At 36.7% G+C, this 61,443-nt stretch overlaps 3 protein-coding genes across 4 annotated transcripts; 1 reads left to right on the top strand and 2 right to left on the bottom strand.

The window, feature by feature from the left end:
* The first annotated feature begins 1,598 nt into the window (after window positions 1-1,598).
* Window positions 1,599-2,243, top strand: LOC137618899 (zinc finger MYM-type protein 1-like). Its single transcript, XM_068349100.1, has one exon. It carries the CDS (start codon window positions 1,599-1,601, stop codon window positions 2,241-2,243), a length of 645 nt encoding a protein of 214 aa, XP_068205201.1.
* Window positions 2,244-16,942: 14,699 nt separating this feature from the next.
* LOC137618643 (uncharacterized) lies at window positions 16,943-25,485 on the bottom strand. Of its 2 annotated transcripts, none has more exons than XR_011039770.1 (2): window positions 17,582-25,485; window positions 16,943-17,422 (listed from the first exon to the last, which is right to left on the bottom strand). XR_011039770.1 is itself a non-coding variant. In XM_068348768.1 (2 exons), the coding sequence occupies exon 2, from the start codon at window positions 23,875-23,877 to the stop codon at window positions 18,307-18,309; it is 5,571 nt and encodes a 1,856-aa protein (XP_068204869.1). In that variant the 5' UTR covers window positions 23,878-24,726; window positions 24,886-25,485; the 3' UTR covers window positions 16,944-18,306. The 2 variants fall into 2 exon arrangements, 1 of the variants encoding a protein (XP_068204869.1); XM_068348768.1 differs by having other exon boundaries at window positions 16,944-24,726; window positions 24,886-25,485.
* A 3,084-nt stretch (window positions 25,486-28,569) lies between these two features.
* Window positions 28,570-51,152, bottom strand: LOC137618898 (uncharacterized). The gene is made up of 2 exons (XM_068349099.1): window positions 50,034-51,152; window positions 28,570-28,611 (listed from the first exon to the last, which is right to left on the bottom strand). Exons 1-2 carry the CDS (start codon window positions 51,150-51,152, stop codon window positions 28,570-28,572), a joined length of 1,161 nt encoding a protein of 386 aa, XP_068205200.1.
* Window positions 51,153-61,443: the final 10,291 nt, after the last annotated feature.

Here is a 61,443-nt window from a genome sequence, read left to right as displayed (position 1 = left end):
AAAGGAAAGAAGATAAAAGTGTGGCTCTTGTAACTCTACCAAAGTCTCGTTATGGTGTGCTACCAGTAGAGGTTAACACTAGAAATTACCACATTTTTGACAGGAAGCCTGTCAATTCCAGACCTGTTGATAGGGTTTACAAGCCATACACTGCTAAGGGGTTTGTTGCTGCTGATGGTGGTTCACTACACCCTGTTTATATCATGCGTAATACTGGTTGTGCCCAATCACTCATTTTGAGGGATCTTGTCCCTGTGATTGAGGATTTGTTTATTGAGAAATATGCTTCCGTTCGTGGGGTTGGTGGTAATCTTAGCATTCAATTGCATCGTATGGATCTTCATTGTGACTGGTTATTAGGGCCTGTTGTTGTTGGTGTGGAATGGAAGTTCTAGATACTCTAATAACTACTGTACTTCAGGGACGTGCTGAGGGTGGGTGGGTGCTAGGGGTGTCCAAGCACATGCCCCTTTTGTTACTGTATTAAAAGTGCCCTTTTGAGAGGGATGTATTACAGGCCCGCCGCCTATGCCGGCTATCTGTATCAATGATAATACATACATGCATATACCAAGGCACTTCCCATGATTCTGGGGGGTAGCCGATATCAAATAAATGAAACAAAAAAGTGGACCTCTCCCCTCTACATTTCTCCCAGCCTGACAAGGGACTCAACCGAGTTCGTCTGATACTGCTAGGGTACCACAGCCCACCCTCCCCCGTTATCCACCACAGATGAAACTTCATAACGCTGAATCCCCTACTGCTACTACCTCCGTGGTCATCCAAGGCACCGGAGGAAGCAGCAGGGCCTACCGGAACTGCGTCACAATCCCTCGCCATTCATTCCTATTTCTAGCACGCTCTCTTGCCTTTCTCACATCTATCCTCCTATCACCCAGAGCTTTCCTCACTCCATCCATCCATCCAAACCTCTTGTACTTCTCCCAGCATCTATTGCATTCATCACCTTCTTTAGCAGATAGCCAGTTTATATTTTCTCAACATGGCCGAACCACCTTAACACATTTATTTCCACTCTAGCTGTTAACTCATGTCTTACACCTTCTCACCCTCACTACTTCGTTCCTAATCCTATCAACTCGAGATACACCAGCCATACTCCTTGGACACTTCATCTCAAACACATTCAATTTCTGTCTCTCCGTCAATTTCATTCCCAACAATTCCGATCCATACATCACAGTTGGTACAATCACTTTCTCATACAGAACTCTCTTTACATTCATGCCCAACCCTCTATTTTTTACTACTCCCTTAACTGCCCCTAACATTTTGCATTCTTCATTCACTCTCTGACGTACATCTGCTTTCACTCCATCATTTGCTGCAACAACAGACCACAAGCACTTAAACTGATCCACCTCCTCAAGTAACTCTCCATTCAACATGACATTCAACCTCTCACCACCTTCCCTTCTCGTACATCTCATAAACTTATTCTTACCCACATTAACTCTCAACTTCTTTCTCTCACACACCCTTCCAAATTCTGTCACTAATCGGCCAAGCTTCTCTTCCGCGGCTGTAACCAGTACAGTATCATCTGCAAACAACAACAGATTTACCTCCCATTCATGGTCGTTCTCGTCTACCATGATGGGGCAGCAAATATGAATGGAATATACGATGGATTACAGTCCAGACTCCAAAGACAGAACCCAAAGGCACTCTATGTACACTTCCATGCACACAGCCTAGATCTAGTGTTAGTCAAAAGTGCCAAATCAAGTACTCAGTTTGTAACTTTTATCAGTTTGGTGGAGAAACTGTATGCTTTTATTGCTAACTCTTCAAAACGGCATATTGCTTTCGTGGAGATCCAGAAAGCATTGTATCCAGAAGACCACCCACTTGAACTTAAGAAGCTATCAGACCTAAGATGGGCTTGCCAAAAGTCAGCTCTTAAAACCACGAGGAAGGTCATTCCACCTCTAAAGCAATTTCTAGAAGAGATAGTGCAAGAACATCCTTCTGATGCATCAGCAGGGGATGCCACAATATCGCTGCAAAGTATTAACTTTGAATTTCTTGTTTGTCTTGAGATTGCCACTCCAGTTTTCAAAGAAACTGCCTATCCCTCTAATGCCGTGCAACACAAAGACTTTGATTTGGCTGCCTCCTACAGAATTGTGGATGAAGTGATACAAAGTTTAAGAAAATTAAGAAATGATGAGAAGTTTCAGGATTCCTGGACAGGGCAGAAGAAGAACAATTCCTGAAAGATACAAGTATAGTGCTACATCTGCTACTGAGGACCAGCAATATCAATCCTTGGATGAGTACTACTGTGTGAGAGTATTTTATGTGTTTTTAGATACAATATCACAAGAGCTGCAAAGAAGATTTAAAGGTGGAGACAACACAACATTGGGTATCCTAAATGTCTTTCATTGTATGACAGTCCAAGATAACTGGAAAGAACCTGTGAATGAAGAGACGTTCAAGTCATTGTAAAAATTATGCCAGTTTTATGAGTTAGCAGAAGTAGAAAAGCTACAGTTGGAATTAAAAATCTTCTATTTGTTATTTCCTTGCCTGCCACAGAATACTGCAGCTACAATGCTCAACCTGATGAAAGAAAACAATGTTCAGGAGATATTGCCACTTATGCTTGAACTCTTAACAATTTATGCCACTCTACCCATCACAACTGCAACAGTGGAAAGGACCTTCTCCAAACTCGAGCTGGTGAAGACAAAGCTACGCAGCCTGTCCAGTGAGGAGAGGTTATCTGATCTTTTGTCGCTAGCCGTTGAAAAGGATATCACAATCAACAACAGCGAAGTTATCAGCATACTCAAAGAAATGGCAAACAGAAGTGCTCTCTTACAAATATAAAATGATAAGGTTTGGTTATCAGCCAAGTGTATTGATCATGCTGATTGATTTTCTTGCAGTCATTTATGTAAAAGTAATATATATATATATATATATATATATATATATATATATATATATATATATATATATATATATATATATATATATATATATATATATATATGATTTTTTTTTTATTGAATTTTCTAGTACTACTTGAAGTCAGTACTCTAGGTTTCATGTTCATGAAAACACATTAGCCCACTGGTACCTATGATATTAGCCATGTTTATATCTTTCTTGAATTATTAATGGCTAGTTTAAATAAATTTGAAAGAATATTGAGCCGGTATATATTTAGCCTCATTCATTTCTATATTTTTGCCCTTTTTTTTCACTTGGGCACCTGCCCTGAAAAAGTTCTCTGCATGTCCCTGCTGTACTTTGGTGCCAGCCGTCTGATGAACGTGAGTTCAACAGGATGATTTAATAGTGGGTTCCTGGCACCTGGCTATTACGAAATGTCAGTCTTAATGCTCCAGTATTCTCTATAGTATTGTTCCGATATAATAGGATATGGGGAAGCAGAAACAAGAGAGACCTGACAAAACAATGCTCGTGTTTGGAGACATTCTTCTGTCACCCCCTCTGTGACTCTGAACTATAGTGACTACACACAATGACAAAGTAGTTTGAAGAGGATAAAGAAGACTGAATCAACATTCATCATTAGAAGTAGAAGCCATACTTTACTTACTTTACTTACTTTGATGGCTGCTTTTCCAGTCCTTTACAGCAGGGGAACCCCACTCTCTACAGGACTTCCACTGTCGTTTTACCTTTTTAGTTCAGAGTATTTAACGTTTCATGTCTCCCATTCTTCATTTACTGTTAAATTGTCACTGTCAAAAGACTCATGATATAAGAAAGTCATCAGTATCCTCTTGAAAGCCTTAATGTCTTCAATCATTCAAATGTTTCATGGGAGATTATTATATAGTCTCGGGGCTGCTTATTTAAAGGCTCTAGAGTCTAGGTTCCAACAGTTTGAATCCATCTGTAACTATTCTCGTGTCGACACAATATGTTGGCTGCACAATATGACGCAATTCTCTCAAGTATTTTGGACGCCTGGTTTTGATAACTTGTTGGGTTATTGTACATATTTGTAATTGTTTACAACACCACGCTCTCCATTTACTCCAACAAAATGCAATCATGCAGTTCTCTTCTTCTTGCACAGCAGTAATTAGGTGGTTATCTAAATTCTGGGAAAGCAATAATTAGCAAGATATGGTGAGGAAAGGGGAAGGGGTTATAAAAAGAGAATAGCTCGGTTTCCTCACTCAACGAAATGGAACTGACATGTCAACATAGTCAACCAAACAGAATTCATGATGCCAGCCTACATAAACAAAGTTCGTGATGCCAGCGTACATTTGATATACTGCACAGTATATTCAAAATATACTTAATTAAAATATGCAATTTACAAATAGTAACACTTTCGAGTAATCACTCAACTTTTGATTAAGTATATTTTGAATATACAGTACATCAAATTTACGCTGGCATCACGAACTTCTGTTTATGTATGCTGGCAACATGGATTCTCTTTGGTTGACGATGTTGACACGTCAGTTCCAAGTTGTTTAGTGAGGATAACAAGCTATTTTCTTTTTATAACTCCTTCCCCCTTCCTCAACATATCTCGCTAATTATTGCTTTCCCAGAATTTAAATAACCACCTAATTACTGTACAAGAAGATGAGAACTGCAGGATTGCATTATGTTGGAGTAAATGGAGAGTGTGGTGTTGTAAACAATTACCTACATATTTTAAATTCAATCCTCGCTTTAATCGGCAGCCAGCGTAAATCAATTAGTATAGGGGTGATCCTTTTATCAGTCTTGCTCCTCTGTTTTTTATGGTTTGTAATTGCTTAAGTTGCACTTTTGGTATATTGTAATAGAGTTTCAATAGTCAATCCCGGTAATAACGCAGTTCATCACAAGTTTCTCATCAGAATTTTCGTCTAGGCACCTTTTTATACACACAATATTTCTTAGATGATAACCAGGAGGTTTTATTACATTATTTATTTGGGCATTTAGAGATAGGTTGCAGTCAAGAAATTCACCTAGATCTCGAACTTTACATAGTAATACCAATTCATTAATATCACAAGAGGGTGCCCTCTCTTTTGTTCTACTCCTGTACTCCTCTTTCTCCCTATTTCCTTAATCTTTTCCATCCCGAGTACCTGCCTTTGAGCTATAAATTGGATTGTATCCAGGGGTACTCTTCCTTTCCCCATATTCCCCGCTTCCCTATAATTGTTACTATTCAACTAAATAACGGCACCAAGTCATTATTTATGTTAATTTGAATATCACGTAAGTTTCTCACGCTGTTTCTCTTGCCCACCACCATGAATTCAGTTTTGTTCTCATTTAATTTTAGTTGTTTAAATGTCATCAATTCTCTAACACTATCAAGCATTCGGTTTAGAGTTTCAGTAGTGTCATCTATATCATTTATGGAGAAGTAAAATTGTGTGTCATCTGCAAATAGTTTAAACTTCACGCCATGTAGTATTTTCGATAGACCAATAGTATAGATGCAGAATAAGACTGGGCCAAGTACACTCCCCTGGGGTACCCCTCTGTTTAAAGGTTCATATGATGAATAAGGGTTTCCAGTTTATACACAGTAATTTCTACCAACTAAGTAGTCTTTTAGGTATTCGAAGGCTTGATCTTCAACGCCGATGGACCGTACATCATTTAGTAGCAGTTCATGTACCACTATGAAAAGCAGAACTGAGATCGAGCAGAATTAAGATACTACATTTTTTTTTCATCCATCTTTTCTAGCATATCATTTACAACAGAGCAGATGGCTGCCTCCATAGAGTATAGTTTTCGGTAAACAGATTGGTTGTCAGGCAAAGCTTCTATTACTTATAAGTGGCTGACATATTTCTTTCTGTCAACATTTTATATCTGAAACTACTCAACGCCATCTGTCCCTTGCTGTAAAATGTCAACTCGTCCCACTTGGTAACAACTTTGTATATTTATCCATTAGTTTTGGTTTGCTGTGAGTATTCGGTGGATTTTTGTGTAATACTGTATATATCTACAATATGATACATCTTAAATATAGTTTTATTTTCTGTTTGCTGACTATTATTTTCATATTGCTGTTAATGTTTTTCTATTGTCGAGTAAAGTTTATTAGTAGATTTTGCATAACCTACATCGTGTACAATAGTTGAATGTAACATTAAACCATCAGTATCATTTCAGCTTTGACTTTTTTGGGCTCGAGCCATATCGTCCTGATAGAAGTTCCTCATTGGCAGCTTCTACTAGGTATAATTCTGCGAGTGATACACCAGAGAAATTTTACCTCTAAGGTATCAATGGAGTTTTAATGGAACAAATATCCCGAGAGATATCTGGTATAAATCAGGAATGTGTTATTAAGTAGCTATGGTTATCCTTCCCCGAATAGAGTTAACCTTGTCTCAAAGGATAAGATAAGGGTAGGATACATGGGCAAGAAAAACGTTACAACTCCCGATCTCAATATGCTACAACTAACACGTTTCCTTTGATATATATTCCCCTTCGCAGTCGCCATCTTTGACGGTCCCTGGGAGAGTTTCTGCCGGTTTTTCTTGGTTTTTTGAATGATTTTTTATCATGGATGCATCAGCTTATTCCTCATCAACTGAGTTGAGTACCCATTTTTTGTCTGTTGGAGAATTTTGTGTCTCCACCCAGTGTTTTATTTGATTTGCATGCCTTTATTGTTCCGAGGCCAGCGGCACTACCAATTGCTCAAAAAAGCTTAGTTATTTAGTCATTTTACGGTAATAGTATGTTTTGCATTATTCATTTAAGATGTGGTATGTTTATGGTAGTCCCTCATCATTCCTTGGTGTTTCTTGGGTGTTTTTATCACCATTGACTTAGGCGAGCCTACTCTAGCGGGCGGGCATGCCAGGTAAATTTTCACTCATGCACCATCCTCTTCTTGTTTTACCAAATCTCACTGGTTGGGTGAGGCTGTCTATCCTCCCATGCGGTCGATTCATCATGGCGGGGAGCTGCAATCTTGAAGGTCCTTCTTGTAGTTGGATAGTGTTCTCAGCTGCCCTAGGGTGACAGTTTTCATTTTCCACTTAACCTATATGTTTGGCGAAGTGGCACGGCTCTTGGGAAGCTGTTCCTAATATCTACTTATTTTTACACATAGGAATGCTTGACCCCTGTTCTGATGCTAACTAGTAGACCCCCTTGTGTCACCTTAACCATTATTAGGCTTCCCTATTAGTCTTTGGTAGGCTATGCCTGGTTGTGAGGACTTGTCCTCAGTGCCCTATCATGGCAGACCCCTTGAAAGAATGTTGCTTCTCTAATATCGCTGTTGGGCCTTCCTGTTATGCTGCCTCACCATTTACTAAGTCTCCAATCACCACCCCTTTCTTCACTTATCCTTGAGCCTGTTAGTGTGCCTACTTATAGGCTATCTTTCCTTGCCCTAAGTAGGTGAGATTTTCACCTCCCCTAATCAAAATCTCTCTGCTGCTTTAGAGATCCCCCTTGGGTGTTTTCTCTGCCCCTTCCCCTTCCTAGTTAGGCCATAACCGGACTGTACTGGGAACTATGTTCCTCTTGTCTAGTCATCTTACCCTAGCTTTTGAGTTTTCCCTCACCCACTAGGTAGGCTAGGTTTGCCTGCACAGTTCTCCCTATGGCCTAACCCTATCTAGGTGTAGAGTTGGTACCCTTTGGGGTCCTCTTCTACCACCTTGGCAGAGCCTGTTCTATGTCTGTAGCCTCACTTCCAGTGCTGTCCCTCTTGCCATTGAGTCTTGACTCCCTTGCCTGGTTAGCCTATCTAGACAGAGGTGCTGCCTTCTGTCTCTGCTTCCTGTCTTGTCAGCTCGAGTTCTTCTAGCACTGCCTGTGTGTTGGCTATGGGTCATTCCCTCTGCTACCTTAAGTGCAGCCTTAGATTAGTCATCTGCTCTTTACTATCACACACCTGAGGAATATTGTCCTCTGAAGTTGGTCGATTGGATCCTGCCTGGTTGTCAGGAAATCCTTTGAATTTCTAAGTCTTAGCGTCCTGGCTGTCTTGTACGGCTCTCATTATCTTACTGGCTACACCCCACTTTTTTAAGTTAATGATAATGTTCACGTCTTGGCAGGTTCAATTATTAGCTGCCTTTTATTCCAGTACTTTCCTGAGTGTCAACCCTTTCCTATGGGATTGTTCACTCTTCCCCTGTTGACTTTATAATGGGTCTGCCACCTTGTGCCGACATGCCTGGGATATTGACTGGTCAGTCTTTTATTGGCTACTAGAAATAGTTGCTGCCTTGACCCAGCTACGGTAGCCTCAGAGGCAGCTGTTGGAGGTCTAGACAGTATGATGTGTGAACTTGCCTTCTTAGCTTGTTCCAATAGACCTACTCTGGATGTTCTGGTGTCCCTTTGATTTGAACCTTTCCTCCATATTCCTACAACACTGTTATTATATTTTGCTTCATAAATCTCTATGGATTTCTGAGCAGTTTTGCATATGTTCTGATTATGTTCAATCTTTAGTCACTTTTTAAGTGGTATGTTTATTCAAGTTAGGATAGGTTCTGTTTAAGAAAATAATTTTTAATGATATGTAATTGCAATGCTTATTCTTTACAGGTCGCCTGTACCAGGTTGGTCAAGTCACCCTGCAGCCACAAGACCTGCCATAAACATGCTGATTTTTGTTTTCAATGGATCCATTGCATTCTAGGAACCTACCAAATGCCAGGTTTGCACGGGTCTCCTTAAAACCGCCATCTATGCCACTGTCGTCTCAATGGACGTTCGAGATCGAAGTCGGAGGATACTCCGACACTGGGTAGGAGTCTTCCAGAAGAACTCTCAACAGGATGCCCCTCATCTTCCTTCTCTGGAACTGAAGGACCTTTTCTTTCCCAAGGCTGAGGTGACCTCTGTGTTTGGTAATCAATTACCGACGGTTCAACTTCCGACGGTTCAACTTCCGACGGTACCAGCAGATCATGCATGTGATGAAGTCTGTGACGCTCTGCAAGTCATGAGCCTGGATGCTGAAAATATATCGACTATTTCTTCTGTGTCATCAGAGAGGGAGAGGATCCTGCTGACCACGGAAGCCTCAGAAGAGTCATTGGATGTACATCATGGGAGAACAGCTCCCAGTGCCTCTTTACTTTCCCCCATCACTGCTGCTCAAGCACCAGCTTCCGCCTCCACTATGATTCCGAATTTAGACAAACCTCCCCTTCCTAGTAACATTGAACTAATGGCATTCAAGAAAGCTTTCATGGAGAACCTAATTGCCAAATATGAATGTTCTCAAGCGGATCTAACAACGAGGATAGAAGCTTTACAAAAGGCAACTTTTTCTAAGGTATCCCAGCTTCGAGCCTATCAAAATGCTCAGTTAAAAACCCTTGACTGAGCAAATGGCTTCAACTGAAGGGTTCCTCCATATCAGGGATGGTTTGGGTTTTAAGCCAGTTTCGGACTTGGAATGATTTACATCGATCAATAGTTATCCTTACTACAAGGCACTCGGAAGCATCCCTTAGTGATGATACGATCCCTAAGGAAACAATCATTCTAGACCATAGTAAGGCTCAATCTCTTTTGGTTAGTTAGTTAAAGACTGCTGAATTCAACAATACCCAACTTTTTGCCTTTGGCAGGAAACAGGCCACCTTTGTGGCACCCAAGGATATTGTCTTCCCTTTTGCCTCTAAAAGCTTAGAGGGCATGATGAAAGCAATAGTGGAGAGCAGGCCATTCCCAGTGCTACAGGAATGTAAACCTGTCTCTCTAGTCCTTCCTTATGATTTTAAAAACTAGAAGGGTGTCCATCTCACCTTCACTGTTGGAAAACTATATAAATTACATCGGAGGCAAACTACTTAATGAGAAACTGCTTAGGAATCTCTAATCCCTATTAAATGGAGAATTGGGAGCCTCTTTAGCCTTCTGGTCTTGTCTAGAGATGCTTCTAGCAAACTATTCCAAATCTGATCTCTTCCCTGTCTTGGTGAAGACTCACATAATCATGTTTTCATAGAGTTCTCCATGCTTTCTTTCTAGCCAGGAGAGAATGTAGAGAACACGTCCTAGCCGCTGTTGCAATCAGACATGAACCTAGAAAACTGATCAACTCTAATATCTGGGAGAAGGATCTCTTCCCTGAAAAATTGGTTGAAGAAGTCATGGACCAAGCAGCTCAGGAGAATAAGAGCCTTATAGACAAGTGGGTTATGTCCTCTAAACGGAAATTTATCCCCAATGAAGGACCTCAACCTGAGGGCAAGAAGCCTAGAAGTCACTTTAAGGGAAGGAAATCCTTTCCTGTCGCTCTGACTCAGTTGCCGCCATCCCTCTGACTGTGTACACAGCTCCCTAGTAGTATGTTTCTTTAAAAAAAGTGCAGGGTCAGAGTTTGATTGCATTTCAGAAATTTCCCATCAATGTTCAGGACTCTAAAGATACTATGCCCAAAGACGAAATCACATCAAATTAGTCATCGACAACAATACAATAGTACGCTGCATCAACAGACAGGGCTCCAGATCTCCTCAGATCAACCATGTAATCCTAGCCATTCTCTCTTTAGCAAAAAGGAGGAAATTTCATCTTTCAGCAGTTGACCTCGAAGGAATTCGCAATGTGACGGTGGACGCCCTATCGAGATCCAATCCTCAGGAAAGAGAATGGTCTCTGGACACAAAACCATTCTGTTTCATTCTAGAAATCGATATCTTTACCACGAGCTTCAACAAGAAGCTTACCCGGTATGTAGCAGCAAACTTAGATTTGGAAGCAACAGGAATGAATGCAATGTCTCACATTGATACCTCTAAGATAAAATTTCTCTGGTATATCACTCGTAGAAATATCCTAAGTAGAAGCTGCCAATGAGGCACTTCCATCAGGACGACATGGCTATCTCACACCAAAAAAATTATTTTTCCTGTGTTCAAATCCATTTTCTATAACTGTCTCTCCCTTAAGTCTGCGCATTATTTACTCTTTAAACTATTTAAGTTGTATTCTTGAAAGAACTGTGAGTTAGAGTATTTCAGATAATTAACTTATAAAACAACAAACCTAATGGTGCCATAAGACCTGATCTTAAATGTTGTTTGCCACTGAGAGACTTAGGAAGTGAAACAATTGACACTTGGTAATTTTCTTCATGAAAGCGAAATTAATATGTGACTCTTTTCTTTTCGCTGTTTTACAATCTGAAGACGAAAGCTTGATCATGTCAAGGTTGTTAAGATATACGGGAGATGTATATTTCTGGGTGGATCTGTGACGGCCGGTGAAAAGGGTCCTTCTTTTCGCTTTTCTAATATAAATCTTCCAAATATACTAGAGAAAGATAAAAGCATGGAAGGCAGAGGTTACAACCCTCGCGCGAACACCTTGTTGGTGTCGTGTATTTAAAAGGGCGTGTGTAAACCCCTATTCACAGGCTGTCTTCCATTTAGATAATCCCTTCATCAAAGGGAGGGCCGTGACAGGCCCTAGAGAATACAGTTGGACTACTCCACCGACACCTACTACTCGCGCTCTCCAGGACATCCTTCTGTTTTGGACTTGCCCGCTAAGTCATTTTTTATTTTGTTAGGTGTTTCGCAAGTGATTGTCGTTAATTCAACATGACTGACGTTGCTACTTCACCTTTACCAATGTTAAGTACCATAGTTTGTTTTGACTGTTTTTTTCAGTACCGGGCATTTGTACTCATTCCAGTAATGTGGATTTTAATTTTGGAAGAGGATTGGCCGTCCTCGGTATCGGCAGCCATTTTGGTTTTGTTCGATTCGGTAGATTTTCAAGTTAATATTGCCCTTCTGGTACTCTGTCATCTAGGTTATATCACTTACGTTTTATGACCTATATTATTATCATTATTTATTTTTGTATTTTACTATGGTATTTATTTGCTAGCAAATCCAATTTGGACGAAGAATATCGATCTAGTCTTTGTTATAGTTATGTTCACGCCTCAGGAAGGTGCTCGATTCAGACTATATCTTTATGTTTAATTGTTACGTTGTCGTTATTCTTCGTTCTTGGTTATTACAATTTTATCATTATTCTTATATTATTGTGTGATTTTGGTTTTTTATTATGTAACCTTGAGAGCGTGAGCATAGAGTGCTCGTATTCTGTTTCTACTGATACGAGTTACCCCTTCTCTCGTTTTCTTTATTAAGCTCGAGTAGAGGAGGTGGATTTCCCGTTTTCCGTTTTATACGATCACGAGTTATTCCGGCCTCCTCTTATTCTCCGAGTTGATGATATTACGTTTAATGATATTCACGTTTTATTGATGTGGTTACTGTTAATAGAGCTAGCACTATTAATACGTTATGTTAGTGTATGAGTCTTTATTTGGGATCGCTTTATGACGACACCCTTAGCTCCGCCTTGAGTTATACTCCTCTATAATGGATACTCATTGGGTGAGAACTAGTCAGATATTTGGAGTGCAATGGTGAAATCCGCCACTCAGACTCCGGCGGAGGCCTTTTGCACACGAACCTTTGTCATGATTGATTTCAATTACATTATAACGGTCCCTCTTTTCATCGAATCTCCGGCTTCACTGGAGATAACACAGACATTCAGTATGGAGGAATGTTATTGTACCGATGAGGGTCACAATTTCACGATGACGGACCTTTGTCACCGCCCGGATCTCCGGTACAAACAGAGATCAATCAGACGATCAGAACCAGGGTACGAACCCCTTTTCATGAATAATCACCATTTCATTATTACGGTCCTTTTTATCGAATCTCCGGCTTAACCGGATATCACACAGATGTTCAGAATTGAGGTTAATATTATCTTACCTCTGATGTTCACGTTTTCACTATGACGGACCTTTGTCACAGGATCTCCGGTGGCAACAGAGACCACTCAGACCACGGGTGGCCAATCTTTTGTTCTAGCTGTAAAGGAAAGGATTTAACATGAATACAAAGTAAACTGTACTTACTTTAATGACACTTTGAATTTGCGTTGATAATATTCATTAGTTATTCTTGAAAGTCCTAATGAAAATATATAAACATATTTAGCAATTTTAAAGAAAAGTAATTCAATTTACTATCTATGGGGTATAGTGCGACACTTGTAATCGTGCAATGCGCCACTGTTGGCGCATGAGCCATAGGTTGGCCACCCCTGACTCAGACGTTCAGAACCGGGGTTAACATTATTTTACCGCTGAGGTTTATAGCTACATGTTACGGGTTACTGGATATTAGTATACTATTGATTCATCTGTTCACTGACCGGAGTCTCAAGGGACAGTAGATAGCCTCTCATGGTATGGTTGGTTTCGATCTGGCTTTTCATTAGAAGGGGCTAGCGTTCAATCCCAAGTACTGAGTAGAAATTTATTTCTATTTGAACACGATGTTGTATGGATATTTATACATATTTCTTCATATTTATAATTAAATATATGCATAAATATAACCGTTATTTTTAGTTTATACAACATATTTATAATTAAATATATGCATAAAAATAGCCATTATTTTTAGTTATACTGATTTGGTTGATCCCAGCCTGTGAATGGGATCACTAACCAGAGTTTCAAGGAACATCCAGACTTATGTCTCCTTTCTATTACAGACGTTCCGCCTACATGGTATGGTTCCCGGAGTCATGCCCGATCTGCTACGAGCTGTCCTCCCTACTCCTGACCCATGAGGTAAGTTGGTTCTAATGTTTCTATTTGGTGTACTTGGGCGATGATTTAATTTGATCCGGATTTATGTATGCATTACTTATTGAGGAGAACGGTCTTCTCCTTCATCACTAATCCCCTCACTTCTTTCAGGACGATGGTGAATCTCTCCGGCCTGCAAGAGAGGCTCCCCGCCCTTGGGTATCAAGGTTTGGAAGGAATTCTCCTTCTAGAGGACCCTATCTCCTCGGAGTGTCCTCTCTAGGGTCGGATATCGACCCCATGGATGGGCAGGTAGGTGGTGATGAGTTTGGAGCCTTCAGCTTTGCAATTACCTGCAACCCCGACCTAGGACCCTCAAAGGATCCTGATGTTCATATTCCTTGCATAAAACCGTGACTGCTAAAAGCCAAGGGTAGGGTTAAAGAGCATATACAACACATTCTAGGGGGCTATGACGGAGCTCAAAGATATGGTGGTAAGTCGGATTCGTTCAGGAACTCGGATGTCTCCCCCTGCAGCCCCAGGCTTATCGAAGAAACCTCCTTCGATAAAAACAATACATAGAAATTTGCCTTACATGTCCCATATATGGATGGTACCATAACTCTGGATGGCATAGACGTCCGCCCTCTGGAGGACCTAGAATTTACTCTCAGGGACTAGAATACCCATTCAACGGATTCGTTCGATTGAAAGAGCATGACTTGGTTAGGTTAGGCAAGGTACCGAAGGTAACGGTATTATTTCCTAAAGGGCAGGCCCGATCTGTCTGGACCAGGATGTTGTTGGTCTGGGGGGTATGATAATTCCAAGCTCACCCCACACAATGGGTAATACGCCATATCTACAACTGCTATCATCGTTGCCTTGCCTATTACGGATAATTGGACAGGTCTTACTATTCAAGCTGACAAGATGGTTCGGCCATGCCGGCTCTTAAAGAGCCGTACCCCACCTCGGGGAGACCCTAGCCTCGGTTTATCCCACTGAGACTTTGTTTCGGATATTCATGAAGAACCAGTCTCTGCCCTTCCAATTCGACCTACACGTTTGGTGGTCTGATCGGGTTAGTTGTAGGAAATACGTTCTGTCTGTGGCCTCTATCAGACAGGAATCGAGCAGGCTGATAGTTTCCCCCTGATGGGGTAAAACCCTCTTCCCTCAGGAGGAGGTGAACAAGGTTCTACAAGATGATACGAGAGCAACCCAAAATTACAGGAAAGGCGGGGCCTCACTACCAGAAAGAAGGTCAAATGCCAAAAGCAAGCTTTCTTCAAGAAGAAGCAGAGAGTTGCCCTCTACAAAACGAACCGGGGTCACTGCCATCAATAGTCAGTTACCCACTCGTCATGACAGTCTTCCTCTGATTCGACCCCTATGCATCCGGATCCCCCCCTCATCAGGTGGGCTACCTCACTGATTCCCCAGGTACACAGCCCAACCCCGATTCGATGCCCTCGCCTGCATACAGCCCTAGGTCCGAACCCTCAGGTTCCTTTCGTGGACACCAGAGAGGAAGATACAGGAGTAGAAGACAGTTCCGCCATCGAGGCGGACCTAGAAAAAAGGGGGCTCGGGGAAGGAAAGGACCTAGGTTCACTCCCTCACAACGAAGTGGTCCCGGTAGGGGAGAGACTTTACAACTTTCAAGACCATTGGACCATCGGTCCGTGGGATCATAGCATAATCTCTAAAGGTTTGAGGTGGAAATGGCCACAAGGTCCTCCTCCTCCACCAGTGACCTTCTCCCAGAAATTCCCTCCCATCCTGAAAGAGTACACCACAGATTTACTAAAGGAGAAAGCAATCAAACGGGACCGATCACCGAAGTTCCAAGGCCACCTGTTCACAATTCCAAAGAAAGGCTTGTCGACATTGAGAGTGGACCGGGACTTGTCAAAGCTAAACTCTTACATTCTCGGCAACAAGTTCCGGATGATGACTATCTCTCAGGTATGGACCTTACTTCCCCTTGGGGCCGTCACCACCTCTGTCGATCTTTCCGACGACTATTATCATGTGCCCATAGATCGAAACTTCTCTTCTTATCTGGGTTTCCGCCTAGGCAGGAAAGCCTTCGCGTTCAAGACATGCCCTTCAGCCTCAACATTGATCCCAGGATATTCACGAAACTGGGAGAGGCAGTGTTAGTACAACTCAGGAACCAAGAGATACAGCTCATGGCTTATCTGGACGGTTGGCACATTTGGGCCCGATCGGCCATAGAAAGCAACAGAGCTACGACGGAAGTACTTCGATTTCTCGACAACCTGTGATTTCGGGTCAATCTCCAAAAGTCTCGACTGCAACCATCAGGCCACTTAGAATGGTTAGACATTCAGTGGGACCTTTCGAAGCACACGTTCTCTCTCCCTTCCAAAAAGGTAAGAGGAATAGCTTCCAAGGTCAAGAATTTTCTCAAACACAAACAGATGTCCAGAAGAACCTTAGAAAGTATCATCGGCCTTCTCCAATTCACTTCAATAACAAAAATGCAAAGACATCAATCAAGTTTGGAGAGAGAGAGCTACAGTACCTTTAAGAAACAAGGTCTCGAAGATCCCCTCTGTCTTGAAAATGAGACTACGCCCATGGTCCGAACTGAGGAACCTCTCCAATTGGTTCCTCTACAATTCCCACCTCCACAAGAGACATTCCATACAGCTGCGCCTCTAAGTGGATGGGGGGATTACTCCGAACTTCAGATGTTTAAGGGGTCTTGGTCACCCGCCATGAAACAGACCCATATCAATGTTCTCGAAGCCATGGCAGTGTTCTTGACCCAGAAGAGACTTTCTCCTCCGAGGTCGGGCAACATCAGAGTAGTATCAGCCAGCACAGACGTAGTACACTGCGTCAACAGGGCAGGATCCAAGTCACCCAACCTGAATCGGATCCTGGTCGCTATCTACACCTGGCCAACAGAAAAGAACTGGATCCTGTCAGTAACTCACCGTGCGGGAGTCCAGAATGTGAGAGAGGACTCACAAGCCAGGACGAAACCACTGGAGTCAGAATGGTCTCTAGACATAATTTCATTCCGGTGGATACTCAGGACCATTAGAAGGTTTACCTATTTCCCCCAGTGAATCTTCTAATGAGACTTTTACACAAACTACGCTCCTTCCGGGGGCAGTGGATTTAGTACCACCTCACTGGCCAAGAACAGTTGGTTTCCTCTCCTCCCCGAGTTGAAACTCCGTCCCTTCCGGATTCCGTTCCCCAAACTGACTCAAGTAATCCAAACTCACTGTGTCAGATTGCTCAAGGATAGCCAAAACTCTGACTTTGTGGGCTACAGGTAAGCTGAAAAACTGTGAAGTCACCTTATGAGGTACTTAAAATACGGAAGGGAAGTCTATTCATACACTTTTGAAATATTTAAATTTATTATTTATTGCAAATGTGTCAAGTGCATGACACAGGGCTCTTCCTCTTCAATAATCAGCTTCTCCTCCATACCTGGATGGGAAATACAGAAATTGCACGTTAGTGGTAAAGCCTAAGAATTAACTTAAATTATATACGTAAGAATAATATGGCAAGAAGCACTTATACATAGGAATATGCAAACCGTTACCTTACTGTAAGTAGGTCAAGACAAGAAAAACCAAGTATGACAACCATATCAAGGCTGGATAATCCTATCCTGAAATAATATAATATCCGTGTAAGTTTGCATTAAAGGAGACTCTTACAATTTTATGTTGATTTATCCAGAAAATAACAAATAGTAGCTTACCACTATGTACACTAAACCCACGAACAACCTTCAGTAGAGTTGCGAAACCACTGTAAGGACAAGATAAATCCTCTATAACTATTAAACATTCGTGAATATCCGTACTCTACCGATGGCAGGTAGGAAGGACTTTAATAGGCAGCAACAAAGGCTCAAAAGATTGCTACGATTACCATTCAGTATTTGCCCCAAAAATACTTGGTACTCACCGTAGTCCATCCGAGCAAGAAGGGATTGAAGTCAATGCTTAGGAGAACGTGACTTTTCTCCACAAATCCTCCACTAGGCGAGTCGAGGTCGAGACGATGACGAACAAATCAGTCGTAGGAAGCAGAGTACATCCAGGTGGCCACCAATTACGCCGTCCAAATTATGGAACCAAGGGAATAATTCACAAATGCCTCTTGAGGGACCCTTGATTCTTAATAAAATCATCAGAGCCTCGTCCAAGACATCCTCCAGGAGGACAGGTTCACACAGACGATGGGAGACGGGCTCAATGGCATACGGGTATGTGGTGGGTCCTACCAAGGACCGTCCGGACTGACCAGACTGGCAGAACTGCCTCGACTGCTGAGACTGCTTGGACTGCTAGTACTGCTGGTACTGACTTCTCACCCATTCACCGGTCTCGAAGTTTCCTCGTAAACAACAAAAAAGGAGGAGTCAACAATTTGCCAATCATAACTATGGCAGCAGGAAGGACTGTAAGCTGTACCAAGTATATTTTTCTTATTTTGGTAATACTGAAATCCCATATTTACGAATCCTTCCTGCCGCTGTAGGCAAGTACATTAAAAATTTATTCATTCTGTATAGTCCTGGGGAGAAGATGGAAACTTTTTCCATAAAAAAAAAAGTTTTCATCCGCTAATAAATGTACAAAATATGCATGGACATACAGTAAAATTTAAAATTAAAAACAAAACATGAATTAGTGAAGCATTTGTCTTGTCCTTGCCTCACTGGCTTCTGCAGCTTTCCTGCGGGGACGTGAGGATTTACCCAAGAAATTATTTTCAGGGGAAAGACTGTCAGGACAAAAATGAGTGTTCTCCAACATGGGGATAAGATTAGTAACATGAATCTTGGTGGTCTGACCGGTTTTTCCCTTCTTGACCAAAGCATGGGTAACCTCACCCAGATCATTAACAAAAATCTTCAAAATTATTCCTAATGGATAATTACTTCTTTTAGTATATTCTTCCTTTATTAGAACGATATCTCCTACTTTTGTCAGTTTGTGCGAGATGGGACGATACCGACTTTTTCTATCAACAGCTTGATGAATAAGAGTACCTAAAAATTCACTATGGTATGTATCTAACAATGCATCTCGGACTTTACATAATTTTATATAATTTTTAGAAATATCTGAAACATGACAATTGGTAGGATGAAAATCTGGATCCTCTGGAAAAGGCTGTAACTCAGGAATCAAATTTAGTGAAGTCAACTCATATCCTCTGATAAGCTGTTCAGGTGTTATAGGCTCTGGTACATAATCAATGTAGTCATCTCTTAAAGCCTCTTTAAAGGCTATCGGTCGTCTGTTAACGAGATGTATGATATTACACACGAGAAATTCGAAATCATATAATGAAAGTACATTGTTTTTTATAGCTCCAAAGATTAATCGTTTTACCATCTTAACGCATACTTCGACCAAAGAACCTAGCTGGCTGCAACCCTTAAAATATTGCTGAAAGGATAAAGGTTTCACATAGTTTTCTTCAAAATACAATCTTGTCTGAGAGTCATTGATGAATGAGCTTATAATATTAGCACCTGCTACCAACTGCGTTCCTAAATCACTGATACACAACTGGGGTATGCCATATTCAAAACAATGTAATTGGAAACCTCTAAGAAAATCCGATACATTCAAAATTCTGCAGACCTTTAGATTAATGGCCCTTGACCAAGTACAAGTTATGCACAATAACCATATTTTCTGTGTCGCCTTTTCATTTTTCACGTTGAAAGGTCCTAAATAGTCAACAAAAACATTTGCAAAGGGAACTCTAGGAGGATCTGATCGGAAGTCTCTATAAGAATTTTGATTTAATTTTATGGTACGATTATTAAATCTTCGACAATGAATGCATTGCTTGAGAGCTTTTTTGACAACTGAAAAATGTTTAGGAATATAGTAATACCTTCTAAGCTCAGTTAACACAGAATAACAACCTGAATGTAATAATTTTACATGTGCGTCCCAAATAATCAACTTGGTTAAATGACTGTCTGGATGTAATAGCACTGGAAATTTGACGTTAAAATTATAATTCCACTTCTTGAACTTACTTTTCACTCTTAAAATACCCTGTTCATCCATAAATAAATTTAACTGTGTTATGATCGGAGGAATCTCTTTCTTAGAATTCATACCAGTTTGAAAATAAGAATATACCTCAGGGAAATACTTACATTGTTCAACGTGTAACAAATGACTCAGAGAGGAGGCAAAATAGTTAGTAACTGGAGAAAAAGAAATTCCTGCCTTTAATTTCCACTTGTGTAAGGCCAAAAATACTCTACGATGAACTAGTAGAAGTCTCCTTAAACAAGAATAACTTTCCAAATCAACAAGGTGGTTTAAATTTTCGGTAGCACCAATTAAAGGAGACGAATGAATCTCCGTGGCAACCTCAAATGCTGGGATAGTAATGGACAATTCAGGGACTTCTGTCAAGCTAAGATCTGGCCCTGTGAAAATACATGACTTATGGAGCTGATTATACGATACACATCTAGTAATTAAATCTGCAGGGTTATTCTTACCAGAAATGAAATTAAACTTGACAGGATAAATTTCACACAATCTCTGTATATTATTAATTCTGTTCAAAACAAAGGGAGAATGTTTATTTAATTTGTCTAGCTTCAAAGACGCAGAATTTAACCAATGTAACGTACAAAGAGAATCTGTATAGGCCATAATATTCTCAATTTCTATGGGTTTTATGTAAGACGGGCCAGATAAATCTTTGTAAATATCCAGAGCACACTCAACACTTAAGTGGACGGCATTTAGTTCAAGAGCAGGTATCGATTTATTCTTTAACTGTTTATTAACCACTCTGTTCTTGGCATGAATAAAACTTAGATGGCCTGTATCAATATACTGCAAATAAATAACACAACCGTAAATATCTCTACTTGCATCTGAAAATACCAAAATGTTATATTTACCATCCCTAGGACCTACAGATCGTTGAACTCTTATAGGAGGAGCTCTATTTAACTGTTTGCAAATGTTGCTCCATTCTCGCTGCAAATCTGTAGCCAAGACTGTATCCCAGCTTAAAGTTTTCTGGCACTGTAGCTTATGCATAAATAATCTGCAGCGATTAAACAAGGGCATATTAAAGCCAAAAATATCAAACTGAGAGGCAATAGTTTGTAAAATAGACCTCTTAGTTTTGGCATTTGAATCAAGGCATATAGGGTTAGTAAAAATTTCATCAGAAATCCTGTCCCATGTTAGTCCAAACAATTTACTGGTGCTAGGGGTAACTACTTCGGTCTCTCCGTCTATTTCCGTCTGTAAGGCTATATCATTAGTAACAACCTGCTGAATATAAAACCTATAAGGGTTAAAAATACGAGGAAGCTGTTGGTACGACCATTTTAACTCCTCTTTAGTATTAACAGTAATAGCCCCATTATCCATGTAGATAAGCGAATAAATGGACCTTTTCAAGTCCGATATGCGAGGATCCTCAGAGTGCTGCAAAATCAAAATGTAATAAAGAGCCATCATTAGTAAAAAAGGACTGCATCGAAGACCAAAAGGTAATCTCAAATTCTTGAAAGCTACTAATGAAAAATCACCTTTGCCGACATTCTTGAACCAAAAAAATAAAAGTTTAGCCTGGTCATTTTCGGTCAAAGCCAACATATTGAAAGCTTTCTTAAGATCAAAAATAAGTAATTTCCTGTCAAATCTCAGATTCAAAAATGACGAAGATAGCTTTTGGTTTAATGCAGGTCCAGAATACATACACTGATTATGAGACAAAGAACTACCATCTACCGAGTCTTTAAGATTCGATAAAAAGACCACCCTACACTTTGAGGTGTCTTTGTCGGGTTTAAATATTGGCATATGAGGCAGAAAGGAATATTGAGGATTCTCAGCTTTAAAAACATCAAGATCAGGGATGGGTTCAATAATTCCTGCATTAATCTGTTCCCTTATGGTCTGATCAACGAGTTGTAGGAGACCATCTCGCTGTTTAAGTTTTCTAAAATTAGACTTTAGTATTAATTTAGACAGTCTTTCATCTTTAGACAACAAATGGGAGACTTTGCCATTCCATAATAAAGGAACCATAATTCGTCCATCAGACTCCCTCTGATTTATGGTTTTAATTGAAAAATCGACCAACTGATTATTAAGCTCGACACTTTCATCATTATACACATTTTGATCATAATTCAAAAAATGACCGCATTCAGACTCCAAAATTTGTTCAGTGGCCTGCTGCAATTGTCTTTCCATTAGTTTACCTTTGTCATTGATAACTGAAAATGAACAGTTTACTTCAAAACCGTTGTCCTGGTCCCCATCAGACAGAAAATCTATTCTCGTGTTTAATAACAACGAGCTACTACAAACATGCACCGTAGAAACCGAACGAACATTACCGTCAGGTACAGAATTCAAAACACCTGGGTTTACATTTAGGCAGGTTATGTTTTTCAACATCAAATCGACATTACCCTGCAATAAAATGCCAGCATGAGAATCTATGTATACCGAAGGATCAACGTCACCAAAAATTACGTCGGTACCTGCTAAACAATGTAAAAAGTCTGTACCTAACAAGAGGTTAACATTATCAATAGTACGAGTGTGTTTATTTAACAACTTATCAGCAAACGTCATACCCTGGTTTTGAAATTTTTCAATTACTTTACCAAGCAAAGGCAATTTTAAAGCAATACTAATATCAGGTACAACTAAGGCAAAAATTATAAAGGACGAACTACCTATTTTCACAGGTACTTCTACAATTTTAGTAAAATATTCTTTATTCCCATTAAATCCACTCACCGTAAGTTTAACATTCGAATTTATAGTTTTAAGGTTTTTCTCTTCAGCTAACCTATTAGTGATGAAGGTGCTTTGTGAGCCACTGTCCCTTAGACCTCTGTAAATGTCGCTGCCAATACTGAAAGAAAATGTTGGTAACACCGAGTTTCCATATGAGTGCAATAAAACGGCAACACCGCTGTTAACTTTTTGTGGAGTTTCAAAATTTACTTTATCAGATTGTTTAGATCTGCTGCCTTTGGAGGGCTCTGACTCGCAAAGATAACTCATATGCCAACCACGGCAATTAAAACAACGTTTTCTAAATCTGAAATGACAGTTGCTAGATTCATGACTAAACTGACCACACTTAACACAACCATGTTTAGATTTTAAAATTTGCACCTTATCGGTAGGGGAAGGGAACTTTAAACATTCATAAATAAAATGAGAATTATTAGCGTTACCAACTTTAAGACACAAAGAACAGCTGGGTGAAGACCTGGAATCTGAATCACTCGTTAATGCCTCTACAGCTAAATTTACCTTTTTCTCTTTTAGAGAAAAGTCCTGTACATTCTGCGAGATTTTACTCTTTGTACCTTTGGCGACCTTTTTGTCATGCTCGTATCTTTCACATGCTGTAAAAAAGTTTGTCTTAATATCATTCAGGGAAGGGTGAGTCTTGCCTGTAATCTGAATTAAATGGCGCTGGAAACTATCATTCAGCCCATACCAAGCAAAATACCTAATAAACTCATCAACACTAATATTCAATGTCTCCACTGATTCACATACCGATCTGAGTTCGGAAATAAAGAGAAAGGGGTCTTCCCAATCTTTCAAATGTAAAGTAGTAATTTTCTTAATGGCTGAATTCTTCCGAATATCGGTTGATGCAAATGCTGAAATGAGCAATTCTTTGGCATCAGCGTAATGCTGCTTATCCGCTTCCAAGGAACCTAACAAAACCTTTCCTCTACCCTCAACTTGTTGTTTAAGCAATAAAAGCAAATCCCTATCGGGATAGTTAAAAGGTTTAGTAGTTCCCTCAAATTCTGTGATGAACTTCAAAAAATCTTCACCTTCTACACTACGAAACTTGGGAAGAGGTGCTACAGGTTGTTTAAGTAAACTTCTGGCTACATCGGTAACATTACTAGAGCCAAGGATACTCGTAGAAATATCTAGGAGAGGTAAACAGGTTTCAATCTTATCTATGTAATCCTGACATAATAATAATTCAATCTCTAAATCTTGACTATCAGAATCCCCAGGAAATTTCTTATCCAAAATCTCAGTGTCCAAGTCAGTTAACTTATTCTTATAATTTACCAGAATACCTTTGATAGATAATTTTTCTTCCTGGCTAAGAGTATTGAATGTGGAGGACCTGTTAAAATATTCAGTCACCTTTTTACGGATGACTTTCCTTTGCCCAATAAGCACAGATAAACCAGACATTGTTAAATTATACAAGAAATAATGATCCTAGAAAGGAAAAAATATCAATGTAATAATCCTAGAAGGGAAAAAATATCAATGTAATAATCCTAGAAGGGAAAAAATATCAATGTAATAATCCTAGAAGGGAAAAAATATCAATGTAATAATCCTAGAAGGGAAAAAATATTAATGTAATAATCCTAGAAGGGAAAAAATATTAATGTAATAATCCTAGAAGGGAAAAAATATTAATGTAATAAATCTGAAAGGAAATAAATTTCAGTTCACCCAATGGATCCCGACAACTTTCACCAACTAATGGGATTCTGCATAACAAAAATCCAACTTCCTTCGTTGTTGCCCCACGTTGGGCGCCATAAGCTGAAAAACTGTGAAGTCACCTTATGAGGTACTTAAAATACGGAAGGGAAGTCTATTCATACACTTTTGAAATATTTAAATTTATTATTTATTGCAAATGTGTCAAGTGCATGACACAGGGCTCTTCCTCTTCAATAATCAGCTTCTCCTCCATACCTGGATGGGAAATACAGAAATTGCACGTTAGTGGTAAAGCCTAAGAATTAACTTAAATTATATACGTAAGAATAATATGGCAAGAAGCACTTATACATAGGAATATGCAAACCGTTACCTTACTGTAAGTAGGTCAAGACAAGAAAAACCAAGTATGACAACCATATCAAGGCTGGATAATCCTATCCTGAAATAATATAATATCCGTGTAAGTTTGCATTAAAGGAGACTCTTACAATTTTATGTTGATTTATCCAGAAAATAACAAATAGTAGCTTACCACTATGTACACTAAACCCACGAACAACCTTCAGTAGAGTTGCGAAACCACTGTAAGGACAAGATAAATCCTCTATAACTATTAAACATTCGTGAATATCCGTACTCTACCGATGGCAGGTAGGAAGGACTTTAATAGGCAGCAACAAAGGCTCAAAAGATTGCTACGATTACCATTCAGTATTTGCCCCAAAAATACTTGGTACTCACCGTAGTCCATCCGAGCAAGAAGGGATTGAAGTCAATGCTTAGGAGAACGTGACTTTTCTCCACAAATCCTCCACTAGGCGAGTCGAGGTCGAGACGATGACGAACAAATCAGTCGTAGGAAGCAGAGTACATCCAGGTGGCCACCAATTACGCCGTCCAAATTATGGAACCAAGGGAATAATTCACAAATGCCTCTTGAGGGACCCTTGATTCTTAATAAAATCATCAGAGCCTCGTCCAAGACATCCTCCAGGAGGACAGGTTCACACAGACGATGGGAGACGGGCTCAATGGCATACGGGTATGTGGTGGGTCCTACCAAGGACCGTCCGGACTGACCAGACTGGCAGAACTGCCTCGACTGCTGAGACTGCTTGGACTGCTAGTACTGCTGGTACTGACTTCTCACCCATTCACCGGTCTCGAAGTTTCCTCGTAAACAACAAAAAAGGAGGAGTCAACAATTTGCCAATCATAACTATGGCAGCAGGAAGGACTGTAAGCTGTACCAAGTATATTTTTCTTATTTTGGTAATACTGAAATCCCATATTTACGAATCCTTCCTGCCGCTGTAGGCAAGTACATTAAAAATTTATTCATTCTGTATAACAGGAAGTTTGCAGCTCGTAGAGACGCGAACATTGAACCGGAAATCGATCTCTTCATCGAATCACACAAAAGGGACTCGACAATTCGCCAATATGATTCGGCCGTTAACAACTAGCAGATTCCCTAAGAGTTCAGACCATACTCGTATGTCTCCAAATATAGACATCTCTTTCTTGAGGTTCTTATTTGGCAAACGCCTAACAGTTAGAACTTTAACCACCATCAAGTCAGTTTTGGAGAAGATCTTCCTTGTTGGGTTTAACATTAACCTAGCTGATTCCTATTTCTCATCTATTCCAAAAATATGTGCTAGGCTTTGACCTTCGGTTCAGCCACAAAAGGACTCTGGTCTATGAACAGTGTCCTCAAAACTTGCGCCGGACACGGACAGTGAATTCTGCTCTTATCACTCTTTTTAGGAAGACTTTATTTCTAACGGCTTTGGCCTCAGGTGATGGAATATCAGAACTAGCAGCTCTCTCACGAACCCGGAAAACATAGTTTTCCTCCCTTCAGCCGAAGTACTCCTTTCTCCAGACAATGCTTTCCTAGCTAAAAAATGAGGATCCGCAAAATAGGTGCTCCCCTCGGAAGATTATTCTTCTTCCCCAGGATCTTTTCTCTGTGTCCAGTCACTACTCTCAAGGCCTTTTTAGCTATAACTGCCACCCGCTCGTCTGGCCCCTTGGTTATCAGGGAACAAGGAGGTACTATTCCCATTCACGGTATCAGGCAACAAATCCTCTACTTCTTTAAACATACTAATCCGGAATCATTTCCCCAGGCTCATGATATACGGACAGTAGATACCTCCATCAATTACTTCCAGAACAGGGACTTTGATGATTTCTAAAAAAATATACGGGTTGGAAATCCCCTATGGTTGTCAAACGCCACTATCTAAAGATCTTACAGGCCCTTAAATACCCGACGATGACAGCGGGGAGCCTTTTCCCTCCCCATTAATCTCTATTTCTTCCTTTCTTCCATCTCTTCTCTTCTCCCTCCTACCCGCCACTCACACCACGTCGCCACTCTCCTGGGTAGTTCGTTAGCCCTATGATATTTGCCATGTTTAATTCCTACGGTTTAACTGTTATTGTAGTTACGGTTCCTTTAAGGTTTAGATATGCTTAGACATGTAAGGTTTGATGCCTTTTGCGATTCGAAACTCAGTTGATTCCTTGTCGTCTTAGATATTTAGCCTTACGCTCCCTATGTCATTTGGCTAGTTGGTAATTGGACGTTTCTTACATTATTATATTATATTATTGTCGTACATGGTGATTGTATTCTCCGCATTATGTTATTACTTATTGGACTTGGAAGGCATTCTCTAGTACTTTTTCACCGGCCATCACAGATCGACCCAGAAAAGGGATTTTGATGAAGGAAAAATCTATTTCTGGGGAGAGACCTGTGACGCCCGGTGAAACCATTCCCGGTTATTTTTGTACGGACCCACCCTTTCCTTGCCAAGCCATATGTTCTTGCAGAAGGATGACCTGGAGAGCGCGAGTAGTAGGTGTCGGTGGAGTAGTCCAACTGTATTCTCTAGGGCCTGTCAAAGCCCTCCCCTTTGATGAAGGGATTATCTAAATGGAAGACAGCCTGTGAATAGTGGTTTACACACGCCCTTGTTAAATACACGACACCAACAAGATGTTCGCGCGAGGGTTGTAACCTCTGCCTTCCATGCTTTTATCTTTCTCTAGTATATTTGGAAGATTTATATTAGAAAAGCGAAAAGAAGGACCCTTTTCACCGGGCGTCACAGGTCTCTTCCCAGAAATAGATTTTTCCTTCGTCAAAATCCCTTTTATCGAGACTTTTAATGGGATTCAACTATAAAAACAAAAGTTGAATGTAATATTCTTTATGAGTAAATGGATACATAGGCCAGATTCTCTCTCTCTCTCTCTCTCTCTCTCTCTCTCTCTCTCTCTCTCTCTGGCATAAGCACCCCAAACTACGAGAAGTGTAACTTAAACTTCTTACTCCCCTGGGCTGGGACATCTACTGTATGTTCAATGCAGCGTTGACAGCCTCCTTGGACGAGATCTACCAACTACCCTTTGCTATTGGTATGTTCTTCTTCATATTTTGTTCCGGGACTTTATTGATCTTAGTTTATTTGCTGTAACGTGGATTTGATTATTCATTGGATTTTCTATGACTAGGCTTTGATATATTCCTTCTCTCATTCTCATTGTTTTTCCACTTGGAACCTATTATATTAATTTCAGAACATTCCATTCTATTACTTGTAGAACTACCTATTATGTTACTTTGCCTATTTGAGGTTTCTAAAGCTCTGCCTATTATCAATACCTTTTCTAATGTTAAATCTTTGTCTTGCAATAATTTCTTTTTTAACTCTTGTGATGTGCAATGTGCAATATCTTTATCTATGATAACATTTTCTAATTCTAGAAATTCATATGAAACAGCTAAATTCTTTAGTCTAGTCACAAATGCATCAAAACTTTCATTTTTTTCTGATATGTCTGTGCTGTAAATTGATACCTTTCAAAAAATTTGTTGACCTGAGGAGCAAAATATATGGTAAGAGCCTTGTTTGCAGCTTCACTTGTGTCATCTGTAGGCTGCAATGTCTTAAACACTTCCCAAACTTCTCTACCTGCTGTGTGAAGTAATAATGCCTTCTTTGAGGCATCCTTCATATTCCCAAATGCTTCTAAAAAAAATCTTAAATTTCTCACACCACTGTTGCCATCGTGTTACAACAGAATTGGGTTCATCTGTGATGCTAAATCGTTCAGGATGTTCAATGTCAAGAGGCATTTTGACTGCATACCTTGATACCTTGAATAGGTTAGGCTACTGTTCTAAAGTCACCTTGTAACTTCCTACCATTTTTTGTATACTACCCAACTTTAGAATTCACTTTGTTTTCTTGTTTTGTTTGCTAGTGTTTGATGAAATTCTTCTGGTCGGCTGCATAGGATATCCTCATTGGCATTTTTCTTTTGCTTCTCTTGCAATAAATTTTTCTTCTGCTGCTCTATGATCTCTGCGTGTATTCGTCATTGGGTCATCGGCAATTTTATATTTTATGTTGGTTGATTGCCTGTTGATTTCTGCATATTACTCACCTGTAAATGAGTAAATAATTATTAGTAATTATCCAGGGGTATCCTATCTGCGCTATTAATTTTTTATTTTTGATATGTTGAATCAAACGCAGGTGTATATGTTGCGACCCATCTCAGAATCTGCACCGTATTGGAATATTCTCATTTGACGCTGCACAGTGTGAAGATTCCCAAATCGCGCGACCAAGTTGGAATCGTATTTTGGTTGGTGTGGAGTGAAACAGATTCACGTAAATATGTCGACTGACTCGTTTACCTTATATGGCAATAGGTGTGTTGACAGTATTAGGTTCCATGGGGTAATCTTCTCGTCGTATATGTAGTGATCAGGCCAATATGTAAAGTCAGGTCATTATGTGTGTTTAATTTGTTTCCAAGGCGTGATAGTTATTGTAATATGGAATTGCCACCCCTATCTGTCACTGTGTTTAGGCCACTTAAAATTGTTGAATGTCAGCCTCTAATTCACAAACAATGGGGAGGGTGTTGTAGTTAATTAACTAATATCATTTTTTCATGCATTTGATATTTTTTAAACAGTGTGTATGATAATTTTATAATGATTCAAAGCACCTTTAACACACTATCAATATGTCATAAATTACAAATAATTTTTTGTTGCAATAATAACCACATCTTGATGTTGGGAAGTCAAGAAAGGATATGCAATCAGCAGTCATATGTTCGTGGTGTAGATCCATGTCTGATTTTGCCAGTGAATAATCTATTCTAGTTTTTCGATCTGGGAATCTTCACATTGCGCAGCGCCAAAGGAGTGTATTCCAACACGGTGCAGATTCTGAGATGGGTCGCAACATATTTACCACTAAACGTACACAATTATATCTGTACATTCTTTGCACTTTAGAGAGATGTATTGTTTTGCATGTATACGATATGAATGAGTCCTTTCATGGATTTTTGTTTCTCCCAATTTCCACCTTCAACAAATCAACCATGGAACTCAAAGGACGAGGTTTTAAGAAACTCCGAAGGATAAAAACATTTAAGGAATATAAATAATTAGGAGAGTGGTACTAGGATAAAGGAAACCAAAGTCTCATCATAAGCAAAAGGGAAGCAATAATAGAATAGGCTCACATGGTACAGGAAGTTAGGAAGTATGGAGACAGTAACAGAGTAGGAGATTTGGCATTGTTAGTGAGAATAAAGATCTATGATACAGTAGTAGTAACTACAATGTTTGCAAATATTTAGACATGGGGTGTAATAAAAGAAAAAGAAATGAAAGAACTAGAGAATAAACAGTACAAAATTATGAAAGAAATGTTTAAACAGGTTTCTACTACACCATACTGGGGGCTAATAGCAGAAATAGGAATACGGCCAGTTGAAAATAGAATACAGTATGAAAAATGTGATGTTATTTCATAACATCGGATGACAAATGGCTAGTTAAGAAAGTAGTGGAAGATCAAATAAGAGAACCATATGGGGAATGTTGGAGAAAAAGTATTAAAAAATATGCAATGAATATCATATTAAAATTGAAGAAGTAAGAGAGTATAAATAAACAAGAAATTTAAAAAAGAAACAATAATTAAGAGGCAAATGAAATTGAAAGAAAAATAGAAGCAAGAAAAGCAGAGATGACCAAACTGAGGTTTTTGAGTAGTAATGGCTGAAGAGACTGCATAGGTGAACTTGACACTAATGCGACAGTAATATTTATGAAAACTAGGTTAAATGTGCAAGAATTAAAAGAAATTATAGAAACAGAAATTATAAGGATACCCTTTGTGTTGTGTATAGGGAGGAAGAGGATACTACTGAGCATTTGGTCATGTCATCCATAAAACTAGAAAACTGGCCATTTTGGAGAATGATTAAGTCCCTAATTTGATAGACAAAGAGGTGTATTTGGGCGTAATATTTGTGGCATCCTTTAACGAACAAAGGTAAATTTATAACCAAGCATTTTTAGCCAGAAAGTTCTACCCTGAATGTGTTCTTGAGCTCTGGTGTGTGCGTTTTAGCTATGCAAAATACCAATAATTAGTAAAAGGAGTTGCTGTATTGCTTTCTGTTCCAAACAGTTATGCAACATTGGATGTTCAAACTGACTGATTTGTGTTTAAGTAACTCGGTAATTTACTTACCTCAATTATTCAAGCTTGCAATTGCTTAGGTTTCTGTACTTATTTATAGATGTGATTACCTAGAATTTTTGGCTGCAACAACCAATGAATGCCACTTAACTCTTTTGTATATATTTAATTTTTCATACCAGATCGAAGGATTTTCTTTGGAACTGGTTTTACCTGGAACTGCAAGAATACTGCTGGTACTTATATAAGCATCATACATAACCTACGGAAAAAACAAAAGTAGCAAACAGAACCATTTGCTGTCCATAATCTCTCTCTCTCTCTCTCTCTCTCTCTCTCTCTCTCTCTCTCTCTCTCTCTCTCTCTCTCTCTCTCTCTCTCTCTCTAACGGAATTGCCACTGTAAATGAGGAAGAAAATAATCTATAATTATTATAGTTTTTCACAATTTGCTATATTTTCTTTCTCCCTCTAAATCTGATATTAAAAATTTGTGAGATAGTTTTTGTAAACATAACTGTTTTTATGGAATCTTACAACAGAATAGAAGAGGAGATCTTCCTGTTTCCCCTTAAACATAATTAGAAATAGATCAAAGGTCATTATAGGATAAGAAGGATTAAAAATGGAACATTTATTGACATATAGACTTAGATAAAGGGATGATATAGAATTGGGTTTTATTTAGTCCCCCTCGAAAGTCAAAACAGAAACGAAAGAAAACTGTTTTGCAAGTTTTTCTATTTTCTGCAAAATCTATAGAAAATTGCATAAATTAATCATCATTATAGTCAAACGAAAATAAAGTTTTCACGTTTGTATTCTATCTTTCAGTTTCTTTACTCCTTAAATTCTGATGGAGCAGGAAAGGCTTCCTCCAATCTCAGTGAACGGTTAATATTACGCAAATTATTGACGAGCTCGATCAGATGGAAAGATATTCTTTCATAATGACGTGTTTTCGAAAATTTGGGCGATTTAACGTGTTAAGAATTTTTTTGTGTGTTTATAATTAATTTTGATAAATTCTAATGAAAATCCTCATATCATGTGGAAGATGCAGTAAAAATTAACATAAACAGGTATAGAAATAGAAATCACAATTTTAAAAACAGGCTGATCAAGTTACTTCGGATGAAGATTAAGCTTGTCATTACTCTATTGAAATTAATATTATTGAATACCCCCTTGACTGAAGGGTTGATAAAGCAACATTAGTAAACGTGATTGCTCAAATCTCTCGCATATAGGGTAAATGAACGATGAGAAACATACTATCGTTCCACATTATATACTCTTAATGCTCAGCTCACTACTTTGTGTAATCTATGATCGTAAGAACCATCTAATTTACCCTAAAATTAGAAGCAATGTAAAATATGTTTTATGTATACTATTCTATCAAATAGTTACTTTATACATTTTAATTGTATAATAAAGGCTTAATATATCAATATACTGATAAAGTATATAGAAAATAAACGTATTTCAATAGAGTAATTTAAAATGCGTGCTAGAATTATTTACATAACATATAATTATCATTTGAACTTTAAAATTTTATATAAAGTAAATTTTAATCAAAGTTTATTGAAAAAAAATATGTTATTATAGAAAATATGTAAACATGTCTGTGATTTCTTTAATCACTTGTGAACGAATTAAATCTTGAATATATTTTTAAAAACTTATCTAGTGAAATATGAAACAGAAGAATATTTATCTTTTAACTAATTCATGAATGAAAACAACTTTTACAATTTCTCTTTTTACATTTGAATAAAATCAATCATCTATAGTTTTATTTAAATGATTTTATCTGCAATTTTCATCTTGATGTTCTATGACTCATAAAAATTGAAATATCTTGTTCCGTACTGTAAGTTTTTAGATCAAAATCTGCAAAAAAAAAAAAAATCATTTTTCTGGGTAACTAATACTAGGTTGCCCTTCTTGCAGACATTTGGTGTAGAGTTCAGCCAGTTTTACCCCCTGAAATCTCCTACATCTCTTATTAAATCAATTGTTAGGCCATCTTCTCCTGCAGCTTTGCCCCTTTTCATGCCTTTTGATGCTTTCTTTACTTCTCCTAATGTTATGTTTGGTACCGGTCCAGGTGTTTCATTATTTCTATTGGTGAAGTTATTTCTGATATCACTATTGTATAGCATGGCATAGAAATCATCTGCTATTTTTATCACTCCATCTCTATTGGGGATGATATTTCCATTATCATGTCAGGATCCCTGAAAACTTTAATTTAAATCAATCAATCAATCCATTATCATCTTTTGGAACAAACATCACCAATCCGCAGTTGGTGATGAAACTATCAGAACCCCAGACACGAATAAGGGCGTGTCTGAGGCCTTTGACCTGCAGTGGAGTAGAAATGGCTGCGTTATATATATATATATATATATATATATATATATATATATATATATATATATATATATATATATATATATATATATACGTCCAACACTGGGTCTTTAAAATTAGTGAAAGATAGAAAAATCATATCAGGCAATGGCTAGGTTAAGTAAAATTTGGAAATGAAATCACCCTGAAATTACATATAAAAAATCAGACTATATATCAGTTTAGTGAGATCGGTGTTACAGTATGGATATGAGACATGGTATGACGATGAAACAATTTCCAATAGATTTAGTAGATTTGAGAACAAAGCCTCAAAAGGATATTGGGAGTTAAATGGCACGACAGGATTAAAAATAAAACTATAAGAGAGATTACTATAGATGGAGATGGTTTGGGCATGTCTTCGCACTCCCCAAGAGAGATTAGTTCATTACACTTTCAACTGGGGTTCACGAGGCACTAGAAGAGTTGGAAGACGCAAACCTACATGGCTAAAGACTATGAAGCGTGAAGTAGGAGACAATGAATGGAGAAATATTGATTTAAAAGTTCAAGATAGAGACAGCTGGCGAAATCTAACTGAGGCCCTTTACGTCAATAGGGGTAGGAGGAGGTGATGATGAGGATATATTGGCTACACATAGGCTATACACACACGCACACACACATACACACACACTCACACACACACACACACATATATATATATATATATATATATATATATATATATATATATATATATATATATATATATATATATATATATATATATATATATATATATATATTCTTTCCTTGTTTCCTTTCCTCACTGGACTATTTTCCCTGTTAGGGTCCCTGGGCTTATAGCACCCTGCTTTTCCAACTAGGGTTGTAGCTTGGCAAGTAATAATAATAATAATAATAATAATAATAAGATATATATATATATATATATATATATATATATATATATATATATATATATATATATATATATATATATATATATATATATATATATATATATAACTTATTTCATACCGCTATCTCTACAATAAAGGGATCCTGACAGGATCCATATTTCTAATAGCATCAGGCATAGCATTATTCTGACAGAAATTCTGACTTTGATTTTTGGACGCCACTGAGATATTGTTGTTGTTGCATATGTGTATTTGTGTGCGAGTGCGTATATGTCAATCTGTCTGTCTTTGTATATGTATGTTTGTGTTTTCCAAAGCTTTGTTGAAATAGAATTCTCCTTAAGCAGAGATGAGACAATTACCAACATTCTGACGAATGAGTGTGTGTCCAATCAATTAACTCTGAGTTCTCCTCTCCCTTCCATTCCACTTCAAGCTTTATTGAACAGACGGAGACAGAGAAAGGAGGAAAGGAGGAATTTATTGTCCTGAGTTACCTAACAGGAAGAGTAATTCGGTTGATAAAGTATAAGAATGATAAGGAATAGATAGATCGAATGAAAAGAAACCTTTAATACTACTATAATACTTTAAATGTGATTCTCGTTATCACAAGGAAGGACGCTCATTGGACACCGTTGGTTATTTCCTCTCCATCATTCGAAGACAGAAGATTTATAGACACATTAATCAAGATATGTAGTTGATACTCGAAGGAAAAGACATAATTATCTTTCTTGAAGGTTAATATCGAGAGAAAAACATACACATCATCTTTAAAAGCTTTAAAGGCCGTCATGAATTTCAAAGACAATGAACACTGACAATGCCCTAGCGAGTAGGTCAATGCCCTGGAGACTGACCTTATATACATATGATAAAGCGCCTAAATGCTAGGACTAGGGAGGGCCAGGCAATGGCTACTGATGACTCAGCTGGTAGACTTATAGGCTCCCCCTAAACATTCCATCCTTAGCTCACAATAATGATGACTTTGCAGACAATACAAGAAACTACCGAGTCTAAGCAGGTCTCAAATCCCAGTCCAGCAGATCGCTAGGCAGACGTTTCCAAGAGCACAACTGTCATCAGAGTCTGAATATGCCTTTATGGATCCAATACTTTACCTCTGAGGCCATATAGTTGTGTAGTATGTAAGGAAGTTTTCTATAGACTAACGGAAAGTGGAATCATACAGCATTCCTTATCTTTATTTGTGGACAACTGTTTTGAAGTGAGACTACTCATAGTGATGATGTAAAATAACTAATTTCTTTCTTTCTTTCTGGTTACCAATGATAATGAGGGTACTCATTGTCTCCATTTGGAGTAAGAGAATAGAATTCTTTTGTTATGTAATTTTTCGGTAATTTGTTTTATTTATCGTCTGAGCTTTCCTGATAATATACTCATATGCAGAAAACTAATTTGGAAAGAACCTTGTCTTGATCATTGTATTACCACTGACCGCCTGCATAGCTCTATCACTGAATGTATTATACGATACAACCTATTGTCTGCATTCAACCACATACCCCTGCAGGTCAACTTTCATACACCCTCCCTCCTGGCGGTACCCATCCAAAGGGAGAGGCTACTATCCATCACATGGGACTTCTCCAACCTCCAAAAATCCACTGCATTCAAATGCTCATCTGAAAGTAATCTCCGCTCGATAACTCAACCTGCTAAAGCCCTGCTCTGTAATAATCCTAAGTGCTGCAACGAACAACATAAAACAAAACTAAAGGAATTCTACGTAAATATAATAAATGCCTTATGGAACTCAGGCAGAGACACGTTTAGACTCTCCAGAGGTAACCATCGAAACATACCTGGTTGGAATGATTTAATTAAAGACCTCTATGCACACACTTGAAAAATATTCCTTCTTTGGAGGAGCAATGGTAGCCAGAGAGAAGGTCCCCTTGTTCTACAGATAAGGCAAGCGAGAGCACAGTTCAAACTTGCTCTTCGTGAATGTCGTAGCAACGAAAATGTCACTATTCTAAACAATTTCAACGAGAAATACATTAAAGTTCAAGAGGCAGAGTAAGACAGAGTCTAATCTGTATTTGACAATATGTATTTCATTAAGAAGTTATTACAGAACTCTGAGCACATTTAAATATCTTTAAAGCCTAGGAAATTATCAGTCTAATTCATAGAATAAGTGCTCTTTATCAAACAGTGGCTTAATACAATTATTTTTGGGCGAACAACGGTCAGGGAGCGAAGGAATTCTTACTTTACTTTTAATACAGTTTCTTCACTTCTCTGTAAAATTTCTAAGTCCAGCAATTTCAGTGTAAAAATTCTAAGTACAAAAACATAAGAGTATGGGTCGTAGCGAGCAATGTAATATACGATAAAATTTTATCTGCTCCTTGTGAGATCTCAAGCCCAACTGATTCATAGGCCACGGGTGTCGCTGGGCGTCACTGGGCGTGACCCCATGAGGTCCTAAAAAGAAGACCAAATATGGTCGTGTTCGTCATGGCAATCCGGATTCATCCGGTAGTCCTTCGCTCTCCTGAGCTGTTGCACCCCCCCCCCCAACCAAGGAATCTGCGAAAACAAGGAAGAGACAGAAAAAAACCCTTCGTTAGCAATTTACCATAGAGGTGGACTCTTGTCGCCAGTGGAAGCTGAGAAAGCAGACACTCCCAAGTGAGCCAGCGAACTGAGGTCATTCACATGACGCTCAAACAGAGATTCACAAAGAAGGTATACGTGATAAATCCCCCCCTACCAAGTTACAGTTACTCCTAGAACTGTGATAATTTCCAACAAAAACAAGGAAAATCGTTTCACGTCACCATTTACTTTAAATTCAAACCCCAACATTACTATTCAGCCGCAACTCGCTCTGAGTATGCAAGATCTCAACTTCCCCCCCAAAAAAGAAACTCAAACAGCAACAAACTACAAAATCTTAACAAATTAAATTCACATAATTCATTACAGTAGTTGTGCCTTCTAAGATGAGCAAAATATGAACTATAACTCAAGATATACATAATGTGACTAAATTCAACCAAAAAACAAACTAAAAAAAAGACTACATACTCAAAAGGATAATACTGCATATTAAGAAAAATATTATATGCTCAAAACCAAAGGAAAAAAAAAACAAAAATGGCAGTAAATAACCCTGAAAACCAATACATATGGGTAAATGTGAGTAAATATGAGTAAACAAATGATTGAAAAAGGTTACATTGATATATAGTAAAATTTATGGCAAATAATTCTGAAAACAAGGCATATCATGACAGCTTTAGGCAAACAAGAACTAAGAACGAAATATCCAAAGGTTACACATTAGCAACTGAAATACGAAGATTTCCTTGAACAAAAAAAAATTATATAAAGAAAAATACTCAAATTAGGATTTTAATCCTCAGGCTCGCCTAAGCAAAAAGTTTACTACTCTCAGATCACAGGGGGAGCGTTACATGGTTCAGTCTCACTCTCCGCCTTGGATTCTGTAAGTAGAGAAATGGTATAATAACAGTTGACAAAAAATCATGGTACATAAAAACAAACCATTCTCTATGGAAAAGAAAAAAAAATTATATATATATATATATATATATATATATATATATATATATATATATATATATATATATATATATATATATATATATATATATGTGTTACGATCCTGGTGGGGATCGAACCAGGTTCGTTTGAATTGTCTAATGAAATATATATATATATATATATATATATATATATATATATATATATATATATATATATATATATATATATATATATATATATACACATATATATATATATATATATATATATATATATATATATATATATATATATATATATATATATATATATATATATATATGTGTGACGATCCTCGTGGGGATCGAACCAGGTTTGTTTGAATTGATTAATGAAATATATATATATATATATATATATATATATATATATATATATATATATATATATATATATATATATATATATATATATATATATATATATATATATATACACATATAAGGCCTCATGAAAATATTCCTGATGCAATGTGAAACATTTTGCACCTAAAATCATCAAAATAAATAGTTCAACTCTTAACAACCTTCAAATGTTTTTCTCCCATCTTCAAACTTTCATAAGTGCTTCATGTAATGAAGAGACTCAGAACTTTTCTTCTGTGCAGAGTTTTGAAGGTTGATAAGACACATCGAGAGGCGATTCTTTTGTAGAACAATTCATCCGACTCTGACTCATTTGTTTATTTATTTATTTCGATATCAGGTAAACATATTTCGAGACCTACAGTAGTGTGTGCAGGATTCAACCCAAATAAACTAAATACTTCTAGTGGTTTGAGAGGAAATCATTCATGTCGTTTCCAGTCATGCCAATATGGTAATGAGACTATTTCATTTCTTTAACTCTGAGAAGTAATAAGATCCAAATATATTTTGTTAATACTAAAAGGAAAACAGTCCAGAACACTTTCCATTAATGAAACCCATAGATAACCCTTCATAATGATGGCAAATAGGCCACAATTAACAACACCAAAATAAAGAAGAAATTCAATATTTCCATTCATGAAAACAAATTTGAAACGAACGAAAGAACAACGTCGTCTATTTTAGGAAAATACCCCTAAATGTCAATTGCTCAATTTATAAATATAAGTTATGTATAGCGATGAACCTTTGAAAAAAACTTGTCTAAAATACCGAAAAACAATTGATTATGCTGATGTCAATTTGACAGATACTAATAAAGAGTAATTTAGTGCATGATTGGCCTGTCACAGTAAATAATCACAATCTCATCTATATTTGGACAATTTCATTTTATCAGTTAAAAAAGACCAAACATGTTAATCTGAGATTTACACTTAAATGTCATGAAACAAATATCGAGATCATTAAAGAGATAAATCTGTAGCCTACCTACCCAGCTCCCTTTTCAGATTTTGAAAATTCAGTTTCCAGCAGATTCAAGGCTTTGAAACATTCCCTCCTCTAATATTTGAAATATAACATGATTCTCTAACTTCATTTGGTGCAGTGTTGTCATATACTCTTCACAGAGTGTTGTGTGAACACAGCTCTCTAAACCTTACGTGGCACTTCTACTTAAGTTTTATTGAAAGCAGCATTTCTCAAGCCCTTAGGTTCTGACAGCAATGAAAACTTAAAAGGCAGATACATTGATTCCCTGTTATGAGGACAATTTAAATTTGTGGTTACCTATTGGAAACATTCCTGCTAGGATGTTTTGGAGGACACTATAGATATGTTTGCAGAGTCATCAGCAGCCATTGTCAGGCCCTCCCTTGTCCTAGGCGTTGATAATATGTATATAAAGTCTGTTTCTAGGGTAATGTACTGCTAGAGCATTGCCACTGTCCCTTATCTCTGCCATTCATGAGTAACATTTAAACCTACCAATTAAACGATCACTTCATGGAGCATTTGAGGATAGCAATGTTTGGCTGGACAAAGGAATCCAAAAACTCTATCAGATATTGATGGACATCATTCCAATCTTCCTTAGTGTGCACAACCTTTAGAAATATTGCTATAGAGGAGAATCCTATGGTAGTTTGCTTCTGTGAACAATTTATTTCCAGGACTCTTACTCCAAGATTGAAACTTAATAAATTCCTTAGAATATATTTGAAAAAGAAATGTTAGAAAAAAAGCTTTGCTTCCAAAATCCCCCAATCTATTATGGAACTAAATCACAACAAACAACAATTGATCTCAACTTTGTAAATGTTCTTCGAAACCATTACTGTTCAAGAGATGCAGCAGATCTTGAGGGAAACGTTTTACTAACTTATCACTTTTCTTTCTGTTAGATAACACAGCTTCTCAAATATCCATTCGAAGGAGGAAATTGTCCAATGAGTGAGTTGTTGAGCCATTGATATCCTCAAAGGTTCATCTGGGAAGGAATATTACTTTCCGATAGGTTGTGCGGAAAAAGTGAATGGAAGGAAGCAATGCTAATACAAATGGATTCAAGGAGAGTAGCAATGGGTGGTAGTATTTTAGACGTTGTCAGGTTTGGTTAAATGGTGTTGGAGATATCGGTTCCTTCCTTAATTAAACTTCTGTTATGCTAATAGGAAGACCATTAAAATTAGGCCTAATGCTGTGATAGGATTATCTCTAGAGTAACTGGACAATGCCACTATTCCCATAACACCGATTTCCTTTGTATTCTGATAGATCTTAGTATCAATCTAATTATAGAAATCATCTCTAAAGATCTCTCTGACTCAAGTCACTCTTTTCCCTGGCGTATACCTTACACTACTGTATATTATTTTTTAAAAAAATCTTTTGTCAGAACCATATCTTACCCATTAGAGAGAGAGAGAGAGAGAGAGAGAGAGAGAGAGAGAGAGAGAGAGAGAGAGAGAGAGAGAGAGAGAAATCAGTATTTAATGATATTCCCATTACATAATATATGATGTTTGCATAAATAATTATCAAAATGGTTCCAAATGCCACCAACAGATATCCGATTGTAGCTCATCCTTTTATATTTTCGCTTAATTCCAACAAATAGCAATGACAGGAGTCGCCTTTTGACGCTATATAAATTCTATTTTGTCTTTCAAAGGTCAGAAAATCTTTGTTTTTTTAATTTGTCTGCATCATCACATACGCTAAAGGAGGACTAATGCCAATGAGAGAGAGAGAGAGAGAGAGAGAGAGAGAGAGAGAGAGAGAGAGAGAGAGAGAGAGAGATTTCAACGTAACATGATATAGCAGTTGTAATGTACCGCTACAATTATGAAAAAAAAAAAAGAAAAAAAAAGAAGCCTTTATGGCTGTACACTACTTATAATGTTCATACATAACTTTTGTAGATTATTAACAAAAAAGGTTTTTGTTAATTAATAAATAAGTATCAATTGAATATATCTTTTGGGGAGAGATTATCGTAAATCTAAAGGTAAGTTGTAAAGTAATAACTTATCCAATCTTATCATTGATTTACATCGATAAAACATAAAGTATTGATAATAATCCAATTTCGAAAAAATTTTGATCGACTCAAGAAAATAGTAATAGCTGTTCAGGAAAAAACCTTAATTACTAATTTGTCTAAAAATCAGGTGTTAATTTTATTTTATAATTACAGTCGTGAAAGTCTTGAATATTAAATTTTCTCTTGATAAAGACGAAGGTAAGAATAAGCAGTTTAATTATGATCTAAGGAATATTAACATTGGGAAATCTTGATAGATTAGATTACCCACTGAAATTTTCTGGATAAAAACTATTGGCAAATTAATACAAATTTCGAAATTTGAGATTTCCTAAGGTTACGAATCTTCCTGTCAAAATAAAATGAGAAGAAAATTCCTCTCAAACAATAAGTTAATTATTATCAGGATTTAATAAAGATTTCTAAAATAAACTGACAATTCTTCTCTTCCTCAAATATAATGAAATATTTAAAATATTAACGGGATGATTATTTAGAGATGAAAGAAATAGAATTTGACAGCTGTCTAATAATGTATGCAGTTATTCTGATCTTCTAAATCCCTTCGATTTTACAACAAAAATAAAAAAAACTATTTTCCCTTATATATAGAAAGAAGACAACGTTCTATATCTAGTTTATCAGAGTGAAAAATACCGACCTTCTTCCTCCCCAAGTAAACACGGTAGGAATTTCTCTCTCTCTCTCTCTCTCTCTCTCTCTCTCTCTCTCTCTCTCTCTCTCTCTCTCTCTCTCTCTCTCTCTCTCTCTCTCTCCCTTTACCGCAATCAAATGCAAAATACAGAAATGCAAAACTTCAAAGCTCCCTTCGTTTTCTCTGGAATGCGATGAAACCAGAAGGTTAACTTCGCTAATCTAATTGAGGACGATGAACAGACGAAGATCTTTCTTTATGAAGAAATTTATGTCAGATCTTGATCTTTATTTTGTAGAGGAATCTCTCTTTGGGAAAGCTGATTGAACAGAAGGGTATACCGAGAATTCTCCTGATTTCAAATTAAGTGAGGAGATCCTTTTAAAGTACGTGGTTATCTTTATGGGATTATTTCTTGCGTCTTTCTAACTACATTAGGCATGTGCTTTATATATCTCATGGACAATCTGATACACCTCAAGGTAAGGGTGGCGTCAGACAAACAGACATAAGTCACTGGATAATAATCCTTCATCAAAATCCAATACTGATTTGATATGTCATTGATGATAAATCTTGTGAATTCAGTCTTCCTCTTTCATTCACATCTTCAGCTTGATTTCTCTTCTTCGATTTTGCTTCCGGGTCTCTGGATGTTCGTCCGGCCCAGGAGAGAGAGAGAGAGAGAGAGAGAGAGAGAGAGAGAGAGAGAGAGATATTAACTAAACTGTGAAATGATATATTGAGATTAACTCTTCTCTAAGGGAAATAATGAATCGAATGGTTCCGAATAGTTTATAACTTGGAGATGTCACTCAGCGATGTCTTCTTTTGAGGGGAGGGAACATCTCAGTGACATCTGACGTCAACCTATGATTAACATCGATGGATATTTAGGGATTCGATAAACATTCAATGGGAAGCAATAAGGACATTCATGAAGAAATTTTAAGTTTGTTTTAGCAATTACTTTCATGTTGCAAAGGGAAGTTCCAAAAAGTATTCCATCGTATTTGCACAAAGAGTGAAGCTGCACGCTTAGCACTAACACATCTCCAGTGTCCTCCTTCCCTCTACATAAGGAAAAAATTCTCTGGATGTTCTATATATTTCCTTAAATATTCTTGAAAATTCTAAATGGAATTTGTATTTCCCATAAAGCAGACACCACCTCCCCTTCCCCAGGTCACAAATATTGATATTAGCGCTCCCACCCCCACCCACCACCACTTCACACACACTATATAGCCTTGGTGCTCTATTAACCTATGACAGGACCCTAAGGCTTCGAGCTTCTTCGGATCCCTCGACATCCCACAAATAGTTTTCACATCAAGCACTGAAAAAAAAAAAGGTTACATACAGTAGGCCCCTGCTCTTGGTGGGTCCCTAGGTTTCAGCCTAGTCCACCTTTCTGGTTACACTATTAGAAAAAAACCACAATTTTAATCAGAAATTCTCGGTAAAAAGATACCGAGCTCCACTATATTTCAGTAAAATTCAGGCGACCGTAATTTTACAATACTTTGTTATTCTATTTTACGAGTTGGCTAGCGTAACATCCCTCCTTTACGTCAATATATCCGTTTTTAAAACGATAAAAATCACGGAATAAATGTTGCCAGACATTTACCGTTTTTTTAATGCAAACTTTAAACAGTGTAGCATACTCCGGGAAGTATTTCATGTTTAAATGACATCTTGATAAAGTTAATTAATTTAATGAGATACTTTTGATGGAGGACTCGCTATTCCTGTCCAGCTGGTTTTCCTTCTCCGCTTCATGTGTGAAACTCCACTATCAACCCACAGCTGTAGACGACTGACATCCAGGTAAAGATTAAACTGCTGACTTTTGCATGTTTAAGGCCACGCCCCATTGCCTTTCGTGTCCTTTTCATACTCTCTCTCTCTCTCTCTCTCTCTCTCTCTCTCTCTTAAATCTCTAAGTTGAGTCGTAATATTGAAAACATTGAATATTACCAGTTCATGCCCATTTGATATATATTATATCAAGTAACACAAACTATAATAAAAAACCAGATTAATACTGAAAAGAATGATAAACTACAAATAAACAATGATAGTTTTCTTTTTATCTTACGAGTTGTTTTATATATGTAAACATCAAAGGACGGGACCTAAATTCAAAGTTAACATAAGTCCTTCGTGTACTTCCCAGGGTCGACATGAAATCTTTCATTTAGTAAATACAATACAATTTCATCTAACGATAACTGTACTAATTGTAACATAACTGTCATCTCTTCAACGAGAAGAAATTTAATATGATTATTAGTTTAATCCTTGTAATGATTTTAATCGTCTAATCTTTTCAGATCAAGACGAACATCCATCTCTACATCATTTGAACAAACACGCGAAGAAAAGTAGACAATTGAATTGGAAAGGGTTTTGTTTCATTTATGTAACCCATTTCCTCCAAATAAACCTTCAGAAGTCATACCCAAAATCTTTCCCTTCTCAATACCTTCTAAAATATAGTGAAGATTCAATTCTAATTTTACATCTCCCCTTCTATTTTGTAACATATAATCGTTTAATCTATACATTACCCTTTTGTTAATTCATCGATACCTCATTTATGTGTTGGACAGGGTAAGAGAGCGAGTGTCTTGTAATTACAGTTAGGTTACAAAGAGAATGATTCCATTTTGAGTTTCGTGGGCTCCTAGACCTCTACTATATGGTACATTGATTCTTGTTCTCTCTACATTTGTTTTCTTCTCGATATACTTTATACAAGAACCAAAATTTCTTCCAAATTTTCAATGGAACTTGTATATACCATAACTGTTCTGGGAACAAATATCACCGTTTATGCTTCATGTTATTGAAACGGATCTACTAAGATTTCATGAAAGTAGTCATTTTCATACTCATTGTAAATACAACTGAAGATGGTTAACCCTGGATAGGTACGGTCCTCGGACACCCCTTTAAGGGTATACTCGGACGCGAACGACCCCGTCGCCAAAAAAAATTCTTGAAAAATCAGTTTTTGCAGTAACCTCCATTTTTCTTTTGCCAAAAAAAACTTCAATGAATGCTTAAAACAACTGTAAAGATAAATACTACTCATCTGCAGAAAAACTATTTATTATAAATATTTTAAAAAATTAAGTAGAAAAAAAAAGACCTGACATAAAAATTCATAAAAAAAAAGTTTATACATATATACACAAATCCTTTTAGGAATTGATTCTTGAATGTTTAGGACACATCTTGATGTATTTTGGATGAAGTCAGACCCATGGAGGTGAAGATCTGAAATGAGAAAAAAAGGGTAACTTTTTTTGGCCCAAAAAAATTGTCCAAATTTCATGAATTTTTTTGGGTACCCAAATGAAATAGGAAGTGGCTAATTTTTTTAGGGAATAAACATATGTTATCCTAAAATAGAAATATGTAAAAAAATCTTCATTATTTTGTAAATTACATTTATATCAGGGGCCATATCTAAAGGTAATTTTTTGAGTACTTGGAAATTTCGTAAAAAAATAAATATATTTAATATATAATATGATATTTATGCAGGTAAAAATATACCAAAATATCACAAATTCTATAGGGAACAAGAATATATATAGATAGGGCAGCTTACGCTTCGGATATGTCCACAAAATGGCCGCCAACCACACTGACTCAGACTCCCTAATCTGCCACTTGAAATGTAGGAAGGGTATGTCAATTTCAAGGTGTTATTTACTAATCTAATTATTATTGGATATGCATAAAAATTGTATGGTGGGTTGCTGGATAATTGTCGATTATTTTACGACTATAAAATTAAAATTCTGACCCAAAAAATTTTTTTTGAAGGGAAATAAAATCGAAAAAAAAAATGTAAAACAATATTTTAGCTAAAAAAATTTGATGATATTCAATCAAAGAAAAAGTAAACAAAATTTTCCGACAAATAAACATCTAGAGGAATCATTACTCTGTGATAGTTCCTTAGTACGTAGTAATTTTGAAAGAATTGGGAAAAAACGAAAAAATGGCAATCACCGGAAAATCGAACACATACCTATATATACGCCATATATGGCTAAAAAAAAGATAGGCATGGGTAGCCAGATCATCTAGAAACACTTTCCAACACTATAAAAATATAAGTTTTGCGACACTACTTGCCAATTCCTTACGGTAACATGACTAAGCAAAAAAATGCAAAACAAATAAAAAGGGGCACTCGTGGAAAAATGGCCATTCTAATATACGGCATTTCAGAAAAAAAAATTTCAGCCACGTGCTAGGCAAACCATCAAGGCATATTTTCCGACAAATAAACATATAAATGAAATATTACTCTGTGATAGGTCCTTGGTACGTAGTAATTTTGAAAGAAATGGGAAAAAAACGAAAAAATGGCAATCACAGGAAAATCGAACACATACTTATATATACGCCATATCTGGCTAAAAAAAAAAATAGGCATGGGTAGCCAGATCATCTAGAAACACTTTCCAACACTATAAAAATATAAGTTTTGCGACACTACTTGCCAATTCCTTACGGTAACATGACTAAGCAAAAAAATGCAAAACAAATAAAAAGGGGCACTCGCGGAAAAATGCCCAACATTCTAATATACGGCATCTCAGATAAAAAAAAAGACATGCACGTGTTAGCCCAACCATCAAGGCACACTTTCTAACACATAAACATGAAAAAAAAATCAATAATATACGGCAATTCCTTACTACGTAGTAAATTTTTACATATATTGAAAAAAAAAAAACAGAAATTGGCAACCGCAGTTAAATACCCAATATACCAATAACTACGTCGTATCTGACAAAAACAAAATCACGCATGGGTAGCCAGATCATCTAGACACACTTTCCAACATTAAAAAAGCAAAAGTTTTACGACACTAATTCGCAATATCTTACGGAAAAATGACTTGGCAAAAAAATTAAAAAAAATTAAAAAGGGACACTCGCGGTAAAATGCCCGACATTCTAATATACGATATCTCAGATAAAAAAAAAGACATGCACGTGTTAGCCCAACCATCAAGGCACACTTTCTAACACATAAACATGAAAAAAAAATGAATAATATACGGCAATTCCTTACTACGTAGTAATTTTTACAAATATTGAAAAAAAAACAGAAATTGGTAACCGCAGCTAAATACCCAATATACCAATAACTACGTCGTATCTGACAAAAACAAAGTCATGCATGGGTAGCCAGATCATCTAGACACACTTTCCAACACTAAACAAGCAAAAGTTTTACGACACTATTTGGCAATATCTTACGGAAAAATGACTTGGCAAAAAAATGAAAAAAAATGAAAAAGGGGCACTCGCGGTAAAATGGTCCTCGTGGTGATGAACGACATTTTAACTAAAAAAAAAAACATGCACATGGTAGCCAAACAATCCACCAAGACTTTCCACAACTGATAACCTATACAAGTTGCACCATTCTACGACAATTTCATAATACGTAATAACTTTGATAATTATGCAAACTACCTCAGAAGGGTAAACTCGGACGCGAACGACCCCGACGCGTCTCAGAAATCGGGGAAGGAGTACAGCTACAGCAATGCACATCTGGACACTACTAGAGGGTGTAGGGGAGACACCTCCTGCAGGTCGATCACCCACAAATTCAGTCACAGGGGTGAGTCACGTGAGAAAAACCTGTTTTTTTTTGACGCTCGGGGTCGCAAACGACCCACCGTACCTATCCAGGGCTAAAATACTAAAGAGACACTAATATTTAAATATCTAAAAATTCTAAAAAGAAATAAATAGAATGAAAGTTCTCTTCCTGACCGTTTCATGAAACAAATCCCTCAGTCATCCCGAATTCCCAGAACAGTTGATGGTCGGATTACAACCATCTGAAAATGTCGACGTCTGTTGCAGTCCCAAAATGAGGGTATTTGAAGCAAGGCACCTGAGAATGGAGGCTGAGACAGTTGGGTATGATTAGCCCGTGCATGGAGAGAGAGAGAGAGAGAGAGAGAGAGGGGGGGGGGGTAACTAGTGTGGCTTTGAATGATCTGCATTAGGAACTCAAAAGATTCTTTATTCATTGGTGTTGCCTGACGTCAGTTGGGGAGCCAATTTAATTATTCAGTAAAATTGTAGCGAGGTAGTTTAATAATCTCTCTCTCTCTCTCTCTCTCTCTCTCTCTCTCTCTCTCTCTCTCTCTCTCTCTCTCTCTCTGTCGTGCAGAAGCAATTTTATTGTTCCATGTAATCCCCGCAAAACATGAGTGATCGAGGGATCCAGGCTTCGTTTAGCACATGTGTCAATATTCGCTTGATTGATGAAAGGCAAAACTGACTTTTGTCTGAGAGAACACCTCGTTCCAGGAAAGATAGATTACAAACAAGATTTTCATTTCTGCAGCAGTTAAGATATTGACATATATCGGAAAAAATGGCTTATGAATACATTTCCTATTTTAGGTAGCCTAATGAAAAGAGGATGGAATGAAGGTTGTGAAAGAAAAAGGGAGGAAAATGGAAACAGGAAATCAAGTGAAAGTTCTCTTCTTTCAAAAGGCAACATAACTCCTTGCAAGGGAATTTTACATTAAGTGGTCTAAAAAGATTATTTTTTTCTTACAATTTATATTATCAGATTATCCAATAGATTGCATTTCATAAAATAGGAATATTCTGTATAGGATTCCCTGTTCCAGTGATAATAACAAGTCTTTATATACACTCTGAGAAAAATCTGTTATTCTAATCGGAAATTCTCATTAAAAATATACTGTTCTCAACCGTATTTCAGAAAATTACAGGCCACCGTGATTTTACCTTACTGTGTTATTGTCCTTTACTGGTTTGTGAACTTAATATCACTCGTTTACGTCAATATATCCGTTTATAAAACGGTAAAAATCCTAGAATAAGTGTTGCCAGACATTTACCGTTTTTATATTGCAAATTTTTAACAGTGTACATATGGATTACACTACTTTTATCTATCTATCGATATGTACATATATATATATATATATATATATATATATATATATATATATATATATATATATATATATATATATATATTTACACACACACACACACACACACACACACACATATATATATATATATATATATATATATATATATATATATATATATATATATATATATATATATATATATATATATATATATATATATATATATATATATATATATATATATATATATATATATATATATATATATATATATATATATATATATATATATATATATATATATATATATATATATATATATATATATATATATATATATATATATATCTATATATCTATATATATATATATATATATATATATATATATATATATATATATATATATATATATATATATATATATATATATATATACCGTATGTGTGTTTATCATTTGTTGATATTTGAGTTTCAAATTACTCCATGCTGCGATTCTTTAAGTGTGGCAACCGAGCTGCCCTTACTGCATTCAAATTTTTACTTGTAAAAATTACCATTGAAAGAAAATAAATTTTTAGTTGAATATAGTTTAATTAACATAATTGTTTCTATAATGCCAAGAAGGAACTATTTCTCACTTAAGAAACTTAAAACATTTCCCGGGACCTTTGTAGAATCATTATGACTCCATGCCCAAACTTTGGAGTTTTATATTATTTAACCTATTCAATATCTGAATAAAGTCCTCAGGATGTTTAACGTGTGTGGAAGAAAAAGTCCTTCGAAAGGGAGATAGCAAGTTCGCCAATCATTTTGATATGTTATAGATGAAGTTTGACGCAAGGGAATAGAAAGTCCTTTGTGTTCTGGGGTTGGGGGATAGGTGTCATAGAAATATGTAAAGGATAGGTTTATTATTCTTAACTCTTCCAAGAACTTAATGTCTTTTATATTGTTGTATATTTTCCCAATAAATCTAAAACAATTGTGGTGCAATTGTATTACGGGGATCTTTGGTATAGGCGGTGTCATCTTGCAAAGGTTGTTGAGCTTTGTTGATGATACACAGCTCTTCTGTTTATTAAGAATAACGACCCTGCCGTCTTTATAGGATTCGGTTAGGATGATGTTTTCTGATTTATATAATAGGAAAAAGAAAATTGTGAAGCCTTATATAGGGAGATGATTTTTACCTTTATTTCGGTCGACAAAAATCCTTTTAAGACAAATTTTAACTTTTCATCATTTGAGCCGCTATCAAAGCACAAGGTGACTCGATGCTTAGCTCCAAAGGTGGTAGCATCCCACCAAAGTCTACGCTGACTTGCTTGTGTAACTGTAGGAAGTCATGTCCCAAAACAACTGGAGCCACGCAATCATCCATCAAGTGCAGACAGAATTCAGGGTATACTCTTCCACTTACGGTTAAATCGTAATTGCAACACTTTTTAAGTTTCATTGTCTGTTTGGCATTAGCTATGGTTATGCAGCAGGCTGAAGAACGAGTCACTGAGTTCATAGCCTTAGCTACTTTGGCATCTATAAAGCTTTTAAATGGTTCAGTGTCGACCAGCCCGTCCAGGGCCTCGCCTCCATTCAGTTCAACAGGTAGGACAGTTTTGTAGACACTTCGTAGTGCAGGAGAAGCTGCAGCCCCAGCGGCCCCTGCTATGGAAGCAGGGATGGACTGTGGGAGGTTGTCTGGGACTATTCCAGCTACAAGATTAGAGTTAGGTGATTCACCATTATTATTCCATTGTTTTCTTTGCGACTTGCAGACACGAGCATAATGACCTACCTTCTGACAGTTGGAACACAAGGCTTTCTTGGCAGGGCAGTGGGATCTGGGATGTAGGGTTCCTCCACAAAAGAAGCACCTCTGACCTTTGACGGCGGCAGCACAATCACTTGGATTTGGGGAGTCACTCATTTCGATCAGAAAACTGTTGGGATCCGTTTCAGGTTTTGCCTCTTCATCTATCAATGCTGCCACTGTGGTATTGGTTTCACTTGCATAAGATGCCGAATGCAGTAGAGTCATTTCCAGTGCACAGGCTTGTTTCACAGCTGAGGATAAGTCCAAGGATAAGTTCTCTAACAGTCTCTGTCGGATTGCATTAGATGCCATACCCGTGATGTATGAATCTCTGATGGCCAGTTCTTCAACCTGAGCGGCTGTACAATCAGTGAAGCTACATTCCGAGGCCAGACATTTGAGGCTATCCAAAAAAGCATCTAGAGTTTCGTCATTCTGTTGCTTGCAGGTGGCTAATTTGTATATGGCAAACACCTCTCTTTTTTGTTTCATAAATGTAGCCTTCAACGGGCTTATGGCAGTGGCATGTGTGGTGGCCCTTTTAATTATCTTTAACAGTTTACAAGATACGTGAGCAAGAAAAAAGGCCAACTTATCTGGATTTAAGTCCGGGTTGATGGCCGCACAGAAGGCCTCAAAGTTATCATACCACATAATCCTTTTGCCCTCCACATCGGCTGATTCTGGGTCCATGTCAATTGGGCTGGGCATCAGAAACTTGTGCATGGTGAATATTAAGCCGAATAAATTATGGAATACCAAACACAGTTGCTGGAACGTTGGCTTTATTCGGCTTAAAGTGGTGGCAAGGTGTTGGCCAAGCCGGTACAGTGTTAGAGACTCAACGTTGCCAAGCAAGCATACAAACACAAGCAGTCACTATTACCAATTCACACCACACTGGCATGAAAAATTAAATACATATAAAAGAATTAAGTGGCCTTCATTATTTGTTACAGTCAACAGAAAGGTAAATATTTACAAACTTAAATTAATGAGGTAAGTAAATTAACGAGTTACTCAAACACAAATCAGTCAGTTTAAACATCCAATGTGGCATTACCGTTTGGAACAGAAAGCAACGCATCGACCCCTTTTACTAATCATTAGTATTTTCCATAGGTAAAGCGCACATACGAGAGCTCAAGAACACTTTCAGGGTAGAACTTGCTGGCTAAAAATGCTTGGTTATAGATTTGCCTTTGTTTGTTAAAGGATACCTCAAATATTACGTCCTAATACATCTCTTTGCCTATCAAAGTAGGGGCTTAATCTTTCTCTAAAATTGTCAGTGTGTGAGTTTTATGGACGACATGACCAGATGAATTTGTGAATGGTTACGAATGATTTTACAAAGTTTCAAATTTCATGATTCCATAAATCAATGGTGTCTGATCCGGTTCGAAGGACCATTAAGAATAGAAGTTAAATTAATGTGTGGGAAATGATTCTAGGAAAACCTTCCCACTCCGATTTCCATATTCCGGCTTGGAGACGTAGAGCGCCAACTCTCTCACATTAAACAGACCTGGGAGATGTAACAAACACTTTTTGCTAACCATACACACGTTTCTTAGAGATAAAGTTTTAATCATTTATATCTTGAAGGGCAGCATTGGAATAAGTTTATATTTATTAAGAAATAAGTTCACATTAGACCTGTTTATATAGATATCTTTAACCAACAAGAATTAAGTGATTCCTTTTGCAATGATGTAAGTTAAAATAAGAGGCGTTAATATTCCCCCTGGAGTCAACTTGAAGGTTTCAAGAGACTGAGAGAAAAGAAAAGAGATTCAGTTTATAACCAATTGCAAACAACAAAAGAGAGAATTTACATTTATTACTAATAGCGAAGCCGATTTGTAGTAACTGAGTACATCGATGTAGGCGAGAGTTTTCATTCAAAAAGATTCTTGATAAGGTTTTTCTTATACTTCGAAGTAGATATTATTCCTTACAAGTAGATTAATTGGAGACGCATCATACACTGAAGGAAGGAACCCAATTGTTACCACGACCTAAAATTACTTGAATTGGAATCAAGCCATAATATTGATATCCCAGTTAAATCCGGTTCCCTTTAGGATAAGCAATAAATCACAAATGATTTTGCAATATGGAGGAGGTTTCAGAAGTTATCATCAAGAAATGATCAATTAACTGGGTCCGACTGATTCAGGTATATAAATATCTAGGTAGGCTACAGACAGTGTTGCCATTTCAGGATGATGTAATAAGTTGCAAGCTCAATACTTTAAATTTCCGGTAACTTTGTATTGTATTACTGGGTGAGATTTCAAACAGAAAATATATGCTTTCCTATAGTAAATAACGTGATTTAACCGAATTTGATGTTCATTTCAATCGGAAACAAACAGATCAACCAATTAGGCTAACTTTAAGATGCGGAATTGGTTGCTGTTATTACGGATGAAATGAAGGTGAAAACCGGTTAAATCACGTTATTTCTTACAGGGAAACATATGTTTTCTGTTAAAATGGTTAAATGTAATCACTGGTCTCATATATGTTGGGTTAAAATATTTAAATATAAGCATTTTTTTTAACGGTGTCACTTCTCTTACGAATATACTGCGAACGATAACTTTAGCAACGTTACCAATAATACACAGTGTTACCAATGTTGACGTATGGTACACAGAGTTACCAACGGCACGCTGACATTACTAACGATAGCAATGATAGATATTTCCATACGTATTTTAGATAATTTCTCCATATAAGTTTTACTCAATATATAAAAAGTACAAAAGGGCACATAACCTAACAAACCCACCTAACCTAGTCTAGTAGTATGACAGGTCTCAAACCTCAGGTATTTACTGAAAATGGTAAAATTCTCCATGGTACGAATGATACACAGAGTTACCAAGAGAGCGTATTTTTTTTCTATAAGAAAAAGTAGTTTTTTCCTAGGTTATATTGCCCTGTAATACACAAAAATAAAACCAAAAAGGTGGCACAGAACCTAACAAACACACCTAACTTTGACTTGCCTTTACAAAGAAGACGTCGAAACTTGCGGGTCACGGGAGTCTTCCATGGGGGGTAGACGACTTTTTCCTAAAAATGTACCTTTATAGGAAGTAACAGTATAACCACAACGACGTTTCTTTTTGGTTTTAGGTATGGTGGATTCGGTATTGCAATAAAACACGTGAATGTCTTTCCTGTATGATAGAGGGGAATTACACTTGGGGCACTGCAAGCGTTGAGGAATTACATTGTGTGATTTCAGGAAAATATCAACAGTAGCAGAAGAATCATAAAAATCACCATGGAATTTAGCAAATGCTTTTAGCTACGGAATACTGCAGCCATTACAAGTATCTATAATTTCCTCCATCGTAAAATACGAAAAAATAAATCTCACTTGAAATGATGGACACCTGACTTGTCCAAAGGTTACAAAGGAAAAGGGCTTTGTGGAAGAGGAAAGAAAAGACCACTTAAAGAGACAAAGGAAGGGGATAGGGAAATATCAGTTGTCAACCCCCTTGTGTAAACTTTGAATACGTAGCGGTTCCTGATTGGTTAACAGAAAAATAAGGGAATCTAGAGGGTAAACATAAATGAACTGGTAGGGAAACTAGTCCAGGGAAAGTATTTATGTGAAACTGGGGCGTGAAAAGGAAATAAAAACAATATAGGAAGGTGAAATGGAATGAATGATAAATAATATTGAAAGGAAATATAAAATGAGATGGTTTTGCTATAAATGAACTGGATAGGGAAACTAGTTCAGAGGAAGAATTTATGTGAAACCGGGTAGTGAAAAGGAAATAACAAAAGAAATAAACCCAATTTAGGAAGATAAAATGAAATGAATGATAAATAGTATTGAATGAGAATATAAAATGAGATGATTTTAAAAGGAATAGAATAATTAAACGAGTAATAAAATGAGAAAAAGCTTCTGCGCAGGGGGGAAGGGTTTCTGCGTAGGGTGAAACTGGTATGCACGAACGAACGAACGTACGGGTGCTAATGTTAGCATGGAATGTTAACATTTGATCTACATCAGACGTTGGCAGTATTGATTACTGTATTTTTTCATGACACAATCTTTGCAACGGCGCCTCCAATGTTTATCCAGATACACTGTTTTGTATTTTCCTCCGATAATTATAATTTCAAGAAGGTAATGTATAGAGAAGAAAAGGCTTGTTTTACGTTTATATATCGATTCCCCAGTATGTTTTCCCCACCCAAACCCCCGAGTTCTCACTGGGGTTCCCCCATTATCAGAGGATATAGATGTATAGGCTATATATTTCTGAAACTATTCATTTGCAACGGGAACGAGTGTCATTTTCGAACAGGGCGTAATTTTTTCTATAAGAAAAAGTAGTTGTTTTCCTAGGTTACATTGCCCTGTAATATACTACAATGAAACCAAATTTCCTCTTTGATAGAATTTTTTTGAACTGTTTTTGTTTAGCTACTTTATGAATCTTATTTTACATACATCATTGCAAAAGGAATCATTTATATTTTGTCTGATAGAGATATTTATGTTAACAGCTCTAATGTGAACTTATTTCTTAATAGATATAAACTTATTTCAATGCTACTCTTCAAGATATAAATCGAATTAAAACTTTATCTCTAAGAAACTTGTTTATGATTAGCAAACTGTGTTTGTTGTATCTCTCAGGTTTGTTGAATGTGAAAGTGCTGGCGCTCTACTTCTCCAAGCCAGGAATTCGGAAATCGGGCCGGGGAGGTTTTCCTGGAATCATTTCCTACTCATTAATTCAAATTCTAAATTTTAGTTGCCCTTCGAACTAGATCAGACACCAATGACTTGTGGAATCATGAAATTTTGGATCTTTGTAAATTCATTCGTAGCATTTGGTCAAGTCGTCCATAAAACTCGTACACCGGCCATTTTGGAGGATGATTAAGTCCCTACTTTGATAGGCAAAGAGATGTATTAGGACGTAATATTTGTGGTATCCTCTAACCCTGGATAGGTACGGTGGGTCGTTTGCGACCCCGAGCGTCAAAAAAAAACAGGTTTTTCTCACGTGACTCACCCCTGTGACTGAATTTGTGGGTGATCGACCTGCAGGAGGTGTCTCCCCTACACGCTCTAGTAGTGTCCAGATGTGCATTGCTGTAGCTGTACTCCTTCCCCGATTTCTGAGACGCGTCGGGGTCGTTCGCGTCCGAGTTTACCCTTCTGAGGTAGTTTGCATAATTATCAAAGTTATTACGTATTATGAAATTGTCGTAGAATGGTGCAACTTGTATAGGTTATCAGTTGTGGAAAGTCTTGGTGGATTGTTTGGCTACCATGTGCATGTTTTTTTTTTAGTTAAAATGTCGTTCATCACCACGAGGACCATTTTACCGCGAGTGCCCCTTTTTCATTTTTTTTCATTTTTTTGCCAAGTCATTTTTCCGTAAGATATTGCCAAATAGTGTCGTAAAACTTTTGCTTGTTTAGTGTTGGAAAGTGTGTCTAGATGATCTGGCTACCCATGCATGACTTTGTTTTTGTCAGATACGACGTAGTTATTGGTATATTGGGTATTTAACTGCGGTTACCAATTTCTGTTTTTTTTTCAATATTTGTAAAAATTACTACGTAGTAAGGAATTGCCGTATATTATTCATTTTTTTTTCATGTTTATGTGTTAGAAAGTGTGCCTTGATGGTTGGGCTAACACATGCATGTCTTTTTTTTTATCTGAGATGTCGTATATTAGAATGTCGGGCATTTTACCGCGAGTGTCCCTTTTTAATTTTTTTTAATTTTTTTGCCAAGTCATTTTTCCGTAAGATATTGCGAAATAGTGTCGTAAAACTTTTGCTTTTTTAATGTTGGAAAGTGTGTCTAGATGATCTGGCTACCCATGCGTAATTTTGTTTTTGTCAGATACGACGTAGTTATTCGTATATTGGGTATTTAACTGCGGTTGCCAATTTCTGTTTTTTTCTCAATATTTGTAAAAATTTACTACGTAGTAAGGAATTGCCGTATATTATTGATTTTTTTTTCATGTTTATGTGTTAGAAAGTGTGCCTTGATGGTTGGGCTAACACGTGCATGTCTTTTTTCTTTATCTGAGATGCCGTATATTAGAATGTTGGGCATTTTTCCGCGAGTGCCCCTTTTTATTTGTTTTGCATTTTTTTGCTTAGTCATGTTACCGTAAGGAATTGGCAAGTAGTGTCGCAAAACTTATATTTTTATAGTGTTGGAAAGTGTTTCTAGATGATCTGGCTACCCATGCCTATTTTTTTTTTAGCCAGATATGGCGTATATATAAGTATGTGTTCGATTTTCCTGTGATTGCCATTTTTTCGTTTTTTCCCAATTCTTTCAAAATTACTACGTACTAAGGAACTATCACAGAGTAATATTTCATTTATATGTTTATTTGTCGGAAAATATGCCTTGATGGTTTGCCTAGCACGTGGCTGAAATTTTTTTTTTTCTGAAATGCCGTATATTAGAATGGCCATTTTTCCACGAGTGCCCCTTTTTATTTGTTTTGCATTTTTTTGCTTAGTCATGTTACCGTAAGGAATTGGTAAGTAGTGTCGCAAAACTTATATTTTTATAGTGTTGGAAAGAGTTTCTAGATGATCTGGCTACCCATGCCTATCTTTTTTTTAGCCAGATATGGCGTATATATAGGTATGTGTTCGATTTTCGGTGATTGCCATTTTTTCGTTTTTTCCCAATTCTTTCAAAATTACTACGTACTAAGGAACTATCACAGAGTAATGATTCCTCTAGATGTTTATTTGTCGGAAAATTTTGTTTACTTTTTTTTTGATTGAATATCATCAAATTTTTTTAGCTAAAATATTGTTTTACATTTTTTTTTTCGATTTTATTTCCCTTCAAAAAAAATTTTTTGGGTCAGAATTTTAATTTTATAGTCGTAAAATAATCGACAATTATCCAGCAACCCACCATACAATTTTTATGCATATCCAATAATAATTAGATTAGTAAATAACACCTTGAAATTGACATACCCTTCCTACATTTCAAGTGGCAGATTAGGGAGTCTGAGTCGGTGTGGTTGGCGGCCATTTTGTGGACATATCCGAAGCGTAAGCTGCCCTATCTATATATATTCTTGTTCCCTATAGAATTTGTGATATTTTGGTATATTTTTACCTGCATAAATATCATATTATATATTAAATATATGTATTTTTTTACGAAATTTCAAAGTACTCAAAAAATTACCTTTAGATATGGCCCCTGATATAAATGTAATTTACAAAATAATGAAGATTTTTTTACATATTTCTATTTTAGGATAACATATGTTTATTCCCTAAAAAAATTAGCCACTTCCTATTTCATTTGGGTACCCCAAAAAATTCATGAAATTTGGACAATTTTTTTTGGCCAAAAAAAGTTACCCTTTTTTTCTCATTTCAGATCTTCACCTCCATGGGTCTGACTTCATCCAAAATACATCAATATGTGTCCTAAACATTCAAGAATCAATTCCTAAAAGGATTTGTGTATATATGTATAAACTTTTTTTTTATGAATTTTTATGTCAGGTCTTTTTTTTTCTACTTAATTTTTTAAAATATTTATAATAAATAGTTTTTCTGCAGATGAGTAGTATTTATCTTTACAGTTGTTTTAAGCATTCATTGAAGTTTTTTTTGGCAAAAGAAAAAAGGAGGTTACTGCAAAAACTGATTTTTCAAGAATTTTTTTTGGCGTTGGGGTCGTTCGCGTCCGAGTATACCCTTAAAGGGGTGTCCGAGGACCGTACCTATCCAGGGTTAACGAACAAAGGCAAATCTATAACCAAGCGTTTTTAGCAGGACTGTTCTACCCTGAGGTCTGGTATGTGTGTTTTAGCTATGCAAAATACCAATAATTAGTAAAAGGGGTCAATGTGTTGATTTCTGTTCCAAATGGTAATGCAACATTGGATGTTCAAACTGACCGATTTCTGTTTAAGTAATTCGTTAATTTACTTACCTTATTAATTTAGCTTGTAATTACTAACATGTCTGTACCTATTTATAGTTGTGGTTATCTAGAATTGTTGACTTTAATAACCAATGAATGCCACTTAATTCTTTTGTATGCATTTAATTTTTCATGCCAGACCATAGGATTTCCTTCGGATTTGCATATACCTGAAGCTACAAAAATACTGTTGGTACTTATATAAGCATCATTCAAAACACACGGATAAAACAAAAATAGTGAACAAACCATTTGCTCTCTCTCTCTCTCTCTCTCTCTCTCTCTCTCTCTCTATCTCTCTCTCTCTCTCTCTCTCTCTCTCTCTCTCTCTCTCTCTCTCTCTCTCTCTCTCTCTCTCAATCTAACGGAATTGCCACTGTAAATGAGGAAGAAACTAATGTAAAATTACAATAGTTTTTCAAAATTTGCTATATTTTCTTTCTACCTCTAAATCCAATATTAAAAATTTGTGAGATAGTTTTCGTAAATATAACAGTTTTTATGGAATCTTACAACAGAATAGAAGAGCAGATCTTCCTGGTTCCCTTTAAACATAATTAGAAACAGGTCAAAACTCATTATAGAATAAGAAGGATTAAAAATGCAACATTTATTAACATATAAACTTAGATAAAGGGATGATATAGAATTGGGTTTTATTTAGTCACCCTCGAAAGTCAAGACAGAAACGAAAGAAAACTGTGTTGCAAGTTCTTCTATTTTCTGCAAAATCTATAGAAAATTGTATAAATTAATCATCATTATAGTCAAAGGAAAATAAAGTTTTCACGTTTGTATTCTATCTTTCAGTTTCTTTACTTATTAAATACTGATGGAGCAGGAAAGGCTTCCTCCACTCTCATTGAACGGTTAATATTACGCAAATTCCTGACGAGTTTTATCAGACGGAAAGATATTTTATCATCATAATAATATGTTTTCGAATATATTAGATTATTTAACGTTTTAAGATTTTTGTTTGTGTTTATAATTATTTTCTAATAAATTAGATTAAAAATCTTTATATTATGTGGAAGATTCAGTGAAATTTTACATATATAGTTTTAGAAATAGAAATCAGAATTTTAAAAAGAGTCTGATCAAGTACCCTTGGATTGAGGTTAATGGCTGAAGACCACCTAGCAACTTCTTAGTTCTATTATTGAAAACCCTCTTGACTGAAGGGTTGACAAAACCACCATTCTAAACGTGATTGCTAAATTCTCTCGCGTATTGGGTAAATCAACGGAGATATTAAATATATTATCGTTCCAGAGTATATACTCTTAATGCTCACCTCACTACTTTGTGTAATTATGATTATAAGAACCATCTAATTTACCCCAAAAGAAGAAGCAATGTAAATTTTGTTTTATGTATACTGTTGTATCATATACTTACTTTATTCATTGTAATTGTATAATAGAGGCTTAATGTATCAATATACTGATGAATTATAAAGAAAATAAACGTAATTCAATAGACTAATTTTAAAACTAGTGCTAGAATGATTACCTAGCATATAACTATCATTTGGACTTTGAAATTTTGTTATATAAAATAAATTTTAATACTTCGAAGTAGATATTATTCCTTACAAGTAGATTAATTGGAGACGCATCATACACTGAAGGAAGGAACCCAATTGTTACCACGACCTAAAATTACTTGAATTGGAATCAAGCCATAATATTGATATCCCAGTTAAATCCGGTTCCCTTTAGGATAAGCAATAAATCACAAATGATTTTGCAATATGGAGGAGGTTTCAGAAGTTATCATCAAGAAATGATCAATTAACTGGGTCCGACTGATTCAGGTATATAAATATCTAGGTAGGCTACAGACAGTGTTGCCATTTCAGGATGATGTAATAAGTTGCAAGCTCAATACTTTAAATTTCCGGTAACTTTGTATTGTATTACTGGGTGAGATTTCAAACAGAAAATATATGCTTTCCTATAGTAAATAACGTGATTTAACCGAATTTGATGTTCATTTCAATCGGAAACAAACAGATCAACCAATTAGGCTAACTTTAAGTTGCGGAATTGGTTGCTGTTATTACGGATGAAATGAAGGTGAAAACCGGTTAAATCACGTTATTTCTTACAGGGAAACATATGTTTTCTGTTAAAATGGTTAAATGTAATCACTGGTCTCATATATGTTGTGTTAAAATATTTAAATATAAGCATTTTTTTAACGGTGTCACTTCTCTTACGAATATACTGCGAACGATAACTTTAGCAACGTTACCAATAATACACAGTGTTACCAATGTTGACGTATGGTACACAGAGTTACCAACGGCACGCTGACATTACTAACGATAGCAATGATAGATATTTCCATACGTATTTTAGATAATTTCTCCATATAAGTTTTACTCAATATATAAAAAGTACAAAAGGGCACATAACCTAACAAACCCACCTAACCTAGTCTAGTAGTATGACAGGTCTCAAACCTCAGGTATTTACTGAAAATGGTAAAATTCTCCATGGTACGAATGATACACAGAGTTACCAAGAGAGCGTATTTATTTTCTATAAGAAAAAGTAGTTTTTTCCTAGGTTATATTGCCCTGTAATACACAAAAATAAAACCAAAAAGGTGGCACAGAACCTAACAAACACACCTAACTTTGACTTGCCTTTACAAAGAAGACGTCGAAACTTGCGGGTCACGGGAGTCTTCCATGGGGGGTAGACGACTTTTTCCTAAAAATGTACCTTTATAGGAAGTAACAGTATAACCACAACGACGTTTCTTTTTGGTTTTAGGTATGGTGGATTCGGTATTGCAATAAAACACGTGAATGTCTTTCCTGTATGATAGAGGGGAATTACACTTGGGGCACTGCAAGCGTTGAGGAATTACATTGTGTGATTTCAGGAAAATATCAACAGTAGCAGAAGAATCATAAAAATCACCATGGAATTTAGCAAATGCTTTTAGCTACGGAATACTGCAGCCATTACAAGTATCTATAATTTCCTCCATCGTAAAATACGAAAAAATAAATCT

Source organism: Palaemon carinicauda, chromosome 25, assembly GCF_036898095.1.
Source record: "Palaemon carinicauda isolate YSFRI2023 chromosome 25, ASM3689809v2, whole genome shotgun sequence".
Classification (NCBI taxonomy): Eukaryota; Metazoa; Arthropoda; class Malacostraca; order Decapoda; family Palaemonidae; genus Palaemon; species Palaemon carinicauda.
Note: the sequence above shows the minus strand (reverse complement) of the source record. Positions and strands in the feature narration are given on the sequence as shown.

Excerpts from the sequence above, each read along its gene's own strand:
- LOC137618899 (XM_068349100.1), top strand. The coding sequence starts at position 1,599 with ATGGTCGTTCTCGTCTACCATGATGGGGCAGCAAATATGAATGGAATA.
- LOC137618643 (XM_068348768.1), bottom strand. The coding sequence starts at position 23,877 with ATGTCTGGTTTATCTGTGCTTATTGGGCAAAGGAAAGTCATCCGTAAA.
- LOC137618898 (XM_068349099.1), bottom strand. The coding sequence starts at position 51,152 with ATGCACAAGTTTCTGATGCCCAGCCCAATTGACATGGACCCAGAATCA. Across the intron at positions 28,612-50,033 it reads GTTGCAATTACGATTTAACC|GTGAGTAATATGCAGAAATC; the intron begins GTAAGTGGAAGA and ends ACTCATTTACAG.